General features: G+C 27.6%; 3 protein-coding genes across 6 annotated transcripts in view; 2 read left to right on the forward strand and 1 right to left on the reverse strand.

Annotated features, from left to right (window-relative positions):
* The first annotated feature begins 2,448 nt into the window (after positions 1-2,448).
* LOC129984259 (apical junction component 1 homolog) lies at positions 2,449-31,175 on the forward strand. Of its 2 annotated transcripts, none has more exons than XM_056094103.1 (6): positions 2,449-2,579; positions 22,402-22,695; positions 22,816-23,144; positions 23,858-24,020; positions 26,736-27,041; positions 27,920-31,175. In XM_056094103.1, the coding sequence occupies exons 1-6, from the start codon at positions 2,483-2,485 to the stop codon at positions 29,431-29,433; spliced, it is 2,703 nt and encodes a 900-aa protein (XP_055950078.1). In that variant the 5' UTR covers positions 2,449-2,482; the 3' UTR covers positions 29,434-31,175. The 2 variants fall into 2 exon arrangements, with proteins under 2 accessions (XP_055950078.1, XP_055950079.1); XM_056094104.1 differs by having other exon boundaries at positions 28,418-31,175.
* Positions 31,176-48,963: 17,788 nt separating this feature from the next.
* On the reverse strand, positions 48,964-59,098 carry LOC129984389 (alpha-tubulin N-acetyltransferase 1-like). Of its 2 annotated transcripts, XM_056094268.1 has the most exons (11): positions 58,728-59,098; positions 58,283-58,337; positions 54,154-54,248; positions 53,911-54,073; positions 53,327-53,474; positions 52,814-52,849; positions 51,980-52,041; positions 51,617-51,702; positions 51,205-51,299; positions 50,421-50,523; positions 48,966-49,339 (listed from the first exon to the last, which is right to left on the reverse strand). In XM_056094268.1, exons 1-11 carry the CDS (start codon positions 58,910-58,912, stop codon positions 49,216-49,218), a joined length of 1,152 nt encoding a protein of 383 aa, XP_055950243.1. In that variant the 5' UTR covers positions 58,913-59,098; the 3' UTR covers positions 48,966-49,215. The 2 variants fall into 2 exon arrangements, with proteins under 2 accessions (XP_055950244.1, XP_055950243.1); XM_056094269.1 differs by lacking the exon at positions 52,814-52,849 and having other exon boundaries at positions 48,964-49,339.
* A 418-nt stretch (positions 59,099-59,516) lies between these two features.
* Positions 59,517-72,089, forward strand: part of LOC129984690 (guanine nucleotide-binding protein-like 1) — a 23,353-nt gene continuing 10,780 nt past the window's right edge. For both annotated transcript variants that reach the window (XM_056094627.1, XM_056094628.1), the window contains exons 1-8: positions 59,517-59,878; positions 62,035-62,140; positions 62,798-62,885; positions 66,560-66,688; positions 68,698-68,838; positions 69,787-69,988; positions 70,067-70,150; positions 71,696-71,905. In XM_056094627.1, coding sequence (XP_055950602.1) covers positions 59,791-59,878; positions 62,035-62,140; positions 62,798-62,885; positions 66,560-66,688; positions 68,698-68,838; positions 69,787-69,988; positions 70,067-70,150; positions 71,696-71,905 — 1,048 coding nt within the window. In that variant the 5' untranslated portion in view covers positions 59,517-59,790. The remainder of the gene's footprint in view (positions 59,879-62,034; positions 62,141-62,797; positions 62,886-66,559; positions 66,689-68,697; positions 68,839-69,786; positions 69,989-70,066; positions 70,151-71,695; positions 71,906-72,089) is intronic.

The following is a 72,089-nucleotide window of genomic DNA, read 5'->3' on the forward strand; positions in this document are numbered from 1 at the left end:
TAATAGTAATTAGTTGATTAGTCCTTTTAAAATCATTCGAAGGAGAATATCCATAATATTAAAGCTTAAAAATGATTTCATTTTTTAGGCATTCGAAATTCATTATTTAGCATACTGCATTTTCTCCTTATCAAAATCAGACACATATTTTACTAGCCAGGGTTGATGCCATATTAATCAAAAATATTGCCTTTCATTTTAAATAACGAAGTGAAAATTTCGGAATTATAACAATAACATGTGCATAATAAAGAAAAAAAAATGAATGTTTTGCATCTAAAACGACTCAGATAACTAGGTTCTAATTATTCACTAAAATGATGTCATGGGCCTTAAAGAATAAAACAAATCAGTTGCCCTTTTTTTGATTAAAAAAACTGGCCAAAAGAAAAACAAAATTATGACACGGAAAATTTGATTCAAAGATTGCTGTTACACATATCCCTTTGGAAACTTCATACATTTTATTGAAAGACGTAATGCGCTATTCATTTGTGGTACTGGATCGAAGCATAACAGTCATTTGAAGCATTTGATAAGTTAACCTTAAGCAAAATATTGCTGGTGTTGTATTGAAGGTGTCCAAGAAATAAAGGATTTTAATAGACCGTTTAAGATAAATAATATTACAATCTGTGAATTATACATGATCCATCTTTCGTTTCTATAATTTTTACAAAATGTGTATTCCTTTTTTTTTGTTTAGTAAAGCATTTCTAAATATTTATCTTCACTGCTTTAATTTTGCAAGTATTTTGCGCCATTTAATTAACTGCTGGATTTTTGTAAATAAAATTATTATTCCCAGATCATCTTAACGCAGAAGATAAGAATTCAAATAACCATCAATACTCAGGCTTAGCGAATAAAATCAATCCATTTTTTTTTTTCAATTCTAAATTCAGCCGGTTCTGCTCAATTTGTATGATCACATCTATTTCAAGCAATCATCTTCAAGCAAATATTTATCACAAATAATAATTATTCACAGATTTTAATATTGATGGCGTATAAAATAAATTGAAAATCAAAATAATTTTGATTTTTTTCCCTTCATTAAATCAAAATTTACTCAAAAGAATTCTCCTTTCACTTAATACAATAACTTCATTATATGAGATGCTTTCCTAACTTTTGAAACTTAATTTATTTTCTTGCCGTAAATCCCATTTATCTTAATGCTGTTAAAAGCACATTAATGAAATTCTTTTAGAAGTTAACATTCTCTCATCCTCCAAAACTTTTTTCTTACCTCAGGATAAGAAGAGAAAGTGAGGATTTTAGGATTTTCCGCTGTTTTCCTCAAACCAGATAAAGATGGATTAACACGATAAGCTTATTGAGTATCCTGCAGTATTACTAAGTGTCACGAACTCGACCACATGTTTGACACAGCATAGTTTAATTTGGTCCTTGCTTTTAAAAAAAAATGAAATAAAGTGATAGCAATTTTCTAAAGGTATAATGCCTTAATCCTTAGAAAAATTTACCAATAATAATTAAAGATAAATCATTGACAGAATGTATTATTGGTAATAGATCCACAAATAAGGTTTGCTTCCTACTTCACAAACTTATCTTTTATCGCCACAGCTAGGCTTAGCTTTTTGTCTTCGATGCTGCTTTACATCTCGATAACTACTAAAGACATCTTTCGGAAATGTCATAAGTTAGAATTTCTGCTTCATTTATGTTTTTCATCTAGGAACCATTATAAATCGCTATCAGCTTGTGTTTCAATACAGGTAACCAATATTTTAGAATTCAGATTTACTTGGTGATATGGATGAACAATCCAATTTTCAACAATTTTGTTAACTCCCAACAAGTTGAATTTAATTTTCTAGCAATAAAATTCATTAGATTTTTCGATCCGTTGCCTCATGATAAATGGCGTTTTGCTTCTTGAGATAGCTTACAGAACTTGCAAATATCTTTCATCATTTAATTAGCTACTGGATGCAGGTAAATAAAATTTTTATCCATAGATTATTTGAATGCTGAAAATAAAAATTCACATAACCACTAATACTAACCAAATGCTTGGTAACTAAAATCAATGCATTTCTGCAGGGCAAAATTTTAAATGCCGCCCTGTTCTGTATAATATGTATAACCACAACTACTTCAAACAATCATTTTCAAGCAAATATTTATCATGAATAATAATTTTTCACAGATTGAAATACTGATGGCATGTTTCCATAATTTTAAAATCAAATTAATTTGATTTTTTTTCCTTAATAAAATTAAAAATTATTAGAAAATAGTCTTTCGATCCAGTGCCACATGATAAATGGTGTTTTGCTTCTTGAGATAGCTTGCAGAACTTGCTATTCGAAAAGAGACTTGAGAAACGCTCCTGCTGTCAACCATTTTGTCGAAAACCGAAGGTTGATCGCAACTGTTATTGTGTGCAGACACCCGAGAATTGATCGACCACCTGCACAACTTCCTGCGTGGCCTGCAGAACCGCAATCAGATGATTCGGCCGTCTTCCACGTCTGCCTTCACACCCGTCCCATCCTCTTCCAATTCGGGCTTCCACCAGACGACGTCCACAAACGAAGACGATGACGGTGCGTCCCCTGTTTTCCGCATATTCCGCTTTTGAGTTCTGGTATATAATCAGTTGTTCACTATGGTTATTATTAGGGTGTCCCATAAGTTTCTTTCCTATTCCTAATATGAAATGAATAAACAATATTTACTGTCTATTATTTATTTCGTTATATAAGAACCCTTTTACTCTATTACCTTCTTCCATTTCTCAGGAAGCATCATCATGTCTTCTTTCCAAAATTGTTTGTTTAGGACATGAAATAATCCTCGTGGTGCGCTTTTATTTCACTGATGGATTTAAAGCGCTTATCATGAAGATAATTTTTTAAGGACAGAAAGAAGTAATAATAAGATGGGGCAAGATCTGGAGAGTATGCAGGATGTGGTAAAACATCCCAATCAAACTATAAGACTTCTCTCTTATGACTAATGCAATATGTGGTCATGTGTTGTCATGATGAAAAATAATCCCATGTCAATTCATTAATTCTGGGCGTTTTTTTTTTTTTTTTTTTTTTGCAATGGCAGCTTTTTAATTGATCTAGTCAATGACAGTATTTCGTAGAATTTATTATTTCATCTTGAGGAAGGAACTCGTAGAAAATTACGCCTCTCCAATCCCACTAAATGGGCAAAAGAACTTTTTGGGGGTGTAGTAGAGCTCTGGTACGACTGAAACCGATGACATAGACGGCTAACAGATACGCCTGCATGCTTTCACAAGCAGAGCCAGATAAGGCCATTCATAGCGTGATGAGAAAAAAACTTTTGGACACCCTAATAGATTGGGCCGTGCTTTGAATAATATTAATAAGAAACACGATGGAACTAATCCCTTATATTTTCTATAGCAATATATCTGGAAAATATATAATCTAATTTAAATCTTAAAACTAATTACCTATTTTTGTAAATTTTAAATTGGCCCATATTACTTTATTCTAAAATGTTCTCTTATTCCTTGATTTAAATTCCACATTTTTATTTGGTTATTTCTAACAAGTGCTCTAAAAAATTGCAGACTCTGTAATTCTCACGCTGCAATTGCAGGGGTAAAAATCCCTAACGCCCACGGCGTTCCTTTCAAAGATATCTACAATTGCCTTTCCTAAATCGAGATGCATTTCTGTAAGAATCTCTTGGTAAAAAGCAATGAGGGAAAAATTTTTACACATTTTTTTCTTTTCTTGTCCGATGCAAAGAGACATCTCCGTGTACAAACATGCCCTCCCATAGAAAAGTAAATTGCAATTCATTCCGGGATTATATATTAGTACATTTCACCTAGACTTAGATTTATATGAATAAAAAATGCCAAGCTATCTTGTCAAGGGTGATTTCTTACTGCTGAAAACTTAAATAGTGTCTAGTTTCTGTTGTTACCTATATAGTTTAAGGAATCATGGATTTCAGCATAAATCTAAAAATACTCTAGTTTCTTTTCTATAAAGGATAAATTCTAATTACTGTCCAATTAATCTGTTTAGAAGGATTTGCTTTGAATTTGCTAAATAAATCGAAAACCAAGTGATCCTTGAAACAAAATAATAATGTAACTTTTAATAGTAGCAAATCCGGCTTCTTCACGAGGGTTATTCGGTAGTTGAACAAAATAAATGAAAGCTGTCAGAACTAAGCAACTATCAGATACAATAATAATCTTTCTCGTGAATTTTATCTGAATGAAAATTAAAATTGAAATTAAGATATGAACCATTAAATGAATACATACATTTAAAACTATACTGATTCTTAGTTTAGATCAAAGTAAAAATCATGTTAACACTAAATATTTCTCAACTGGTTTGTGGAATCAAAAATTTATTTCTTAAACAGCAGTGTCAACACATGAAAACATAATGCAACTTTCTTTTTACAAACGATTATTTTCAGATGTTCATAAAACAGTAGGTGTAAGATATACGTTTGATATCTGTTAAATGGGTAAGGAAATTACTTTCGTACGTGCACCACTTTTGTGTACAAATAGAATTGAAATAGAATTCGCGATGGACTGGCACGTACTCTTTGCTCTCGCGTTCCAACAAAAAAGAAAAAAATGTAATGGGTCAAAAAATTTTCCTTTAAGTGATTACTCTTTTATTTTAACAGTTTAAAAAAATCTTTTCATTTATATAATAAATTACGAAGAAAAAAAAAGCCTTTGATATAAATTCTTAAATAAAAAAGAAAGACTAAAAAATAAGAAAAGTTAAAAAATATTGTGGTTATTGCAAATGATTTTTCGTTTTTTATCTATAGAGTGAGAGAAATTCAGTTCAAACCCCTCCCCCCCATGTTAGAGATTCATTGAAAAAAATATATTAATATTTCTCAATAAAATGGAATAAATACAAAATAGTCCAGAATTTGCCTTAAATAAAATTCTAAAGATCATTAAAATGTAAAGCGAAAAACGGGCTCTTAAAAGAATCAGATCAGTTTCTATTTGTTTCCACAAAATTATGAAAGAAACAACTAATCGAACATGATATCTAAAATTTTCCCTATGTGTATACATCTAGTGTAATGGAATTGGATATACTATGCTTGCTCAATGTGTTTCTTGTGTATTCACCTTTCTGTGCATTCCCCACAAGTTGTTGCATTTTAAACTCTGCACGATCTTTTCTAATATTTCCCAGATTTGATATTGCATGCAGATGGAGGTCGAGCGAAGTAAGAAAATTTATTATTTTACTCAAAGGAAGAGTTTTCTGGTTTGTTTATTAAAAAACCCTTGACGTTCTATTACAATGGTTTGACATCCGGTACAATAATCAAATTATATCTTCAAATAAGACGCCATCCATTTGGAAAAATGAATGAATTTTATTGGTTTCTTTCGACTGACATACTTTGAGTTAAAGATAAGAATGCAATTTTTTAAAAAAAATTTCATGTTTATCTAAAACATTAATCTCTTTTTAAGAAACAGCTGCAATAATTAAGTTTTTACCACTCTTTTTGGTGGTATAAAATTCAAAGCTAAGAATCACTCATTACATGTTTTCGATTTGAATGGGAATCGGATGCCATTTTTTTAATAAATAATTTAGTTTAAAAATTAATAGTAAAATATACAACGAAATCGACACTTTTCATGAAAGAATCAGAATCAATTTAAAATTAGAAATGAATTTGAATTGAAATTGAAAAATTATTCAAATGGATGTGGCGATGAGTGAAATCGTTATTGCGTTTCAAGTTCAAGTAGACAATTATAATAAATCAGAAAATTCTTCCGTTACAGTTATAATGTTCTATCTAATAATATTTTAATGTTTTTTCTTACTTTTAATCATAAAATTCTTGTGCTATTTATTTCTAAAAAAATGTTCGGTGAAATTTATATAATATGAAATTTTTATATTTATTTTTTCACATATATTTGTTGCATTATATGTTACTGCCATATTTTATTTCATAAATATATTTATATCTCCTACATTGAATATTTTAGGAATGCTTTAAAGTATACTTGAATTCTCTGCCATTTTAAATTAAATAGAATTATTCAATTACTAAAAAATTAATAGAAAGGTAACTTTTTTTTTACTACAGGAAAAAATGTTTGATGTTTCGCTTTTAAAATTGTTTAGGAATGTCCACAAAACAATGACACAAGATTTGTTTATTCGAGTACAAAATATTTATTTCGATTAAAAAGATGCATAGTCGAATATATTTTTATATTTATAAGCAAAGGGTTAAAAGGATAAAGAATGTCTTATAAAACCAGTTATGCCTTTGTATTAAGTAACGTAGAGGATTCTTTTACAAATAGAACAATAATTACAACTTAAGAGCTCGTCATTTCATTTTTTTCCCCTACAACTGCTGAATAACTGAATTTCAAACAATGAACTCCCCACTTCCTATCGCAAATGCCCCCACACAATCGACCTCTTTGACGAATTTTTCAGACTACGAACAAGAAAATGGCTCATCTATCAGGGACACATCTGTTTAAACGTTATGATAAGCAAAAAAAGGAAAGGAAAGACTCTCCCACCAACAGTCCCGAAACTTCTATCACTCTTGTGACGTCACTTCTTTGTTATCATCTGCATGCCTCTACCCTCTCATCAGTCCAGGGTAGGGAAATTCATACATAATTCAAAATGAACAACAACAAGAAGAAAAGGTTTTCTTTACTGGAGAAGGGCCAATGAGGGCAACGGTACCCAACCTATCAGAAGGATCCCTCCCGTTTTTTCCGAAGCCAAACACCTTCTCAATCTGCCATATTTGGTCTCCGGAAGTAAATGTCTAACTTGGGAAATAATGCTCAACTAAGAACAGGCATTGATTAAATCCTGTAGAAATTCTTTGATTCTCCAACAATAAAATCAAAATATTTGGGGATTTCAGTTTAATATCTATGTAACAACATAAATAGCTTTTAAATAATAATATGACAACACAACTAAAATATTCAATTGTGGGTTACTTCCAAGATTTCGGTATTTCAATTATAAAAAAAAATGAACAGTCATTTTATAAAATATTTAATAAATTTTCAGAACTTTTAACACAATCTAAGTATTCTAATTCAAAATTGATTTTTAATTGAGTCAGGCAGCTGCAATAAAAACTAGACACACAGATCTATAAGAGAATTTGAAAAATATCTTAAGAATAATCCAAATTTTAAATGACAATTTTAATTTAATTAAGTATAGTAGCCGACCCCCTTGATATATATATATATATATATATATATATATATATATATATTAATTTTATTCTAAAATATTCTCTTATTTCCTGATCCAATTCCACCTTTTTTTATTTAATTAATGCAACACGAGTTTTAAAATTGCTGAAATCGATAAGTTCCCACACTCCGAATGAAGGGATAAAAATGTGTTGATCTAACCACATTCTTTTAAAAGATCCCTATAGTTCCCTTACCTAAATCGCCAAGTGTAAAGAAATCCCTATCCGAATCTCCCAGTATATAATCATGGGGATAAATATTTCTTTCCCTCTTTTCGCGCTTGTGTTGTGATGTAAATGAACCTAATCGCTTCTTGTTTGTACATAAATTAGGCCTCCCGGGATGGAATAAAAGCGAAGTTTAAAATTTCAAAGTGTCTTCACACTTCGGCCTGCATATATACAAATACAAATCAATACAAATGCCTATATATTGCATTTGTATTGTTCTGTACGCATAGTAATGATGTAATTATTTCATCCGAAATTAAAGTACACTTACAAAATTTTAGAAATAAAGATTGTTGAATTAAGAAAAAAAAATTGTCAAAATTTAGAGAAATTTTATGTTAAAAAAGTTTAACTTTCTTATTTTTCACAAATTAGCTTCAACTCTTACCTTGCATTGAATACAAAATAAAGCAAAATACTCAATAATAATATTCTAAATATCTACTATAGCCAAATTCGGTTTTATAAACTTGCATGAATTGGATAATTACATAAATCATTTGCTATACTAAATCATTTAAAAAATATGCACAGATAAATAAAACGTTTGGAATAATTTACACAACATAAAAGTACATAAAAATCGTTTGGAGTGACAAGAGTGATGTAGAATAAATAAATAAATAAATTTTTAAATAAAAAGTTTGGAATAATTTAAACAGTAAATCGTTTGCAGTCACAAAAGAGATATGGAATAACTAAATAAATAAATTTTTGAATAACAAATTGCTAACTGACTAACTGTGTGCTTTAATGTGCTAAATATTTAGCTAATGTAACGATCTTCCAGTATAAATACAAATCCTTTCATTAAGATGTTTAGGTTCTTTTCATTTCTAAAAAAATGCCTTTTTTTAAAAAATAAATTAATATACTATAATACAACCTACGTTAATATAGTGAATGGGATTTTTCAGAATTAATTTATTTCTAAGAAATTCTATCATCCTAACACGTTTTCCGGATAAATAAGTTTCTATTTTATTAATTCAAAGTTAGAAGAATGTAAAGAATTTTCTGAGCTCTCCAATGTTTCTCTTTCGATTGTATGGCTTCGTTTGGGTGGCATTATCAGCTCATTTATCTCCATAATATTCAAGACCGAATCTTAGGGCGATCTTTCTTGAGCTGTGGGGATTCCATCCCAGGTGAGGTCGAACTGAAAAATACTTGGAATGCGAAAACTCTCTCTCACGCAGCCAATCACCTTAATCAAGATCTTCAAAATACGGAAGAAAAAATTATTTAAAAAATGATTTGCATTTAAAAATTAGAGTAATACTTTTTTTAAAAAATACTCATTTTAATTGAATCGAGTCAGTTTGTGAGATGACATAGTCATATGTTGAAAGTATCTAGCATCAAAATGCATATTATCTGTTGATGTCGCATGATTTTTTTACTTTCTCGTATACGAAGTATTGAGAAAGTATTGCCATCATCAAAAAATAAGAACTCGAGATTTTGGCAAATCTCCACGTTTTGGATCTCCCTGAGTTTGAAAAATGTCTTCCTATCTGTTCTAACTCAAAACGCTTTGAACTAGATGCATGAAAATTGATACATGGCCTTGACATCAAATTTTATCAAGTTTTGAGAAAACTTTGTTCAGAGGAGGCCAATCTGTCCAGCTGTTCAAAAGAACTAGATTGATGATATTCGATACATAGATTTAATATCTATAGTGTAAACACCTATCCAATTTTGAGTCAAATCCAACGAAAGGTTGACCGTCTGTCAGTCTTGTCTTTCAAAAGCATGTAAACGAGATAAATCAAAAACGCAATAACATAAAGTTATCAAATTTTGTATGTATTTTCGGGACTGTAATTGTAGTTCTCTGTCAAATCTTGGTTTCAATCATTTGGGGGGGGGGAACACGTCTAAAACACAATTCACCTTTATTAGAGAGAATGCGAGAAAGTTTTGGAGAGACAGCTCCCGCTGTTTTTATTCCGGGATATGCATAATGCATTCCAAAATAAATTAACAAGGTACTTTTCATGAGCATCATTTTATTTTGATAAAGAGAAAAAAAGCTCTAGTTTAGTATTATTTAGTGTTGCGTGTTCAAAGTCAGGTTTAGTCATTCTGAAAGACCCATAAACCATTAAATGAAATAAACTATATAAAATCAGCATCATTGTGAGTGTCTAATTACATTAATATTATTTACATCACTAAACGATTTAAGTCCAAATTCTTTCCGAGTTCAAATAATATCCAACTATGTCAGGTCTCAAGTATTAAATATTCTTAACATAAAAGAGGATAGAATTCGCAATATCTAGCTAACAGTGCGATTTAATAGAATATTGAGATAAAATTACTTTTTATAACCTTAAATTCTTTTATAGGAAACAAGAATTTCGAATTCATTTGGATAGTGTTGCATTAAGTTACTCTAATAAGAAAAAACTCTATAGGAGAACAATAGCATAAATCAAAATGAATATCTCAATTCTAAAGCTTACAACACAATATATAGTTGCCGTCTTTATTTAAAGAACACAAATTATTAGGAATATAGCACACAGTTTCAATTCTCAATAATTTAAAGCTTCGAAAGCAACTATCATAGAGGTTCAGGATGCGTTTCTTTGGTTATACGATAAACATAGTCAGTAATATGATTCTTGTCACACTTTCTGTTATATGTCTATGTCAATACTGGCAATCATCGACATCCCTCTCTTGCTCAAAAAGAAATCATGCTGAATGCTGTTTGTGCATTGTACTGATCAAGATAACTGTTCTTTATCACATTTTGCTTTGCGATCCATCCATCGATGTGGTTACATGTTACTGATGTAGAGCTAAGCGTCCGTCGACAAACTCTGAAGAGAAAACCCATATTAGCGCTGCTTTTACCAGCATCGACAAACACGTTAACAAGATTTGTTTCCTATACAGCAAAAAGGCATACAAGATGTGCAATGCATTGAAAACATGAAAATGTTTTCTCTTTTCTAAATATAGCAATATCTGTTGAGCAGCAACATTTTGAAATCAGAGCAACCATTTTGATTCATACTTTACAAAAATACTGTTTTCAGAGTTGTTGTATTCTAGAACATTACAGCAGAAACAACCTATCTTTTCCTTCAAGGCAAATTTAAAATAATTCCAGAACAATATTACATATTTATCCAGAAAGTGCATGTGTTGTTATGACGAACATTACATGCTGTATGAACATAAATTTCAAAATATTGTGCAATGCATTATTTTTTTATAATAGTCTACATGCTTAAAATTATTTCTACCATGATAACTTTTACTTTATATACCTAAATAAATGTCACCATATTTTAAAAACACGTAGGATATATAAGGTTGATTCAATTATTTTGTTTCATTGAAATTGAACAAGGAAGATATTAATTAATGTATAATATTTATATAATTAATTTAAAAATTAGAAATACACACTATTTTGTTAAATAGCCCCTTTCAGAGCCATCGAACATCCAAGTATTAATAGGGATATAAAGATATCTTTTTTATATATAAGTATGAATTTAAAAAAATCATTCTTGATGTGCATGGCAAAAGAGGAAAAAAAAATTCCCCTAAGCACTTACTATTATCCTCTTTTAAGCAGGTCTTAGTTATATACCTCCTTTTTCATCCATAACAATAATATAAAAAAATATGCTAGTGAATATTAACCTGCCATTAGGAAAAATTAATTTTTTCAGTAAAAACTCATCACAAATTTTTTTATCTCATCTTCTCGTGCTTATTTTTATATTTTCACCACAAAGATAGTGACCTTCAAATTAAGCTGTTTTGTACGATATCCAGATTCTGCAAAGAATCCTCTTTCACACTTATCATGATTACTTTTTTTTTTCGTTTCAGTGTTTTTATTTATTTATTTTTTATTTTGTAAGCGCAGGTGTAACAGTTTGTCGTCAAGGCTATACCTCCTACATCTCACGCTCCATATTGCAATGTTAATTACGTTTCACCTTATTCCACTCACACTCATTTATTTTTGTTTCTTTTGGCTCTTTGATTTTTATTTGGTTCTTTTACCTTTCAAGTGATGCCATAATTGCAAAACTATTTCTTTAATTAGTCTTTTGGTAATTCGGTCAGCGCTGGCTGCAAGATTCTTTCCTGAGAATTTTTTTTTAAGTTTGAAATATATAGTTTCTTCATCAAGTAGTTTAAATACTGAACTATCGTGCATTTTGATATAAGTAGTTCAGGAAAGAAACCACTGGAGTTATGCGGCTTTTAATGGAGTTATGCAGCTTTCAAAATTGGTTTTTAAATCTAAAAGATGTTCTTCAGTACAGTAATTCCATTTAAAAGACTGTTGCTGTAGTAAATTTACAGAAATATTAACATTTATTTCTTAAACGTAAAAGCTTTTTTTAAAATATTTTTAAAAGTCGAAAAAAAATCTTTTATCAGAAATTTTTCTTTAAGATCTTTTCCTTTTATATTTTGTTAATAATAAAAATATAGCAATTGTATTAGGAGTTATAATGTTAAATGATTAAGTCAACGAATATATCTACTACTAATAAAGAATAATATGTGTGCGTGCGCGTTAGCGCTCTACAGGGCAAACTATATACAACTCTGCGCATTTAAAAAAAAAAATTTAATTAGAATTTTAACTAAGAATTATGCTAACACCTTGGTATTTTCCCGTAATAAATCCCGGAAATATTATGGTGCAAAATAGATTTTATGCGTGCAAAATAGATTTTATGCAAATTAAATGCGCTGTTTATGTATCATAAAGGGAAAGCGTATTTCTGCGAAAGATAACCTGCAATTTGAAGATAGATTACAAGGATAGTTACTTTTTAATGGAATTATGATGTCATGGGATTTGTTTTCATTAGAAAGGTTCATTTACTCAATAAATGAAATAGATGCAAAGCCATTAAAACAAGACGGCTCTAATATCTATTATAATTTAAAACTTAAAATAACTCATTGAGAGAATTATGCACATTTTGAGTGAATTATGTACATCAAGCTATATATAGGACATTTAATTGAAATCAAACCAATATTCCTTGTGAACTATCTAGTTGCCAAAGTGGCTAATACTTATATCACAAAAAGCAACAACGTAAAATAATGAAATAAAAATGTATTAAAAGAAATATACACATGAACAATAATATCGCATTTGAAAAGGCTACACCATCATTTTTAACCACCATCATTTCAAATTTCTTTAATGAAACGAAATTCGAATCAAAACATTAAAAGCGATATGGAATATAGTATCTGTAGAAAAACTTACACTCCGTATTATTTCGTTGCTTTAGAAAAAAAACATTGTATTAAAATAATAGCTTTAATTCACAAGAGGTCACAGTGACGTAACAAATGCACTTGCGCATGTCATCTAGCAACTAACAGTATTTGTCTCTTCTTGTGTTGTGATGCCACATCCCAAAATGAAAAATCGATTCTAAATTAAAATAACGAAGCATATTTCTCGCCATGTATCGTGCGAGCATAAATTAAGCAAGTTGAAAATAATTTAGCAAGCTCAACAGTAAGCTATGCTTTGAAACAATAAAATTTTTCACTAAGGAATTTAATTTCCTGCAATTAATAAAATAATTATGAAATCTGAATTATTTTGAATATATTTAAGTTATTTGAAGATAAATGACTAAGAAAATTTAAATTTATATGCTAGAGGCTATAAATTATATATCATTTATAAAGGATATATATAAAATTAAATGGTATATATAAAAAATTGTATATCATTCAAGCGTAATCATTTTATATTTTATACATTATCATTCTATTCCTCAAAATGAAATGAATGGACTTTCTTTAAGTTTAAAAACAAATGGAAAATAACTTTCAGTTTAAATTAGAATTGCCGGTAGCAATATTGAAAGTTCCTTTTTGATTTAAAACCGATAGACTAACAACAAAAAGTTTAGAATAGTATTAAGTACTTTTACTCAATTATTGGACTTTTGCCATGTTTCTGTTTCTAACGAAAACTTTACCGAAAGTATTAAATTTATTTTAAAATGAAAGAAGAATTCCAAAATTATATATATTGGAAATCAAAATCTAAGAAAACGTCTTTTCATTCTCGACGCCGCTTATTTTCGTGGAAGCCGCGTTTTTAAGAAAGTGTTTCAAATTCAGTGTTACATGGAATTTGTAGCCAAAGAATGGTTTCAGTGGTATTTCAGATGAATTTTTATTTCTAAAAATCAATCTTTCCTTTAAAAAAAACTGTCCAACATTATTTTACTATTTCTAGCATTTTCTGAATATTTTTAAATTATGGGAAATTAACTTGCTAGTACGAGTCATTTCATTTTCATTCCTATGCTTTAATCTCTTCATTTAAGCATTAAAAAATAATAAAACAAAAAAAAAATCATTATTTCCTTCGATGACTTGCATTAAGTTCTGCACTGCCGGACCGGAGTGTTCCAGGTTTGAAACCCGACCTCACCAAAGAGCCGTTATGTAAGATGCTCTCCTGCTAATGTGATGTGGATACTTGGAAGAGGTTGCTAGCCTAGATGTTGTTCTCGTCATTCGACCACTACTGAACATTAAGAGGTCTATCCGAAAGTAATTCTAGTGTTGTTTCAAAATGCGACATTAATATAACAAAACTTTCGCTGACTTTTAAAATGCGAATATTTTTTTAAAAAATTCTTTTATCACATCGCTAACATTAGTAAAAGCATGAAAGTGAAAGAATTGTGAAATAAAGATATTAGCTTGAATCTCATTACAACACTAAAAAGTATTGTTATAAATTCTGTTGAAAATTAATAATTGAAAAACTTATTGAAATTCGGGAATAAATTACATTGAAATAAACTTGCCCGATTTTTTGTTAACATTTTGATGTAATGTTAAAATCGTTTCAGTTCTTCAAAATGCTCCGAATTTATTGAGAAAAAATCTTAAAATTTCAATTCATTCATTCGATTTAATTAAATCAAATCAAAACTTTATTAGTGAACAGCTACTACCCAAGAAATAACGTCATTCCAAATTTGTTAGTTCGTCCTCCAATAGTCTGCACTGTATTATGTTAGACTTTCTTTGAATTCCAGAAAATATGCTAGCTAAAAACATAATCTTGTAAAAAATGTAACATAGAAAAATTTTTGACATCAGCAAATAATTTTAAAGTTTTTGTAACAGTATGAATTCTTTCATCATATGTGCAATATATCATCAATTATATTGTTTATAATGTTCTACATATAGTATGCATGACAATGGCATAAAATTTTTCTGTCCGATCGATACACTTATTTAAAATATTTGCTTCAATATATATATTTAATAAATATTCTATCTTCTATTCTTGAAAAATTTCAAAAAATCTTGAATGGAACTGACCACATCACAGAATTTTTTTTATTATTATTCATCTGTTTTGACTTTTTTTGAAGAGAAAAAAAAATTCTCTTTTATAAACGCTTTCTTCTTCTGTGAAATTTGAAAAAGAAAAAAAAATAACGTAGAAATGAATTATTTTTAAGTTCTTTGCAGCTGTTTCTGGCATATTGTTGTGATTTTATCACTGTTGTCATGGTGTTTTCTTGGCAATCATGGCATAGTTTTTGCCTTATAATTTTGATCGGTTATTTATATTTTACACTTACAAGTGATACATTGTTTTATTAAATGTATATCAGATTGAACTTTCATCGCATATTTCATAGTACAAGTAATATAAAGAGCATAAAATACTTCCCATTATAAACGCTATTAAGCATCTTAAAATGACTCGCTATTACCATTTTCTCTCGAAAAGACAGATTATTGATTAAAAAAATAATTCTGACGGAAGAAAAATTTTTTGCTTTTGAATATTCTATCAATCAAATCAAGAAACGCTTCCAGGCAAATTAATTAAATTATCATCCCCATAATGAAGTCAACACTAAATCATTGAAAATAAATTGCTCGAGAAAACAAACCTTATCGTTTCAATTAACAATTTTTCCATTTTAATTAAATTGATTTCAACAAATATTTAAAATAAATGTGATATTCAAGAATAGAAGAAGATATTTTCATATGCATCTTTTCAGAGGAAAATGTTTCAAACTGAACGAGACAACTGAAAAAAAGAAAAGAAAAGAAAAGGAAATCCGTCAAAAGGCGAAATTAATTATACCCGCAAAATCTTTTAAAAGCATAAAATGATATAGTGAGATATTGTCGCTTAGAACGGTCTAAAAATAACTACGATTTGCTTCATTAATTTCAGAAGGAATTTTCCAGTTGATGTACGATGGAAAGAAAGACTCCACTTTTTTTTTAAGTTTTAGCAGTCTTTGAAGGGAATAATTATGGTCTGGGGAAAAAATATAATTTGCTTAATTGTTACTTTGGGGAAAAAACTGATGGGATTATAATTAAAACAGATGGAAAATTCATTCCATTTACTAAAGCACAAAATGAGAATGATGTTCCAGAAACTTTAATTGATTTTTTCTTTTTTGAAAATTTTAACTGTCTTAGTAATATTTCATGCGTACAGCATTTTCATACGAATAACATAAAATAAGATATCTTAAACTATGCAATCTTTGTTCAGAATTTTTAATATTGGGAGTGAGCATTAATTTAAAACCTTTTTAGTAAGTAAACGACTTTACTATGAAAAAAAAATGATCAATGATTCAAAATGTCTGTCGCTAGCCATTCCTCCCCCCCCCCATCTTTCTGGCAAGCGAGAGAACGACATTCTTTTAGAGGTTATCCAAGAAGAATGGAAGACTTACTCAGAAATGCTATGAATCATCGATTGAAGTAGATAGTAATCGGAGGGAGCAATATCTGGAGGATTCAGCAGGTGTGGTAAGATACTCCAGTTAAGCGATTTTTACTAACTGGTGTTTCCTTGGATGGTTTCACATTGTGAGGTTCAACTTTTTCCGCATTAGTAAACCACTTTATACTGCCTTTTTGTGTAATGTAGCCAATTGCCAATTTTGATTCAAGTTCTGCTAATTTATTGCTGGCGGCGCTCTTCGTCATTAATTTCGTAGGTTGGAAGCATGAAATTGAAACCATGGACATTTGGTTTGCCGTCAATGTTGCTGACTGCAACAAATGCATGATTTAGATTTGATGAGACCTTAAATTAGTTGAAATATGGGGCCCTTTAAAAATGCATTTAATTCAAAAATTTAGTAAATATGACTTGCTCACTCGGACAACTTTTTTGATCCCTTCCAAAAAAAAAGTGCTCTAGGCTATAGCTTGTGTCACTTATACATAAATCCGGCACTGCTTTCAATATGATTAATTTTTTTTTTTTTTTTTTTTTTTTTTTACATTTCAAATTAATGTAGGTGTTTTTTTTTTTTTTTTTTTTTTTTCAACACTCGACATGTTTTTGCAACACAATTCACAGGCCATTTCTTAACTTTAGATGCCTCTCAGCTTCAACCCAATTACCATACTTGTGAGTTGATTTATTGGTCATTAAGCATTTGGAAACCGCTTATCGTTTTTAACATTTTAATACTTCTGCAAGTTCATTTTGGGCTCAGAGTGAGTCTGTATTGAATACTACTTCATCACTTTTCAACTTTTTCGCGGTCCTAGAATTTTTTATTTTCAGAGTCAAAATTATTATTATTATTGCCCCCAAATCAGCACTTATCCTTTAGGGCCTTGCCTTAGGTAGTCGCTAATGGCTTGTATAACATTAGCAAATAATAGTTACCTAATAATAATAGTTAGTTGGCGTGAATCTAATATTTTTACTAAATCTATCGCGCGAATATATATTTTGAAGGCCTTTTATGCTGACCTAGGGAAGCCAAAATCGCACATGTAAATACAGATACAAGATAACACACCGAATTTCATTGATTTATGTAATTGTACTAACAAGTTATTGCGTTTACATGCAAACGAAAGTGCAGACAGATAGACAGTTAACTCTTTCGCAAATTTGATTGAACATTTTATAAGAATCTACATTTTAAATGCTAAATTTGCGAACAAAATTTTATCTACTAAACTTTTTTAAATTATTGAGTTCCCTTTTGTCAAACAGACATATAAACTATGCTTTCACCACCGTGTGAATGGATTTCATTCAAAATTTCTTAGAAACCTTCAAAAACCTTGTTCGTAAATCCTTATACAAATTTCATTCGTCTAGTTCAAAGCGTTTTTTTTTTTTTTTTTTTTTTTTAGTAATCGTATTTACAGACAGACAGAATGACAGACAAACAGTATTAATGTCAAAAAATGTATTTTTCGAACTCACAGAGGTCTGAAACGTAAAGATTCGTCAAAATCTCGAATTTGAATTTTTTTGGCGATTACAATGATTTCTCTAGATTTCGTATACGAGAAAGTAAAAAGTTAAGCATTCCAATTCGGAAGAATAATATTTTTAATTCGATTTATTTTAAGGGCTGTTACATCAGTTAATGTAGTTGAAGTGAAATCTGCAAAGCAAGCAAATTTAACGTATCTTTTCTGACTCCAGATGGAAAACATAAAAAAAACGTTATTTCCTGTGCATTTCTTTCAATCAGCAACCAAATAGTGCGCAGGAGCAAATACTTTTCCCCATGACAACTAAACCTAACAACTGCGATTGAGTTATCGTGATAATTTAAAATTATCAGTCATTTATAGATAACTTATTGTCATAGCAAATACGGCTTTTCTTCAGTTGATTTAAGATATCAATATTTTGAAAATAAACCCTTCCATTTTATCTCAAACCTTTCACCTTGATGTCATTTTTATCAGCTCAAAGGGAAATTTTTATTTTATATTTATCTTTCTTAGATTCTCGAAAGCGAAATGTACACATCAAAACCACCGTAGTTACCAAATTATTAACATTTGTTATTTTAATGAATATGAAATTTTAGATATTCCCCGGAACAGAAAAAAAAGATGCTAAATTATTAATCCATCTGTCTTTTATGCGTGCATAAGAGAGCATGATTGTTCCAAATAGTAACTTGCTAACTTGATGATAATTAGCATGTAATCCTTTGCATCAAAGCTGTTAAACTCTATCGAATTTCCAATTATTCTTTAGAGTGGAAAAATACTTTCTAAAAACATAATCAGTCTTCATTTCACAAACAAAATAAATATTGAAATGGCGTGAAAATGTGCCAAACATACACAGATGGTTTTAAAATGCATATTGTCTTATAAGTTTAATGAAAATATTATGTACACTTTTTAACCTTTTCGTTGCCATCCATGTCCAGAGAAGATATGATATAAGTAATTGATTATTCCGTTTATTTATTTATTAGTTTTCTTCAGAGACCCATTGGTTCGTTGGGGATATTGGTTGTATTTAATTCTAATTAAATAGTTTAGATATCATTTCATGCCCCTTAATACCCTTAAACAGTCACATGTGGAATCCGTGCTAGCTTTGATATGTTGTGTTCATTATGCATGTGAACCTTTCCAACAGGGACCAGTCCTATGACATCACAGCGTTATTAAACTCGTATTGTAATTTCCCTTTTTATTCGTCTTGTAAAAGAGAACAGATTTAAACAGAATCCATCTTCATTAGCTTTCAACAATGATTGAAAATCAAATGATTAAATATCTGATAAATAGGGCAGACAATTTAAATCTCAGGGCAAAAAAAAAAAAAAAAAGTCCTGTTGTTGTAAATTAAGCATAGAAATATTTGTAAAAAAAATGCCAAAATTCAGGAAAACTTTGCACGACTATTCAATTGGTATGGTTAAAATTGGGATGATATGAAATTCCTTTTTATGTTATAATATTTTCAAAAATCATCGACGAAAAAAATCAAAAATTTGCTTAATTTTTAATTAATTTAAATTTTAAAAAGATCACTCCGAAATGCGCAATCTTAAATTCCGTAGTTGTAGATCTATGTTCGAAAGAGACAATAAGAGCAAGTTAGTTGATTCCGTGAATTAATAATTATGATAATTCAAATACAATGAAATGAGCTCACCTGATGTAAATAAATGAAAACTGATTTTGTCTTAAAATTCGATTCAAAACACAATGCCATGCTAATTTATCGATTTATAAAGCAATACAGAATTTTAAAAGCAACATCAGCAGCAACAACAAAAGAAATGTATATAGGACGTTTTTAGAATTTCAAATTGGATACAATTATGCAATTAGAAATCAACTATCATTTTGCAGATTTATAATTAATTATTTTTAAGTTTATATTTAGTCAGTAGTTTGTTAAACAAATCAGAACCGATTTCATAAGCAGTGCAATTGACGAGAAATAATGCAATAATGAATTTTGAAACAATGTAGTTTTTGATTAAATCTTTTTTTAATGGTAATTATTTATTTTGATTTACTCAGAAACAAACTTTTATTCATTTTCTTTCCAAAATCTTGACTTCAATTTTAATCTTGATAAAAAAAAAATTGATCAACATTCATTCAAAAATTTTGAAAGCTAACAATTGATATTTATATTCTGAAAATAAAATTTATTCCTGATTATACGAAAAAAATTCTCTTGTTCTTTAATTAACAAAATGCAACTATTTTAAATTTAAAAAAAAATCTTGAATAATGCATGTCTAAAAGCATTAAGACTCTTTTGTATCTTTAATTTGAAACATACCATTTTTAGAGGCTTACTATATGTCCATACAAACAAATATTCATTTTCATTTCATTCAGCAATTAAATGTACATTTCAAATTATTTCCATTAAAATATTCCAATTACATCCTCTAAATGATGTACCTAACATGTCCAAACATGTCTTCTCGAGTCAAGCTTGCACCCTACTGCATGAAGAGAGAGAACCACATTCAATCCCAGAAACATCGATCTCAACTAACAAGGGTGCCGAATCCCAACCCCCCTGGAGACGTGAGCAGGGGGACCTTGGCGCCAGGGATTTCGATCCCCCCGGAGCTCCGTGTTCCAAGACGTCCCCCTTACAGATATTACCAGCATCAGAACAAATAAAGGGGGTCGGGCAATCGATTTTGGGAAGCAAGTAGGACAAGTTTCTCGTCTGCATCCTCCATCTCGTGAAGGATGTGGGCTAGAAAGAACAATTAGGCGACTCACTCCTCAAGTGCCCACTCGGGCAATTAGGAGGTTCTGTCCGCAAGAGTTAGATGCTGTTGATGAAGGATATCGCACAGGTGCCGAGGGGAGGTTTATCATCGGGGTGGAGATAATGAGACGAATGAAGGGGACGCTTTTTCCCTCTCCTCAGTCGTCGTTCTGGAGAGAAATGGGCGAAATTTGCGAAATCGATACTGGCATAGATGCGATATGTAAGTGAAATGTTTATGTTGGATTTAGTCCCAGAATATAATGGAAAGAGAAACCTTACTCTTGTTTTTACAGGGCTCACTCTGAAATCTAGATAGTAAGCTTTTGTTTACCTATTTCGTAAAACAACATTATTTGCAGTAGAGAACAGATCTATTCCACCCATACATTAATTACAAGACTATACTTATAGATTATGTTGGTACATGAAGTACATGTATTAAAATAGTTATATGGAGGTTCGGATTATCAAATAGGCGAAGCAGAAAGCCCTAAGAGTTCCGCAACTTTCGCGATATTTTCAAATGCTCTTGAGTATATTCATATTAAATTCAATTAATATTTCAATTTCAGAGCAATATTTTTACGGTTTTTTTAAATGTTTTTAATGTCATTTTCAGATAACTACTTTCTTTATTTTAGTTATTTAATTTTTGTCGTCGTCTGATCCCTATGCTTTGGCAAACTTTCTATATTATTATAAGGCTTTAAAATAATGTAGTTCTTTTTTTTATTAAGTTGTATAAAATTTATTTCAAATTAATTTTGCTATACTCGATATACTGAAAATGAATTTACTTGAAAGTCACCCGAAATTAAATAATTTGTTCATTCAGTTTTTCGTAATAATTGATACTTAAAAATTGCTTCATAGATATTAAATACAATTCAATGAAAACATTCATTTTCAAAGTAGCAATCTGGACCTGAGTCTATTGACCTATCCTTAAGGTGTAAAATAATAAAATAATAACATATGTTGCTATTTTACTTTAATTATCTCGTATCATAAAATAGTAACCATGATAGTCTTGTATATTTTACGATATTCATCTTTCGAGCAGATCAAGAAAATTCTGATTGGTATTTCTTAATTATAACTTTATCTGAAAATTGTAGACATTTTCACGCATTAAGGCTAAATTTCAGATTGAAAACCAGCGGAAGTAGTCTCTCAAAACTTTTCCGCATACTCTTTGTCATGTTAGAGAACGCCTTACATGGCATTGGCGTACAACAGTTAGGGAATATTAACTTTAGCATTTTGTTTCTGAATCTATCATGTCATCTTTTTTGCGATCAATCCCTGGCATACGGTTAACAGTCATTAGGCATGTTTTTCTTACTCGATTGAAACAAATATTTGACATAAAATTGCACTTGTAATCTCAAAATCCTATATTTAATCTATCCAACTATCTTCACTTTGTAGTTAGTGTGTTTACTTATATTCAAACAGCAGAGCAGACGAGCTTCCTCTGAACAGATTTTACTCAAAATTTGACAGAAATCTGCAAATTTGGTGTAATGACCATATACCAAATTGTCTGGCTCAAAGCGTTTTTGAGATATCTTTGTCAAGACAGACAGATGGACATTTTCCAAAAGATGTGCTTTTTGAAATCAGAGAGGTTTAAATCGTGGAGATTCGTCAAACTCTCGAATTGGATTTTTTTTTTTTTTTTTTTTTTTTTATGATTACTATACTTTATCTATACAATGTATACGAGAAAGTAAAAAAATCTATAAAATCGTCGTTATTAAAGGGAAATTCTATACAAATTCTAGAAATGAATAATTAGGTAAATTTCTCTACAGGTTCTCAGAGCGCTTCATTTAATCTCAACCAGAAGAGGCACAGCCTGGTGGAGTACGATTCTGAACCTAAAGCATACCCTCGGAACACGTGGCGACACAGCAGCGGCAGCAGCAAGGACATCTCGCCGGATAACTCTTCGACGGACAACGAGCTATGGCTGTCGGTGACCGAGGAGATGGGTCCCCACAAGGTGTTCAGGACAACACCCGAACACTTGGACGCGAGGTCCTCTTCCCGAAGCAGCGTCAGCCCACCCTCGCCCCCTGCGAGATTTCCTCAGCAGCAGAAAAGAGGTGAGATGCCGTCGAAAAAATAATCATGTGATTTTTTATTTTTTTTTCTACAATGAGGTTTTTGGGACACCCAGTAACTACTCAATTCTCATTCTAAATGGACTTCCTTGATTCTTGCAGTCTCACTAGATTCAACGGGTTCTCCTAGACCAATCTTCTTTGCAAGTTCTCGGCGTGGTTCAAAGGGATCGAGCGCGGATAAGAGCGACAGTTCCACCTACCTCCATCAACCTACACAGACGACTTTGACAGACATGCCTCAGCAGGCTCCCAGAGAAGAAGTGGTTTCCAGGAAGAGCTCGTCTGCGTACTCGGAGGAGAGCGGATTCATTCGCAGAGATTCAAGGTCAGGAGGATCCAGCAGCTGGAGAGATTCGAAGACGGATTCTAGTTCGGCCACCACCAGTAGGGGAGAGAAGGACTCGAAGTCATCGGCGTCCTTGGAAGAGGTAGGACAATGGGCGGGATGTAAGGATTCTGCCAGAGATCAGAATGCAGCAATTCATTTTGCTCCAAACTGCTATTAAATCTTCTTAATGCTTGCATATAAATAGAAAATATATAGACAGTGAATAACCGAACAATAAAAAAATAATCACCACAAACTTCATGCAATTTAAAGTTTGAAGTGTATTAAACAACCAAGAATTATTATTGATTGATATTTCGGATTTTAATAGTGCATTTTTGTTCAATCTATTAAACATAATCTATTTTTTATACTAAATGATTAAATTCATAAGTCAACTTAAAACCCAGACATCAATATTTAACAAAATGTGATATGAAAATTTTACAGTAATTGTTTATGGTATTTTAACACAACAGAAATTAGTTTTTATTCTCTACATTTGGCGATATCTAAACAAAACCAGTAACGTTTTATTATACAAGCAAGTTTAATTCAATAAGCCATTCTTAATTTCTGTTCAAATTTGCACTTAGAAGTATGTAGCAATGACTTTTAAATGAATGACTTTCTTGGCATGTAGTATCGGTCGTTGCTGCTGATATTCGCAATAAAAGCTTGCCTTTATTCGTTTCAACCTTAGTAAAATTTGGTTCTTAGCTAACAAAATGCTTCGTAGTTGCTTGCACATAGACTTAGGTGCGAATTTGTAGAGCAGGATCACTTATTTGATGATGCATTTTTATGCTGCAGGTGTTGGAATCGTTGCTTGCAATACCACCGACGAGTTCTCGGTCTTCGAGCCCTTCGTCTCCCCGCAGGTCGAAGGGCCCCGGGTTCTATCAGTCCCAGCAGCGACACGGAAGGTTCCCTCAAGAAATCCCTCAGAGGAGAGAGAGCATTGAACAGGGTATAGGTAAGTGGCCTTGCCCTGGTTCGTTCGTAGTGTAGTTAGGTTAGGCTTCAGGTTTAGAGGGAACTTTATTCTCTGAAAAAGCTGCTTGTATTACTTTAATGACATTGTACACTATTTGATCTAGAAACACTTCAATGACTGTGGCATTGAATGATGTTCTTTTGATGGACATTCAATGATTAAACAATCTTAAACATACAAACAAATTTAAAAGTTTTTTTAGAACATTAATATTACTTGTTACTATAAAAAAGACTTAGAATGACTTTGTTATGAAAGTAATATATAAAAAAAATGTCTTGATATGCAATGGTTTGGATTTTGAAATTAATTTTTGGTTAAAAATATCAACAATTTAACAGTCATTTACGAAATGGTGACATAAGCTTATGTAGACAGAACACCGACTTCTACTAATGATCTAAAAACTTGATAGTGTATTGTTTTTTGTTTCAAGATTTTTATAATTTTTCATTTTTATAGATATGCTTTTGCATACATGTTTTTTTACTTGTAGCAGATGTTTACTAATGCGGAATTATTCATTTTTGCAAGATTTTTTTAGGATTTGAATGCTAGAAATTTTATTTCTTGAATAGAAATTTTATCGTAGTTTTTCAGCCTTCTTATGTATGGTAGCAGGGAAAAAAAATGTCAAAAAAAATATTAAATGCATTTGCGACAGTAAACTGTCATTTGCATTTCTCTTTAAATCCATGAAATTATAAATAATTATGAAGCAATGTTTATCGTGCAAAGTATTAGCTTATTGTTTTAAATTCTTTCTTTTTTTTTATTATATGAAACATTAATCCATTATAACTTACATTAGAATTCATTAGGCTATTTATAATAAGCCTGCATATTGGGCAACTGTATATCCTTACAGAATGCTTCAAATCTCTTGGTACAACCTTTAAAAAGTAATAAAGCATACCTAGATAAGCCAAAATTAAAAACAATTCATGGCACTCAATGAAGCAGTTCTCAGGTGGGGACTACTCACTCGATTGCATATGCCTGCTTTTTTTTTTTTTCAATTCCCTAAAGAAGACAATCTTATCTTATTTAACGAGAATCTAGTAGATGTTGTAATGAGAATGTAGCATGTAAGGTTTCTGGATCTACAGGTGCTGTACGGGGTTTGATGTTATGTTTTTCCCAATATACTAAGATCACGAAATCCAACGTATTACACATACGTCAGAATTGTCGTGCGCTTCAGAACAGTTCAAATTGTTTGTTCACAAAACCTTATTTTTTATTTCAATGGCATTCTTTCTTAACTTTGATGTCCTTTTTGCATTTCAACATTCTAGGGCATTTTACATTGGTTTTTTTTTTAAGGATTTTTTTATGAGATTTTTTTTGTATTAAGTTTTATTAAGTTTTTATTTATTCATTCACTAGACATTTTTACTTAATTAATGCTTCAGAAATTCACTACTTGAGCTTCAAAAAGGCATTTGACGTTAAATTTTTCTCCTCTAGACGTGTTCTAGGACTCTTTAAAGATTGCACCAAGAGTATTGAAACATTTTATGTAGTTTAATTTAAATGAGGCACAGCAAGAATGTATATTTGATTTTAAGACTTTTATGTTGTTTTTGTTGTTCTGTATGTATTTCAAAAATTTTTATATAAAAATTTCTCTAAACAATTTTATTTCATTCAAAACGGTCATCAGTCACCTGAACTTAGTTGAAAATTAAGTGGTCAATCCCTAAATAACATCATGTAGTTTCCAAAAAGGAAATTAAAAACAGTTTCATTCATTTTGAAAAGAAAAACTGTGTGTGATGAAATTCATAGATATGGACAATGACAACTCAAGCTGATAGTAAGCCACAAAAGATGATCAGAGATGATGTAAACAACGGAGGACTAAAGTGTTACATGAGACAGTCTTAAGAGTTAAGAGATGTCATGGAAATAAGGCTTTGGTGAGTTTATGCTACGTTTTAGAACCAAATCTGATGAGGGAGCGGGGCTATTCGCTCATTCCTTTCTACATATCTTAAAATTACTTTTTCAGCGCCATTAATTTTCTGATACATAGTCGATCCCTAAATAGCTTTAGTACAATTTTTAGAAGAAAATATAATAATTTACTAAATGGAATTATTTAACGCCGTTAGTAACAAAAATCAGTATTGATAATATTGAGCTTTGTTACTCAATATTTGTCAATATTGATATGTATTGAGCAATAAAGTTGTTGGTCAATATTTATCGAATATTGAATAAATTATATACAAACATCAATTACTTTCAAATACACTGGAATCCCATTCAGAACTATTTAACTGGCCGTAATAATACACTTCAGAGCTTTCTTTCAGCGTATTTTGGTTGCGGTGGCTGATGGTAAGGTCTCGGCTTCGGAATCAGAGGGTTTCAGGTTCGAGACACGATTCCCCCGAAGAACCGTCGTGTAAGCGTATCTAGTGCATGTTAAATCCGTCGGGGCTAAACGTCCTCCTGCTGATGTGGTGTAAACGTTTGGAGATGGGTGTGCTAGATCAGATGTCGTCCTCGTCATCTGACCGCTGCTCACAATTACGAGGTTCAACCCAAAATAGTCCCGTTGTTGCTTTAAAACGGGACGTTAATATAACTAAACTAAACTTCTGCTTACTATCAGGTTGAGGTGTCTTTGACTATAGCATTGCTTAAACTAGTCAATGAACCTTAAGCGTCCTGTGTGCCCCTTAGAAAGCATGACTAGGAGTACAGGAGGACAGCCGCAACCAGCTTTCCTTACGCCCTCCTCTCCGGGGACAGCTGAAGACGGAACCGATCAGGGTAAGATGTTCGCTGACAGCCTTAGCTTCCCACAACCATTTCCCAGTAGTAGTACTTCTGCAAAGCCCTTCCCTTCTCCTCTGGAAGAGGTCAACCCTGCTTCCTTCTGTCGCAGCAGCTCCACCTCTCCTCTCGAAGATGACGTTCAGTCTCCGACAAGCATGGAAGTACTAGTGCCCGAGGGGGAGGAGCAAGAGTTGTCTTCCATCATCGAAGGTAAGAATCCTTTCTTCCTTAGATTGGCATGCTTGCATCGTGAACTTTCTTCGTTAATTGCCTGAAGTACCCTCTAGTTATTCTTGATGTTTGTAGCATGTTTGGAACCTTATGTTCAGTCGTAACCGACCTGCGAATAGTCTCTCGAATAGTTTCCCAAACTATGTGTGTATTTGCTCTTTCCTTTATGGTTCCCTTTTAAGTCTGTCAAAACCTTAGCTATCATGCTGGACCAAAGAATGTTCAACATAATAGGCTACCACGCCTTATTATGACTAGATTGTCTTTGAGAGTGGTAATTATTATGGACGACAAATCAATATGTTCCTAATTTTAAAATCAAAATTATTTCCTATTAATCGTATTTGAATTAAAAATCATTTTGATAATCATTTTAAATCTGAAGTTTTGCACTTCAGATTCGATCAACTTTGAATTTTTTAAATATACAATTATGAATCTACATGTTTATTTAAAAAGCAAACTTCGTATGAATAAATAAACAGATCTTAAGTTATGTCCGAAAAAAAACCTATTAATATATTAATTTGATGTCTAAAAAAATGAAAGAATTCAAATGCTTGGGAACCAAAATTAGTCTTAGTTAGCAATCTAAGTTATCAATTTTGGAGATAAAATACTTATCTTAGTGAGAAAAATACTTATCTTAGTGAGAAAGTACTTATCTTAGAGAGAAAATACTTATCTTAGTGAGAAAGTACTAATCTTAGAAAGAAAATACTTATAGTCAAGCCTTACTAGACGGTGACTGATTGCACACCACCTGATCATCCAGCATGTCTGCAAAAAAAAAACAACCTCTGCACTTCTCTTCCTTTCTCCCTTTCCTTTTCTTTCTTCTTCTTTATCTAACATAGATGAGCCAAAAATAACGGAAGAATTCTACCAGAACGAGGAAGAACATCAACTACAATATCATCTCCAGCATCACGAAGAAAAGCTTCACGAACCGTTGCATGAATGTGAACACGCTCGTCTTCAACATGAGAATCCACCTCGCCCTCCTCTCCAGCGGCAATCAACCCTTCCGTCTTGTAGCAGTGCAGACCTTTTAGCACAACAACCTCAGGAAGATGTCAGTGCAGCCAATCTCTTCGCTGGGCTCCAACCTGGCACTTATTCACGCGGTGTATCAGAACTACGTCGACCCCAGTCTCTCTGCCTTGTTCTTCTGCACTTACCCTGCATGTTCTGTGCACGTGCCCTTGCACCACCCCCTACTACCAATTCCTTTAACAATGGCCCCACCCGAATGACGTGCGTGTCCGAGCCCAGCACTCCAGTCAGGGTCTGCTGTGACGATCGCGTATCCCTTGAATCGGACTCCCCCCTCACTAATCTTGGTTCCAATCCAGGGAGAGGAGCTTCCAACCAACAGGAGTCGGCCACCCCAACGAGGAAAAAGAAAACCCCGAAAGGAGTGTCCGGCGTCGGCAGCGACGTGATCGCCACCACGGAAGGGCACCTTAAATGCCATCGACCCAAGTGCTCCAAGAGTCTGCCAGTGGAAGAAGCCCGTGCCAAGTTCAGGACCTGCCCCAACTGCTACACCTACTACTGCAGTCGCCAGTGTCGGAAACTTCACCTAGCACGTCACAAAGACCATTGTCCCCAGACGCGAATCAGCAACCTGTGCAAGCAGGTGCTGATGAAGGCCAGAGACGACCCTGTATCCAGGCGACATCTATCTCTCTGTGCCAAGCGAGGGCTGCTTTCAAGAGGCAGAGGTGCCGTCAAGCTTCTCTTCCTCTGCCCTGAAGATGCCTTGGATTATTTGGTGCATGGCTGGGAAAGTGCGAAAGGACAGACACTGTATGTCTCCAAAGCCGATCTCTTACCACAGGAAATGGGATCCGATGTCTTCAGCCAGGTGAGAAGTTTCTGCGAGAAATACAATCCAGAGAGGAAATTTATTTTATTGGCGGCCATCACGGTGACCAACGAGGTCGCAGCAGCTCTGGAAAGGGAAGTAGTGGTTCGAGGAGCCAAAATGCATTTGTCCCCTTCCCTTCCGGAAGACGATGTCCAGACTCTCATTTTGACTATCACAAAAACGAATCCTGAGACTGGAGATCCAGCTGAGACGACTGTCGAAGACAGAAAGAATGGTCTTGGTATCGTTGTAGAACAATTAACTGCCAGGGGTGTCGATTTAGAAAAACAGTATCCACATACTTACCGAAAGATTTTGAAATTCGTAAATGAAAACGAACCCTTCAGCCCTATCAGCATTTTCCCCACGGACCAGAGAAATGGACGAATTTTCATGTGCATTATCCTCCCATGGGCGGATCCAGATATAATTGTGAACATTTCCTCTAAAGTTGGAGCCTCCATCGGCAAGTTCTCTAAGAAGAAATGGATGTCATAACAGAGAAATTCAGAATTCTTATAAGCACTGTAACTAAGGAATATGGAACGTTTTTTTTTAAATCCCTATTTCCTGTCATTTTTCCACTCTGCTTTACCTTCACTAACATAATGTTATATATGACTGTTTAGTTGTTCCATTTGCTAGCATTTGTTGTCTAACTCAGCATTTAATGAAAAAGAATCAAAACAAACAATGAAATCTTTTCAAACATATGAATCTTATATCTCTCAACATGATAGAACTTAAACCTTACGAACTCATTCTTTGGAAGATTCTATATTAAATAACTATTCCTTGCTGAATCATTAGTTAACTGATTTAAAAGGAGAATAATAATTGAAAAAAACATTTGCATTCTAAATTATAAAATGTCATATCGCATTTAAATTTCCTTTATTTTTTACATTTACAAGTATTTTTGAAGAATAATGAAATAAAATATGAAAAGTTAGTATTTAGTCTAAAGTCCCGGAATGATTCTAAAATTAAAAAGAATTGTTGGAATTTTGCAATATTAAGAACATAGAGTAAAGATAAAGAAGTATAGGGTCGCACCACAGTACTTGACAAACCCAAAAGTGTTCAAAAATTTCACAAAGGAATAACTGTTGGAAGGAATTTTCTTTGGGCGAATGTATAAGAGAAATGTATTTATTTAACGTATTAATAAATAGGTTGGTGAAGAGGTTAACAAAACTGGTTTGATGCCTGTGTAATCACTATTATCTATAAAGCAGCGTTCCAACGAGCCGTGAACAATTTGTCGGTAAACTGGACAGACATAAAAAACCCCTAGAAAACCGCAAAAGAGGTGCAAGAGAGGAAAGTGTGCCCTGTCTGCGACTCACGGGTCGTTGGAACGCGATTTAAGGGATTGTCCACCAAGCCGTAATTCTGAGGACAGCAACCTTAATGATAATATGTATAAAGGAATTTCAAATATCTCTTGATTTTTTTATTACTATTTCAAATTACTACTCATTGCTTCCCCGAAATGCGTGTAAATTTATATAGTACATAAGTTGGTGTATACGAGAAATAATCATCTACCTAAGCCGTTTTCTTTGTATTATTTAAAAAAATCATGCTGCTTTAATATTGTCACAAAGAAAACACAACTGGGGATGATACATAGAAAATTCTGCGATTTCAAGACAGTCATGATGAAATTATAGCTAAAGTAAAATTTAATTTAATGTGTAGACAGTGAAGAACCATTAAATATTACGTACTAAATATTAATAAAAAGGAGAAAAAAACTAACGTTGTTTTGGTTAATCAAAGTTAAAAAGCAATAGTTTAAGGCATTGTATTTCAACCATTGAAAAATATTTTTTCAGTACTATTTATTTCTGAGTCGATGAGTCTTGGAAAACCTGTTGCCACCAACATTTTATTCTTTTATTTTTTAATGGCTTTTTCAAATATCAAATCAATACAATCTTGTTAAGAATTTTTTTTTCTTTCTTAAAATGTATTTTTTTGGATGCTGAATCAGTGACAAGTCTAATATTATTTTAGGAAAAATTAGGTAAATTCAGATAGAGTTTGTAAGCATATTTTATTTGATAATTTTTATTGTATTGATCACGAATTTGGGATATAACGTCTTTCAGGGAGGTGCTCTCTATTCCTTATCTTTAATCTATGGTACGGTAATCATATCTGTATATGTTTCCTATCAATATCAAAAATCTGTCATATCAGTTGATTTGTGATAGTCGAAAATATGCAAAATTTAGAATAACCTATTAAAGAATATTATTTCATCAAATTCATTTTGCATTTATCTCTTTTCAATCTTTTTTTAATCAAAAGTTATTTTTATATTTTTTTTACTATTAAATCATTTTAATTTAGTTAGAGTTTCTAATTAATGATACATACGAAAAATACTTAAAATATTTTTACTAAGAAGAACTTAAGTGACTCTTTTAAGCAATTTAAAAATTGTCCTTCAATGCAAGTTCGAATGTAATAAGAAATCAGAACCAATTTATTTAATGCTATAAATGAAAAACAAATTTTTTTCAGAAAGAATTCCGTTACGGTTTCATTTATAGAGATCAAAACCAAAAAACAGAACATTTGCGATATGTTCAAAAGTCGTCTGCAGTTAAACTGAATATGACAAATGGAACAACGCCAATAAATCGTGTAAAATAAAGATATGTATATAACGAAAATTATTATTGTATGTTAGTAGATAATTTTTGTTTAAAAAAATTGTAAGTGTTGATAAAAAATTTTGTGACTGCGTTACTACTATTTAGTGATGGCATTTGTTATAACTGTTTGATGTAGGTTTATATTGTTGATCAGTAAATATTCGTTGTAAACTTTATTTGTCTCTTAATGTTTGATGTAGGATTTGGCACTGAGTATAAGTGAAAACCGCTTTCATGGTCTGTAAAAGGAAAAACTTTTTTGCATTATTTTGTTTAAATCTTCTTTAAGACGGTTTGACTAATCAGTCTGATTTATGACTCAGACTAAAGACTGATTGATTCCAAGAACAGAATTTAGACGTGTTGGTGAATGTTAATTTTGAAATATAAGATTGATTTCATGGAAAAAAAATGTCTGCAAAACTATTAATTTAATCTTAAACTGTGTATTTATGTGTCTATTCATCACCTATCGTCTTATTGTTCAAAAAAACTGATTCACTAGTTGACACTTAAAAACTAGTGATTTATGAGATTAATATTTAAAATAAGTTTATTAATTTCTAAATCTATGTAAACTTAAAATAATATCTAACATAAAAATAAATTTGATACAAATGAAATAAAATGCAAATTTGACAACCTATCCACTAAAATAAAATAGTATTAGAATAAAAAATATATATATAAAAAACGAATTTAATAATAATTAAATATCTAGAACAAAAAACACCTAGCAGAGAATCGTTGGTCAAAGAAATTTTCAAATTTGAAATGAAATTTAAATGAAAAGATTTGCATTCAGCATTATTAACTTTTTTGAAGCGCCAATAAATTCTTTAGTTATATAATAAATTGAATTTTCCATGTAATTAAATAATGCCCTACTCTTTCAATTAAGTACTTATCTTAATATTTTATAAATGATTTGAAAGATATGATTAGGTGGTCTAATTTCAATTTAATTTGTGAATTAAATGTTTTGAAATAAAATTCCACTCGTCATTGAGGAATATTTTTAAAAAAATAAGGCTATAATATATTGATTAAATAGAAGAAAATCATTTCAAATAAATCAAATTCAAATCGTTAAACACAACAGATCTGAAACTGTTACATCAGATTTACTGCAATAAAGTTGTGTTCAAACTTATACTCAATGTCAAAAAACTTTAATTGTTTGAAATATGTTATATGCAAGTTCATAGTTAACAATGTGATTAGTAAATATCGTTAGTGGAAAGCAACATCGAAAAAATGTTCTTTATTGCACAGTGCCAATTTCTATAATTCCACATATTAATCTTCGTATAATGACTGTAATGATGATTTTCATACGCAGTGTTGCCAGAATAAAGCCCAAAAAGATGAGAACGTCTAGAATTCTGTTCTCTTAGGAGTAAACGTTTTGTGCCAAAGATAAAGTAAAGTATTTTCTATCCTATTTTCATTAACAAGTATGAAAGTTTTGTGTGTAAGAAACATTAGTTTTTCAGACACAAATATTAACAGCACTTCATTAGTTAAATTTTTTTGAAACCCATTTACAGATTCTAATAGATTTCCATAAATATTTAATTTTTTTTTGTTTTATAGAAATTAATAAAAATCATCAATAAATAGTTAATAGTATAAAAAAGTATGTTTTTTACAAGTGTATATTTTGAGATTTATAAACAAATATATCAGTAAATTTTTTTGTCGTATTGTTTAGGGAGGCAATGAATCTTGATTATTTGAATTCGTATAGATTGAGAGCAGTTCGGTAAAGAAATTGTGATAATACAGAAGTATTAAAAGAAGGAAGAAGTGATGATTTTATAAATAAACAGAACATTCTTCTAGAATAGAGCACTGAATTAAAGAAATCAGTGAAATCAACTCTTTATTGAATTAATAATGTTATGTCGACGTTTCAAATTAGCTATTTAGAAGTGCGTAAAAAAGTACAGATATAGATCAAACAAAATTTTTGAAAAGAATTGATTCTTATTAAATCATTTTTCGTTAAAATGGCTCATTGCTGTTATTCGTTTATAAAATATCGTTACTTTCTATTTTCTATTTATACATTTTTCTGTTTATTCTAGTTAAATTTTATGTTATTATTACCATTCGAAATACAACTATTATATCCCTATTAAAAACTGTAATAAGTTTAAATGAAAATAACTCAGATAAATAAAATAGATATTTCAGATTCTATCTTAATTTCGAAAAGCAGATTTGCAAAATCTGACTGCTTTAAAATGTTCAATCTTCAAATTTATAAAAAAATGTTTAATTTTAATTAAATTAATTAAAAATAATTTTAAAATAAATTATTCTTAAAATTTATCTTAAAAATTTAACTAATTTTGAATATTGCATTTTAATTTAGTTACATTCTATTCAGCTATAACAGCAAACGATAATATACGAAATCAAATGTTAATTGAAAAGATAAATAGAAAAAAAAATTCTAAATTTTGTTGGCACAGTTCTATAATGCTTCTCTCCAGCTGAATTCCCGGTGAAATTCATCAACGGAAAACTTTTCTAAAGATAAAGTTTTAAATTTAGAATGAGTTCTGTGATAATGCGAGAGGTGCAGATGTTGTTCGATCAATAACGGTTCTCGCAATCGTTTCATTTCGTGCTTTTAAGTAATGGAATACATGCACGGAAAGCTTCATCGGTCTCATTTATGAAAAGATTGCACAGGAAAAGCAAGTTTTCGATTGCAGTTTCAATCTCATTAATGATTGCTGATAGCAAAATACAATTCTCATTTCCAGTTGAGAATTGCGCGCGGAAAAGTTGAAAATAAATCGATATCATGTGCGGCGGGAAAGTATTATTTGTTCGTCTATTTCGTGATTAAAACGTTAATATTCTTTCCATTAAAAAAAAGTAAAAAAATATGAAATTCTTCTTTTTATAATAAAAAGTAACATTAATCTAAAGAGAAAATTTTTGAAATATGGTATAATGCAAGAAAACGAAACTATTTAAAATTGTTAAAAAGCACAATTCAAATTTGAAGAAAAAGTGAAAGAACATTTCCTGTGAGATCATTCCTATTCTATTTAACCATTTAGCTAATTTTGATTGTAATAAAAATTTTAGGTTAATAAACCAATCAAAGTAGCAAGAAAAATGTTCTATCCTTTCTTAACATGAAGGAGGATGGGCATGTTTTTGAAAATGAAAATTCATATTTATTTTCAAATTTATTTTTATTACGAAAAAAAAGACAAAGACAGTGTGATATACGCCTAATGTTTAATGTTTATCACAACATTTATTTTATTTCGTATCATAACTTATAAAACCCAAATACGACCCAACCACTTCCTGTAGCTATCTTTGGCGGATGCAATTTATGTATTGTTCATCGATAATTGAATAGTCAATTTCTTATGGGAATTTCTATTTTTTTCCCTCAGAAATAGTAACTTAAAGCTATTTAAATATTCTTCATCTTTGCTCTCAGTTCTTCCAATGTAGTAAATAACGATTTTTTTTCTTAAAAATTCAACCAGAACACAGTTATTTATATTGATCTATTCTCTTATATATAAAACAAACTTATTTAAACCTATATTTCGTTCATCTTTATTCGTATTTGTACATTTTCATGCTTCATTCTACTGATTACAACACCTAACGGATCCCTTTAACGGAAATAAATAGGAATACTTAATACTAATGATTGACGCTGACAAATAAGGCTTAATAAGAAAACATAAAGTTGCACTGCTTTAAACTTTCAATGAATATATTTGAAAAGAAATTGTGGAAGTAGTTAACATTTCTTTTTAAATTTGTAATATATAATAATATTGGTTATTACACAATTCAATTATAAGACAAGATAGCCATATTAATATAAAAAAACTTAAGATTTATATGTAACTAACATAATAGTTTGGCTGGAAATATGCAAAATAAATGGGACATGTCTTATTTCTCCCTGAATCATTGCGTCTCATCCCTATTTTCAAGCAACATTTTAAAAAACTAACTTATTACATAATGGGGTTTTTAGGCTTAACTTAACTGTTCATTTATAAAAAGATATATAGATTCTACAAAACATTAAAAATAATTGAGTTGACTATGAAGAATAAGATTGAAAATTTACATTAAACATATGAGTAGTTACTTACTTTTGATATTAAGAGATAGTTTAATACATAGTCTCGTGGATGCTTGCAACTAAAAAGATTTACAACAACAAGCACGATGCTATAGTTATTCCATTTAGTGAAAGAGTCATAAATTAAAAACAAGGCTTCTTTTAAGCATTATTGCAAACATGTTGTTTCATAGTTTTGCGGTCGAAAATTTTAGTTTGTTTAAAATCCTTCACACTACACTTTAAAAAAATGCCTAAAAAATTAAAGTTTTTAATTTTCTATGTAATATTTATGTTATCAAAATGTGTTTAAACTGAAATAGCGAAATCAGAAAATTCTGTTGATTCTTATTACAATAGAGGTTAATTATATAAAGAAATTATTATTCTTTAGTTAGCTTACCTGTGCGTTTCTTTCATAACAGATGCGCGGATGATTTCAAAATAAAGTCAGTGGGAGCAGTTGAATCGAATCAAGCGAGAATAAATTGATTCCATAATAGAGAAAAACATTTTTCCAATAATTGTGGGAAGTTATCGCAATGAATCTAATGTAATATTTTCATTTTTTGTAGGAGGAAAACCATTTAAGTTATTGCAATGAAGTTTAATTAATAATTTATATTTCATGGTAGTTTTATTTGGTGACAAATTTATGTTTAAAAAATTGGTCTTAACATGCAGCAATAACTTACAAGGTAACAAATTCATGCGTAGCACCAGAAAAAATCGTAAACATTTTACATTTTCTGATACTTAAAACCTCCTGAATTCAAAACTCCGTAAACGGCCTACTGTAATAATTTTTTTAATCTAAGAAAGTTTCGAAAAACTTCTAGTGGCCATTTAAAGACAAATTTCAAATTCACATAATCGACAAATATTCAATTATAGAGCAAAATTTCTAAATTTTCAGTAAATATAATGTGCAATAAAAAATTATTTGTCGAAAAAGTATCATAGACTTTTTTATTAAGCATTTGTAAATTCGTGCGTACATATACCATATATTTAAAAGAAATTCAGCATAAATGTCGCAAAAATGCCTATGAAATCGCAAATCTTTATTTAGCTCTCTTGTCTTGCAAAAGATGGATTTAATATGGAAAAAAAAAAAAAAAAAACGGAAAGAAAAGAAGATATCAATTTAATTCGTAAAAAAAAATAATAACCGAAACACATTAGCTAAAGAGAATCTAGTGCTGGGTCATCATCTAATTCGTAATAACGAATGAGTTTTAAAATTATAATTTTTTAAAAGTGCAAGCCTATTTTGAAATAGAAAAACGAAATAAAAATCTTGGGCTTTGTTGCTTTAAAAGATTATCAAATAATCTTTGATTTAATTATTTACAACAATCGATTCAATACTTTTAGGTATAAATAATTATCATTTTTAATACCAAAAGTGCAAATATTATTTTCATAAATTGATAGCATAGCTTTCCTTAAGAGCAAATAAACTACAGAAAAATGGCAGCACTGCTACTTATGAATCGGATTTATGTCAATCAAACGATATGTACAAATGGAAGCCTTTGTCAATTCTGATGTTATATATATATAACTATATTATTCTGTGATATATGCAACTATTTATATAGAATGTGTATAAATATTAGTGAAGTGTATTTAAAGTGTTGTCTACGTTAAATTCAATTAAAACCATTGTTAAAGATGAAGTTGAACTCTGTGTGATAATAGTAGATGTACTATGATTTCGAAAAAAGGAATTCTTATCAAAATAACCACTTACATGTAGTAGCCGCAGTTATTAATTAAACAATATAAAACAAAATATTCGCGCAAAATATGCTATTTAATAGCACTTTCATTGTGTTTGCATTAAACTCACAATTTTTCTAAAAAGCTGCATTAGACTTAAAGATAGCATTACTAACTTGTCAAATATGTTTTAAAAATGATTACCATTTCCAAGATTGTATAGAAAATTATTTCAAAAGATAATCTATTTTATAAAAATTCTTCCAGAAATATTTCACATCAACATTTTTTATTGGCCATTACAATTCTTAAATTTTAAAAATAACTATTTTTTAATAATCGAATTTAGTTTTATTAAGTACAAGAAGCTAAATATTCCTTAAATTCCTAACATTCTGTTTGAACTCACGCTTTTTTAAATCACTAAAAAGCAGAGATACTCTTAAATCCTGGCAAGTGCTTGATTTGGAAAAGAATTCTTTTGAAATATGTGCAATTCCAAGTGCATTTGACGATGTGTTGTTTATATACATTTTAGACTATATGTGTTAAAGCTTATATAAAATATCATGCCTTTGGATTTAAAAGATGCTCATGTATATGCATAAAAAGTGTGTCTAATTTATTCATAAACTGTAAATGGCTATGAGTATGGTGTTTGAAATGGAATGCATATCTTGTCTCATTTGCATTACACACTTTCATGTCAAGCATATTTTCTTACAAATTCCGCTAACGTTAGAATAAAAATACCAGCTCCAGATTATAATTCAATTCCTTAAATGTGTTGCACTAAAGGCCTTGAAAGTGAAAATGCTATGCTATATTCTACTGGACCTTTTTATTCCACTTATTTCTAAGATTATGTGCTTTCAGATTTGCACAATTAAAAAAAAAGAAAGAAATAGAAAGTTTTTAGAATTCAGCAGTTTTTTAGTTAATAATATACCCAAATATAGATAAATGTAATATATAATAAATTCACATTTAAAAAAGTTTATTTTAATAAAATGTGTACATTTTGTAAAATAAAAAATGGCAGAATAATTTTTTTAAAGTATGTTTTTATAAGTTTAAAATTAAAGAGAATAGTGCCTCTATTTATTAAGGACAGATACTATTTTCAAGTCTCTAATTAAATAAAAATGAGGAAAATTATCTTATAAATTATTAGAGATTTGATGATTATTTTAAATGGTTATTTTTTTTATGAATACTCTAAATTCTTTTGTAGGACAAAAATTATTTCATCTTACTTTTGTTTTTATCATAAATCAAAATAAATATATTTTAAGAAATTTTTTCAAAATTAACTTTCTTGTAGATTAAAAACTTTTAATAAAGATTCTAAACAATTTATTTAATACAGACAATTTAAAGCAATTTATTGCCTTGATTTATGTGTTCTTGAAACAAAAAATACGTTAATAATAACTATATTTTTTGGAAACTAAGAAGTGACATAAAAATCTGTGTTATAAAATTTTATCAATAGAATGAAAGTGAATTTTGTTTTGAAATGCTCTATTAGTATAAACATCAGGATTGATATCAAGTATAAAAAAACATCATTTGTAAATTGAAAACATCAATAAAATTTATATCAAGGAATCAAAATAAAAAGGAAAAATTTACGTTTTAATAAAATATTCACATTAATAATCTTTGAAAGAGCTGGAATAAAGCTAGCATTTTTCTTAAACTCCACTAAATTCTGTTTTGGTTGTGAATACATTATCACTGATAGTAAGGAGATATAGGAACGTTGTGTGAAAATCTAGGGAAACTAGCCAAAGAATAATGAACTTAGGACCAGGATGATGCACTAGTTAGTGGAATAAAGAGTGCTAACCCATTAGTGTTCTGGTACTGACCATTGAGTGAGAGAAATCAGTTTGTTAAAAATACTTATAAAAAAGGACTTTATAAAATTTGAATTCACATTGCTTATGAATGTAGTAATGTAATAAGGTTTATGAAAATGTTTTTGCAATAAAATTTTTTCTGATACTTACATGTGTAACTTTAATTATTATCATTTATACCAGTACAACAAATTCATGCAATAATCAATATGTAAAAATATTATACTCAGAAATTAGCCACATAATATTCTAATGTAGAAATTTTCATAGGTAATTCAAAAGGGTATTCTAGGAATCAAAGATGTGGAAAAAGGTAAATTCTTTACAAGCTTCACTCAAATAATAAGGATTTCAAAAATTATTGCATGCAATATTCTTGCACAAAATTAAAGGTTTTAGAAGACATAATTTTTTGTATCACACTGACAAGCAAAATGCTTTGTCTTCATCTTTGTATTGTTAAATTTTTAAAGCAATCAGTCAGTACTGCTAGCTTTTCATTGAAATTATAAAAAAAATAACCAAGCACATTTTTTAAAATATATTTTATTTTGTATTCCATTTAAATATTATTTTTTAAAAAACAAATATTATGATTTCAATAAAAATATTCTGTTTATTAAAACTGATTTTCATAATTATTAAAAAAAAACTGAGCCATATTTTTCTTATAAATATTACACCTATATTTTTTTTCATAAGTAATGTTTTTCAATTGTTTCAGTTACTAATTAGTCTCTTTTAATTATAATTAAATTTCATTATCCAATAAATAATTAAAGGTTAACGTAGACTTAATTTTAACTTTTTAGAATACTTAAAACTCTACTATTTAACTTAAAAACTATATATACTAAATAGGGATTCATTCCTCTCTTATAAAACACAGCAGCATTAATTAAGTCCTTCCTCCATGCAATCTCAAATTTTTTTTAAGTATTTGTATTTTTGGATCATTGATATAAAAGTCCAGTCTGCAGGATACACTGTATTAAATCAGAGAATATAAAGCAAAATCTCATTCAAATACGTTAGACGGATGGAACTACGTCTTATCACAATGTAGCTTTCATTTAATGTGGTAAATCTGCAATCACTACAGTTGAAACAGCTATGCTTTAAGCATTCAGGAAAATACATTGTACATATCTATACATTTTCAGAACTGGCGTTTATGCTGTCATTTCGAAATATTGCTGTAAATTATGAAGTTAATCCATTAATTACATGTTTTTTTCCCTCTATTTGGAAGGAGAAAAACATGTAATTAATGGATGTTAACATTTTGTAACTGTGTTAACATGTGTTATAACATTACTTAGTAATATAATATAGATATATAAGTTACAATTACTATACATATCTATAATTGTATTATATAGATATATATAATACAATTTAAAGTACACACAGATAAAAACACTATATATTTTTTTCCAAAATGAACTAGAAAGATAGCAAAAAAGAATTTTCTCTCAGACATAGCATCATCTAGTTATTAAAAAAAAAAAAAAAAAAAAAGAACCATTTGAGAATCTGTCAGATAAGGCGCGACTAACGGAATGTTGAATCTACAGACAGATTTAACATTCCGTTAGTCTGTCTGTAGATTTTGGATTTTTTATTTTCTTTAGAAATTATAAAAAATCCAAAAAGAAAAGAATGGCAATGTGGATTTTATACGATAAAATATATGTATTATATCATAACTATTCCATTTTTTTGCCTGTTAAACTTAATTTTAAATGATTAAATAATAAAATTTTAAATTATTTTTTGTTTGCTCAATTTCCAGAAAATGCCAGATTTCAAATAAAATTTGTATTCCTTGAACATCGATTCTTCTTATTGTAATAAACGCTATTATTATTCATATTCTATTATTACAAGAAACTACTCATATATATATATATATATATATATATTATATATATATATTATATATATATATACATAATAAAGCTCAATGTGTGGTGTGTTGGCTCTCTACAGGCACGTGTATACCTTGGAGGTCGGGAATGTGCACCTGGGGTCCCTTTTTTGAATTTTTAATTACAATTTAAATTATTAATTAAAAATTAACTTTCCTGCCAAAATAATCTTCATTTCCCCACCGCCAAATGAGTAAGTATTCAATTTTTTTTTTCTCCGCTAATGAGGTTAGGCTTAACATTTTCCGACCGATTATTTCAAACGATTCTGCTTATTTTCTTAATGTTTGATGCATTTAAAATTAAACATTGTTAATTAATCGATCTTTCAGATTCATTTTGAAGTACTTTCAAATTAAAATAAAACAGAATAAAAGAAATTAAAAATTTCTAATCCGCATAGCGTTACCCCAGCTGGCGTAGAAAAATTCATGCATTTCCGTTACTGTTACTATAACTGGCGTTGAAGATTCACGCCTGCGCATTGTGTTCAGATTGTTGATAATTATTTTCAACGGATACGGACTTGATTTAAATTATTTAAGGTTAGTTGTATACTTTTGTAATTAAATTGTATTTATGCATATATTTTTTGCATATGCTTTAAGTACATAGTTTTTTAAGTAGTTTTTGTTAACCTGTTTTCGACCGATTATTTTAAATGATTCTGTTTATTTTCTTAGTGTTTGATGCATTTAAAATTAAACATTGTTAATTAATCGATCTGCTCATGATGAATCTTAGAAAATTCTGTTGACAAATTCGTGAGATATTACATAAATTAAGGATGTTCTTTAGTGCCCATAAGGTTTAAATGCTTAGTGACTCTGTTTTCAGTAATCATATTATAAAAAAATGCTTTGTTTCAGTAAAAAATATTATTAATTGCAGATTAATCATTTCCACTTTAATTTAAAGCATAAATTCTAAGGGAGCTAACAGAAAATTAGAGATATACGTATTACGTTATGGCTGAAGGGCTTTATAATATTAGCAGTGAATTATATGACTATCAAAATTTGAAGTTTTAAAATATTTTGATGAAGAAGCTATTAAAGTACATAAAATATTAGTAGAAATTACATAAAATATTTAATTATTAAAATTTTAACGAGCATTAAGATTGGCAAACTGGCTGGTCGCCAAAAGCAGCTAGTGTATATATATATATATATATACAGGACAATGCTATAAAAATGGTTTAGTATTTTATTCAGTAGTTAAATTAATGCATGAAAAAATGTTAATTTAAAGCTGGTAACAAGTCGTGGTATGTAAAAAAAAAGGATAAATTAAGCAGTTAAAACCAATAAAAAGGGAAGACAAAATATTAGAAATGCAAAGAATTTGTTAACAAAATATGAATATCAGCGGCTTATTAAAATTAGCAGCTTTGCTGAACTAAACAAAATAACATAAGTAAATGAAAATTTACCTGGAATATAAAAATCAGTCATCCCCCCCAAATGTTTTTAATATCAATAAACAATCACTAACAATTTTATTTAAAGCATCAAATGGAAAATTTATTAATTTTCTATTATAAAATACTAATACATGTTTACAAAGATTATAAAAATACTTATTTCAAAAGCACAACTAGATTATCAATGGTTAAACCTTTATAATAATTCAGTATCATAAAATTTCATTTTTCAATATATAAATTTTTTTACCAGTAAATAAATTTAATTTAAATCAATGTAATAAAATAAATTATATTTAGAATTTGAAGATTCTGAAACAAAAATTTGGTATAAATATTAAAGATTCTTAGTAAATTAAAAAAAAAATGTATATTACAGTAAATTAAAAATCTTTCATTAATATACAAATATCTCATAAGTAGTAAGTATACAAAGTAGTGAAAACAATACACATCAGGGATGTGTTTAGTATCTAAACAAGCACTAACAATGTTTTCAAGTTCAAACATTAAAGAAAAAAAGAAGCTCAATATAATAAATGCTTGCACATAAAAAAGTATTTGCATGGAATTAACTTTGCTCTATAGAGAAATAAACAGTAAAAAAGAATATCACAGACAGTATTAAGAACCATTTAGAATACACCATTAAAAAAGGGATGCATATTTCCCATATAGATATTTTTTAAAAAATGAAGGTTTTTTTTTTTCAATGTTTAATAATTAGTAATGCTTAGAAAGATTATAAAACTATAACTGATTTTTTTTCTACCAATTCTATGCTTTTTGCATAAACAAAATATGAAATATCACAAAAATAAGTTTTAATTTTTTTAACATTTCAGTTCTTTTCACCCACTTTTGGAATTTTCAAAATAATTAACAAGTTTTTATTAATACAGGAACAAAACATTTTATGGTCAACTTAACAAAATAAAATGAAACAAAATTTATTCCTTGATGATTAGTAAAAGGAAAAATGCATTAATTATAAGAATAATTATTATGAGGAATCTGACTTCTGAAAATCCTATTAATGCAGTAGAAAATATTTTATTGCTAAAAAACTTGCAAAAATGTCCACTTAGAAAATATAAAAGTTTACAATTCATAAAAAAAAAGTTTTGACTATTTCAAATTACCATAAAAGCAGGAAATAAAACTTTCCAAATTCATTAAGTATGCTTAATTAAATAGTTCTAAGAGAACTAGATATAAAAAAATAATGTCTTAATGTTTATTAAGAAATAAAGAAAGTTCATGTAATAATAATTTTGATAATAACTTGACTCCAAATAAAAACAGCATATTAAGATGTAGGATATGATGACAAATCAAAACAAAACATTTGCAATTATTTTGAAAATTCTAAAGTTATTATTCCTATATTCCACAAATCTAAAAAGAATTTAATTTATTTATAATGTTTACTATATAAAATTAAATGAAAAAATAAGTAGATAATATTTTCACAAATATACATCATAAACATTGCACATACACATTTAAAAGCAAAAAAAAAAAAAAAAAAAAAATGATATTCAGGTAATTTTAAAAATATATCAAATCAAAGAGTAGAAAAAGATAGCCCATAACATTGTCTGAAAATTATTATTTATAAAATTCACAGATGAGGGCTATTTACATAATCAAATATGTATTACAATTTATAATTTTTATTAGTAAAATACTTTATAAAATTATAAACAAACTCAACATTCTCAAACAAATAAACAAAAAAAATCATGTAGCATAAATCTTTATCAAGTATTGGATATTTAAAATGGAGAAATAATGTATTTATCCACAATGAAGCTGAAAGATTTCCAAGTAATAGATACTTCATATTTTTTAAAACATAATATTCATTACACCAAAATAATTGTATTTAGGATTAAGATGAAATCTTACATAAATTTAGAAAATGTTCCTTAGAGATTTCTTCAGGCATAATGCAATATTGTTTGATTTTTAAATTTTTACAATAAATTTGAAAAACCACATAACACATAAAAAAATTTAACTTCAAATATTATATGAATTACATCAGATCACTTAAGAGTACCATAATATAAAAATAATCCATTCTAACTAAGAATCCATTCTAACTAAGAACTTTTTAAAAACAAGATAATTTTGCACATTCATAATTCTGATATAGCAGGACTTATTATCCTAAGTCATCTTAAAATTTGAAATTTAATTATAAAACAAAACTTTGTCGCTATAAATTTTATAGGTAATAATGTGCTGTTTATGTAAATAACCTCCTGTAAAAACTAAAGATTCGTATATTGAAAATTTTTATACATGAATAACAAAATGAACTTCAACATGCAATTCTGCTATACAGATGTGGAAAAAAGAAGTTACCCAGCTTGATTCTGACATAGTTTATCATATATCATAAAATAATATCATACAAAAGAAATTAATGTACTCTTAAAGTTTTTTTTATTTAAAAGTTACACAAGGGGATGTCTTTGTATAGAAATAAAAAGAAATTTTCAAAATTTCAATAACAAAATCTATTTTCCTCATGAAATTTCAAAACTGCATCACAATTTATTCCTGAAAACCAATTATCATTAATCTGAATATGTTCATTAGAGAATTAGGAATTAATAAAATCGACTCCCTAATGTTACTTTATTCATATTTTCATTCATAAAATCACTGTGCTGGACTTTTATTCATATTTTCAAAAATATTATTAACATGAAATATAATTATTAACCTGAAAATTTTTATTATAGAAGTACAAAGAATGCTACAAATTTAATATTTATCATTAAAAATAATTTTTAATATAATTTTTCAAAATAAGATTAAAAATTTTTTTTTAATGATAACATGCCAAAATTTGGAATAAATCAATGGGCAAAACCATTTTAAGTGGGTATGCAAAATTTTAACACATTTCAATGACAAGGTGTTTTTTTTATATTAAAATTTCTGTATTGCCTCAAAATTAATGCCTTTATGAGTGCATTGACAAATTTCAAATTGCTGACAGCTTTTCATTTGACATTTAAAGGCTACTGATCATGCATTTCTTGTAGCAAGTTTTATTTTCCACCTTCTATTTTTTTTTAATATATGTATAAAAAAAACTTTCAATGTGATGAAAAAAAATCACTTTTCAGTCCTTGTTCGAAATGCTTGTTTCTGGTAAACTGCATTTAAATGTATTCTTACAATTTTTTCAGATTAATTAATTCTATTTTAATATAAATTTTCAATTTTGATTATTATAAGTTACTTTTTAAAGACTTCCAAATAAATAATTATATATTTTTTGTGCAAAACAAAAAGCATTTCTACTGGACACTAAGTTACCTGTAAAACACAGAAGAAGACTGATTTACTAGTATCAGTGAATTAAACCTACTACTTTTTTTATATGCACTTATAAATTAGATTAGCACCTCTTGTCTATTTATAAGATGAAAGCAATAGCAATAAAAATAGTATATATTGATAAAAAAATGCAGAAATAAAGAACAAAAATTATAAAAATTAGTAAATTTTTTTCTCTTTATCAGTAAGATATTAATAAGATTTATTCAATTTTATTTCTTTTACTCATTCAATAAAACTTATTTGGATGCTTATAACTTATTTACGGAACATTTGGATGCTTTGTGCGTTATGGCGATTCAAACTCATATGCAATTTAGACAAAACTTTCAATGCTTTAGAATTTTTTTTTTTTTTTTTTTTTTTGCAGAAAAGAATCAAACTTTTACACGAAATTTTCACAGTAATATTTTGTCATGCATTAAATAGCATTTTATTTTAGCTTTACAAATGCTTTTGAAGGGCCACAAAAATAAAAATGCAACCATAGATGTCTAGAAAATATCTAAATAAGAAACAACCTTATAGCAGAAAATGTCAAAGATCTCCAGATTTAATCATGATATACTAACTAAAATTGCACTGCAGATCATTTTTTCGTGAGGAATCTATATTATTGTTTAAGCATCTACATTTATTACAATAAAAAAAGAATGTTGCCATAAGAAATTTCAAAGCTTACACAATTTTATATATGTAAGCAATACTTTATGGATATTTTAGGCACATAGCCTTTTAATATTCATTATTACCTTCAATATGGTAATTTTAGTTTCCATAGATGAGGACCATTAGTAGAATAAACTGGGCAGCTCTATTTTTTTTTTCTGAGACTGACTAAAACTACAATATTATAAACAAACAGAAACACTGCATTCAGCATAATAAAACAAGCCACAAGCTAATTATGACATACAAATAAACAATTATGTTATTTGTAAAAATGCAGTTTCACAAATTACATCATATAAATAAAAACTGATGAAAAATTTAGTTAGCTGCCAAAGAAGTGGGAATTTATAAAATGATTACTTACTAACATGTTGGACTGTAAAAAATGGCATACTTTCAAATAAAAGTTACTGTTAATGATTTAAAGCAGGTATATCAATAATCTGAAAATGTTGAATAATTAAAATAAAATTCTTAATAACCAGATATTACTATAGAATAAAAATGTACAACCTTTAGAGTAAGTCAGACCACTAATTTTCACTTAGGCAAATTTTTGAGTATGTAATGTAATGTTAGACAGCCTTACTCAATCAGCAGTTTAGTAATTCAAAAGAAGAATCCTTTAGAAATATCTAAAAAGAATCTTATTTAAGGTTACTTCCAAAATATATTCTTAGAAAAATTAACTGATGCCCTGAATTTGTCTTATGAACATAACACATAATTTGAAAATGAAAATAAATATTTTAAAATTAACAAGAGAAAATGAGATCAGATTCAAAACATATTACGTATTTTTGAACAAATATATAATTATATATTTAACAGTTTCTACATAGTTTTTTCAGTTAATCTTGTTCATAAATGCTTATTTACATATTATTTGAGAATGAATACTTAACCATAAATATTGACAAATCCATCTAGTTAAATCAACTTAATTGTTTGTTTTTGATACTGCAATGAGTTTTAGCATTACAAAAGTACTATTATCAGCAACATTAAAAATGCTTAACTAGATGTACATAAAGTTCCAATATTTCATTTTGTGCAGCATTTTAAAAAATGCTGGTTACCTACTACGCATTTTTTCAAGCTGAAATAAACAGTAATAATTATGCTACAGATTGCAATGCAATAAAATCTTATAGTTCACTATCTATTTATAAATGACATTCTTTGCATGAACGAACCACCAATTTGAATGCTAAGTTTTTAAAATGAAAATAATTTTAATGTAATTTGCTAAAATTTATCAACAGTGAAATCTATTGATAGACGTTAGAAGTCAGAATTTGAGCTGACAACTGAGCCTATATTCACATGATGTATATGTTCACATTTTAATTTTTAACCTCTTATTTCTAATTTCTCTTATTTTATTATTTTAGTAATTAAATATATCATTTAATTAAAAAGTACTAAGGTTAAGTAGAAAGTAAATTAAAAGAAAAATGAAAGGTTAAAAACTAAAAAATTTCTTTTCTCTCAAATCTAATGAATTCTTCACCTTATACTTTGTTCTAACAAATAAGAAATTATACTTTGTTCTGACATATATTAAGAAATTTCACGTAATCTGATCAAAAGAAATAGGAATCCTATTGAGATAGCACCAGATAAATTTGACCAAGTACAAACTAAACATAAATAAATGCATACATAATTTGTTCAATGCTTTAAAGAAAAAATAATCACATATAAAATATAAAATAATTAAATATATAAAAGTTCAATTATAAAATTTATTTTTGTGTCACTGGGATAACACATTTTTCAAAAAAAAAAAAAAAAAAAAAAAAAAATCTAACAAACATAAAATTTTAAATACATTTTTCAATAACATTTATAAAACTAATATGTGCCTAAATAATTCAAAGAGGCACTAAATAATAATAGTTTATCAACATCCTATTAGTATTAAATTTAAAAGATAGTAAAATCAAATAATGGACCATACATTAATAAACATAATACTTTTTTCATTTAGTATGCAAAAAAAGTTTACAAACCAAAATGCAATGTACAGTTCAAAACTTCGTTTGCCATAAATACTTTTTATTCATTTTCATAGCTATAATCAAAAAAACATTAACAAATTCTTATTAAATTAACATTTTTAATATATAAATTATGTATGGGGAAAAAGTGAATTGATCATATCAATCAGCATTCTAAAATATATCAGGAATTTTAATTTCAATTATACAAATTATTACTGTTTCAAATAAATTATTATAAGCTCAAATTAAATACAGAAAAGAAAGCTGTCAAGCAAAATTTATAAAATATTAAATTAGAACCTGATTTCAATTTTAATTGCATTAGTATAACAATATTTTAAATAAGATTTAAAAAAATTATAGAAATAAATAAATTACTCCTTGTTAAGATATAAACATGTAATCTCTCTGTAAAATATAAATATATATGTAAATAGAACAAACCACAAATTTTCACAGTTCTAAACATGAAGATTAATAAATCTCTTGTGTATTATTGCTTTGAATTATTTTTTATAAAAAGGTGAATAGTCCAGTGGTTTTACTCCCAGAATGTTCCATGAAGACTGGAGCTGCTCATTCCATTTTTTCTGAGTACTAGTTGATACAGTGTTGATAGGAGTTAATTCACTAATGAAAAAAAAAAGTATTAAGATTAGTAAGTTATTTCCCGGTGCAAAATTAATAAAATAAAATTTGAATATAGAAAGAAAACACGTAAAACAATTTGAAAATACATTTATTTTAAACATTTATAACAAATTTACAATTTTCAGTAAAACTGCTTCAAAAAGATATAATGAAACATAGACAAAACATTTGACAAAATGAAACATAACAAAACAGATACAAAATGAAAAAAATACATTAATGCCTTATGCATCTTAACAGGACATTATTAAATATCAGATATAAGACTTAAAAAAACAACATTGAAACAGAAATATATGTTTTGCATATACATTCAAGTTGATTTTTGAAGAATTTTTCATATTCAATAAATAAATAGAATTATGATTGTGATTATAATTATTTTAATCTTTTAAAAAAAGGAAATCCTAACCTTCAAAACTTTCAAAATCAACATCTGTATACTTCTAAGAAGTGTGTTATTATTAAGAATACAAGATAATCTAATTTTGGAACATATTTCATTATTCCTCTCTAAATAAAACTTCTACAAGGAACAAATTTTAATTTTTTTTTTCATATTATAACTTTAATGCTACTGTAAATATTTAAGTATAACATTGAATTTTGATCATAAAAATTATTCTGTTATTCATCAAATACAACCAATAGAAAATAAAAATAATTATAAAATATTTTATTGAGAAGTTTAATGTATTGCAAACATTATTTCAAAATATAAACTAGCATCATTTTTGATTGCATAATTTAGAAACTAGTTAATTTCAGAAATCATAACAAGAGTACGTGAAATAATGGCTAAAAATAGCTTAAAAAGAAAGAGCTTTTTTGTTTAAATTTAAATTGTAATTCCTTTCTTTCTTTCACACACAAAAAAAAAATGTCATATAAAATTTCCTCCTTAATAGATTTTCCAAATAGATAGCGAACTGAATCATAACAAAAATACCATCATTTGTAATCCAATAAATTAATTACAGCTAATTCAAAATTAAGAACTAAAACATACAATTAAAATTCACAATAACAATAAAATAAACATCTACAAAATTACATGTACCAGTTTGTTGGATTGTTGCACCAGCCATGAGATTCACCATCACTGACAGAATAGCTATGAAGAGCTTCATTTACACCCCAACTCTTTTCTCCTTTGTTCCAACCTGTACAAAAGTTTTGATTAAATTATTCACTTGCAATATTTAGAACTTAAAACTAACTTTGAAACCAAAAATTAAAGTGTAACCTATAATGAATTATATGCTTTTGAGTTTTTTAATAATAATAATGAAATGTTTTTACATGTCATTAAAATATTTTTACAAGAAAAGAACAAACTAACTAACATATTTGTAACATTTACAATTTTATATGATTGTGGTTAAAATTTTCTTATGTATTAATAATAGGAAAAGAATTATACGTATATTTGCTATTAATGTTCTAAAATTTAAAGAAAAAAAAATACTTTTAAACATGGCATTATATTTTAATTCTGCATTTTTTTTTCTTGTTGTCTCTCTTCTAAAGCAAACAGAAAATAAAGCTACAGTGATTAAAACATTTCAAGAAAGAAAAATGACTCCAGGAATACTTTAAATATGCATAATTTCCAATCAATACTTAATGACCTTACAAATAAAAACAAAACAAATTAATTAAAAAGTTATATTAAATAGAACAAAAAGCATCATGCAGTTATATAAATAAGAATAACAAAATAGATATTTTATCATTTTATATAAATTTTTGCTTTTGTCAGTTTTGAAAAAACAGTAAGTTTGCTACTTTTTTACTTGCAAAGATACAGATAATTATAAATTTAATATTTTGGATTTACTTACAATAACTAATTGCTTGTCTACATGTTATCCCTGTCATACTTTGTGGTTTCTTTCTAGAATCACTATTGCTTTCAGTATCATCCCAATTCAAAAACCTAACAAATTTAAGAAAATTGCAAATTATTAGAAAATGGTAATTTAAATAAGGGTCACACTTCAGAATTAATATTATAAAACAATTAATTAGTACCTAATAGGATTATAGCAATCCTAACAATTTTTTTCCCCTAGAAATAAGTCTATATCATAAAAATAAAAAGATAAATCCCAAATTTAATAAAATAAAAAATACATGTGCTTGAATTTTGATTTTATATTAACTTTTTTTTCAAGTCCTTATTCCCAGCACAACTGTAACAGACTTCAATACATTTACTTATGACTTTTAAAGAAATATTCTGAAAATAAGTACCTCCCAGTAGACGAAGAAAATGTTTTGTTCTTTATCTCCTTTGGAGAAACTGCTACTTTCACACAATTCAAAGAATCAGAATTTGTCTAAAATCAACATAAAAGCAATTTATAATTCATTACAGTTCCTTGTTGACAATTTATAAATATAACAGAGGCTCTAAATTATTTCTACTTTACCTTAATTAGACAAAAAAGAAATGGAAAAAAAAAACAAAAAAACAGTAGAACATTTTTTCCAGATAATAAAATTATATACAGAAACAGTACAAACTCAAAGCATTTACTTAACAGCACAAATCATAAAAGAGTTATATATAGTTATTCACTCCATTTGAAAGCAAAAAAATGTAAATGAACTTACTAAACTTGCATCCATTAAACTATTTTTTTGCTTTGTAGAGCTGGAACACTGTTTTCCTAAAACTGAATTTAAATTGCTAATAAATCATAAAATATCAACAAAAAGTGCAAATACAAGAATTTAATTATAAATTAAATCTTATGGAATATAAAATACATTACTATACAAAGAGAGTTCAGTTATAGATGCCTGAAAATATTTAATAGAAACAAAACAAGAAAAAGAAATTAAACAGTGTCCCAATTTATATTAAATTAATTTATATATCTAGCATTCCCTAGATTGAAAATATTTTCATGTTTAATAATCTTTTATGAAATATTACTTTGATATAAAATATTATAATATACAAAATCCTCTTTTTGCAGCATTCTTTAAAAAAAAATCAGAAAAAAAAACTGTACAACTAATAAATAAAACAAACTACCTTCTATCGTTTATAAGATATAACAGGTAGTTTTAAACCTGTATTATTCATGTAAAATTTATTCTTAGTAAAAAAAATTAAACTGAAGAAACGGTTGCACGGCAACATTTAAGCCCACCTTTTTTTTCCCATTCAAATTACAATTACATACAAGGGCTTGATAAATTTCATCCAAAACAGATAGTTACTTAGAACTACTTAAAACCGAATTTGTGCCAAAGCATACATTTTAAATAATTCTCCTAGAATGATTTTTTTATGGAAAATATAATGAAAAAAATTTCTAATATTGATTGTTCCAAACACATATCAGCATTGCAAAAGATATATTCCTAAAATTAATCTATAAAAAGTAAATGTATTTAAACAAAAAGTATCCAAAATAATATTTTTAATAAACTGCTCACCTTTCTCACTATAAAGAAATATGGGTGGCCTTGAAACTGCAGAATGAAATTATAAATAAAAATAACAAAATGAAAAAAAACAGTATAAAACAAAATAAATAAAACAAAAATGTATAAACAAACCATAAAACAAAATTGATTAACATGCTAACTAAAAAGATATAAAGCAAAAATTATTAAAAACTGAAATTTAAAAAAAATAATAGAAAATGGTTTAAAATATATAATTTCAGAATAAAACTAAATACGATCTCATCCAAGATCTTCAAGTGATGAAAAAATATCATTTGTAGCAAGAAATATACATGAAGTTAGTGAATGAACTCCAAACCTATCTTTTAAAGGATGTTTGCAAAGAAGTATAGATGAAAAGAATTTTTTAAAAAAATAAAACAAAAAAGAAAACAAAAAATTCTTATGATAAATTTAATGATTTGAATAAATTTCTAAATTTTTTTTTATGTATTTAAAAAAGAGATTTCAATAAAGATAGTATCTGATAAATTACTTTACCAAGTCTGTCTGTTAAAAAACCAGGATATATAACAAAATTGTTATTTTGTCTTGATGGTTGTTTTAAGTTGTAATGTTTTTCTAAAAAGGCAAGGCATTTGAAAGATGGTCGGTCAATTGCTAATTTTGCAGGATCTAGTCCTTCAGCCTAATAATAAAATGAGAGATAAACAATAAATTCAAGTATTAGTAATAACAAACTATAATGAAAATTTTTGGCTAAACTTAAAAACAGTGTACAGTTTAGTTTCGTTGTAAAGTTCACTAAAATTTTGTGAATTGGTAATTCTTAACAATGTTAAATCTAACAAATTCTAACAAAATTTTCTTAGGGATATAAGAAAATAAAATTATTACTTTGATACAAAATAAAAAATATATTTTTCAGTTAGTCATTAGCACTCATTGTTTTGAGAGAAACAAGCTGATTCTGTATTTTACAAAATCTAATCACAAGATAAATTTTATAATAATTGCTATTGAGGGCATAAGCAAAATGAAGTACACTAAAATATTCTAATATTAGTAAAAATTCTTATTCTGCACTAATAGCATATTACAATTGTACTTATATTAATCCATACCTTCAACATAGCATCAAATAATTCATGTCCGAAACCACATCGTTGTTTGGACTCATGGATATAAAAATCAAGAACGCAAAGAGGATCCACTTCATGATAAGCTCCAGCATCATCACAAACAAACAATCGTTTGGTTCCAACTTTAAGCATACCAATGATCCTTCTAAAAAGATTTTTTTTTAATATTTATAATAAAAAGTTTTAATTAAAAAATTTTCAATTAATTCATTAAACATACATCACCTGGGTTCACTAACATCTCTGATAGTATAAATCCTTTGCTGGCTAGAGCTGATAAGTTTCTTAAAAGTAGTAATTGTTGAGTGCAAGTCCTGAGCCTATTAAAATAAAACACGAGAATTACAGCTTATTTTATGTTAATCTGTGTATACGTTATGTTCATAAACATAATTTTGCATATAAAAGGTCAAAAAAGAAGGATCTTTTGAAATTTTAACTTCAATTTATTTCATTCCATGAGGCATAACTTGTATGACACAGAAGCTATGATAAAAAAGGCATCTGTTTTCACATCACAATACAGGAACAAATTACCAGAATTCTTCCCTTTAGCATTTTTATTATGAGATTCTGATAGGAATTTTGTTAACACATATCAACTTAGGATAACAAATCTTAGATATCTTTGAAAATACTTCACCGGCACCGGACATTCTTATCCCTTTGCTCATGACGAGGTGGGACAAAAAACCAAAAGGAATTTTTCAGAGTGCATGTTGGGAATAATTAAGTAAAAAAATAGAAACTGGATCAGGAACTAAGAGAAAATTCTGGAATAAAGTAACATAGATTAATTTAAGAATTTTAAGAAAGGGGAAATTAAATAAGAATTAAATTAGTTTATACATATATATATACTTAGGATTGAATAAGCAGCCATTAAGTTTTTTTATTGCTTTTTATTCTTTAGAATTTTATGGATATAATCCACTTTTTGCCAAGACTTCGTTGTTCAAGCCATGGAGAAAGCAGACTAGCAATTGAGTAGATAAGAAGAAAAGTTGAAAAAGAGAGCATGAGGAAGAACTCTGATCATATATAGTTTTAGAAAGAATTTACAAATCTTAAGGTTTTGATTCTATAAGAAAATTAAAAACCAGCACAATTCCAAAGTTATAGGGAAGATAGGGTTCGAGTGATCAAGAAATTATACTTAGATCATAATTAATACCAGATAATTACAATGCCCCTTCCTACAAGCCTCATATAATAATTAGGCCCCTTCCCATGATTTTGTAAAGATGTAGTAAATTAGAAAATCTGTTTAGTTAATTTTAAAACTTGAATGATCATTCATAATAGCTTCAAATAATTATTCCAAAAATAAAGCAAAGTAATTAAAAAAAATGGACAAAAAAAAATCAAATGTAAAGAATAAATAGCATGAAAAAAGAATTTAACAATACAAACACATTTTTATGAAATATTTTAATTTAAAATTCATATAACTGTAGGATTAAATTAAATATTATTGTTGTTGTTATTGAGATGCTTGAGTTTTGAGCTCATTTAAAAGCGGTCACATAAGAGTAAATGTAAGTCAACTTTTTTTAAAACAGTTTTAAGCTTGAAAACAGTTCTTAAAAAAGTTTTTACAGTTCATACATAAAAAATTCTTTAAAATTTTTTTTTCACATAAAAAAAATTCACTATTTTCAAAAATAAATAAAATAAACAAAATAGTAAAATATGTAAGCAAAAAGAGTCAGCGTCAGTTAAGAAAAAAAAAGGTGAAAATATTTCTCGTTACAAATGTTCAGTATTATATGCATCAACTGGTTTAAAACTAGTGACAAAAATATCTTTAGTTATTATTACTATATGAAGAACAGGAATTGTTGATAAGTCTTGGCAAAAGAGACATTATGTTTTGTCCCATACGTTCCCCCAGAGAGATAATGCATGATGCAAATCGTACTGGTATATTTCGCAGGGAGATTGGTACAACTATTTTGTCATTCAACATTTTTTTTTTATTTGACCAACACCAAAGAGCACATCAAGTAAGAATCAGCCCTCCTTGGGGAATAAATTTTGAACAAGTTGTTTCTTAAAAATAAAGGGGAAAAAAATAAGCAAATTAATGTTTTAAACTTTTATTATTATTATTTATTTTCACAGATTTCATAATTTATTCTTGATTGAGTTTGAGTTTTTCTGGAGAATGGAAGCATCTTCATTTAAAGCATGTACAAATTGGGTGGGTTGTTTATCAAAGAATTTGATTTATTAATTACACAAGTTATTATAGACATTATATTATTACAATAGTTATATTATTACAATGTTTTATTTTCAGAATTATGTAAAAATTTCTTTTGGTTCACATGCCATTTTACTTTCAAGTTTGTTAAAAAAATGGTTAATTAAATTCAATAGGTCATTATCATAGCATGGCAATGTGAAAAAATAAATTTAAAATTGATCAAACATTGAAACGGTGAAAACATTTTTCTTTTTTTGGAAGAATGGTACAATAGGATATTATTTCTCACAGATACGAACATATTAGAATTATTTTTAAAGTCAAATCTAGGATAACCCACATTACACCTTACACCTCAGATTTTTTTTTTATAAACTAGCAATGTACTTTTATTGTTAACGGACAACAGCCTAAATGGTATGAGGCAGGATTATAGCAACTTTAATTTGGTTTGAAGATTTATGGTGCAAGAACAAATATGCAAGTTATGCTGCACTAATTATGTTTTTCCTATTTCAAACTTTAACATAAACAGTTTCAATCAAAATGATGCAAAATTAATAATCTGCAAACTGGTGATAAATTATTAAAAAAAAAGAACATAAAAACATGGATGTTAGTTCAAATTAAAGAATAAAATCATAGCAACTTAAATAAAGCATGGGAGACTTAAAATCTTGCAGAGGAAGAAATGAATATTCCAAAATGATTAGCAGCCACAGTCATACAATAAACTTGACATTCCAAGGGGGATTTTTTTCCCACTGCACATATTAAAATCCTATAGAATTTATTTGTAAAACTTAGATTGAAGAAGTCATCATTGATTTTTTAAATGCCTTTTGTTCTTACAATTTCATGAATAAAGTCTAAATTTTATCACTTTTCAAAATTTTTTAGTCCAAACCATGGCAAAGAAAATCAACAAACTAAGTAGATAAACAGAAAGGATAAAAAACAGAATATGAGAAATAACTTCAATCTTATATAGTTTTAGAAAGAATTCAGAATTCTCAACATTTTGATTCCATGAAAAAATTAAAAGCCCACTAAACTGAAATTAAATTTACAGGGAAGATAGGGTTTGAATGATTAGAAAATTATTTTTGAAGCATAGTTAATTTGAGATTATTAAACATTCATATATAATTTTTTTTTTTGAGGAAAAGTGATTTTTTGCTTTAAATGAATGATAGGAATTGGACTTGAATTTTAGTATTAATTTGTAAATGCCAACATTCAATCAAAAATATCTGCCAAATTATTAAAAAAAAAAAAAAAAAAAACAGGAAATTTTTTTTAATCCAAGATTCTGCTAAATGAAAAATTTTCAAAAACTAAAGAAACAGGATTTTCTAAATTATCATATTTCTATTATCTATATGCAATATTAATAACCAAACTGGATACTATGATTACTACTTCAAAATATTTTTAAAATCTAAGATTACTCATAAATCTAAGATTAACATATTCATTAATTTTTTTAAACTGCAAAGTTAAAGACTACAAAAGTATTTTCAGACACTAAAAAAGGAGATAAATATACAGTGAAATAATATAATACACATAGGGAAATACAATAAAAAAGAGCTTGCTTTCAAATCTTAAATAGTTCTTTCTTTTTCAAAAACTTCATACAAGTATTAATATTAAAAGAAAAAAAAAAGATTTAATGAAACCTGTATTTAATAGATGTCATAGATCGTTATATTCACAATAAATATTAAATTATGAAGATTTAAATTTTACTTTAGTCTTAAAATCAAATTTTTGAAAATATTTTTACACCCAACAGCAAATATATATCTACAAAAAAAAAATTAAGTTTTGAGAAGCAATAAATAATTTAATGCATTTATTCATGGGTCACACAGAATATACAATGATATTTAATTATATATTATGGTATTTTCCTCAATATGGTAATTTTTAGCACATATTAAGTACATATTATAGTATTTTTTCTATCTCACTAAAATTCAAAATCAATATTAAGAAATAGTACAATAATGGTTAATGAAATTAATTCTGCAAGGCTGTAATCATAAATGCTTAGACAAAAAAATTTTGTATCCAGATTTAAGAAGGTATTAAGTGAAATTTAAAACAATGAACTATATGAGAACACAAAAATTCACTTACTTGTGCAGAAGCAATGCCTATTTCATCAAGCACAATTTCTAGACGTTCTTTTCTCCTATTAATTGAGAACAATTACAATTTCAGATTCAGTATATTGATACAAAGATACAACATACCTAAAAATGATTAATAAACTTTCCATTGCTTATGAAAACTTAACTCACTGTTTAATTCGAAACTGAAAGATCATACAAAGTATTTGAAAAATATTTCAGATTCAATTTTTAAGATTATTACATTTTTGTATAGTGAAAACAAATTAATATCATTATAATGAGTGACAAAAAAAATAATAACGAGCCACATAAACATATAATTACTCATCGTGAAAAGTAAATATCTTTTGTGCTTATACTTGCAACATATATATATATTTCAATATTTTTCACAAAGAAATTAATAATAAGCTATGAAAATTTTACATTGATGATAAAATGAATCTCACTTTTTAACTTTTATATCCCATGGTGCGTTAGAAGACTGAGTATACGACCAACTTCCACTTCCTTCTTTATTGCAATCAGGTCCCAAAGCCAAGTCATATATTTTTAGTTTCGAAAAAGAATCTCTGTTGTCTAAAACAGTTATTCTTCCTGGAAGAATATCGTCTAAATTAAAAGGGAATTCCATATTTATTTTAAATAGGTTCACAAACTGTCATTCTGAATAATTTTCTGTTTTGAAAAACTCTATCTTTAACTGTACAAGTATTATATTATTAATAGAAATGTGCACGAATTATGTTACTTCCATTGATCATAAGTAAATAGTTTCGATTTAAGCTGAGACAAAAATTTCGAAACAAGAACTTCATGAAATAGAATTTGTCTGCTACACGGTTACAGTTTCAATAAGTGGGTGGCAAGTAATGTTTAAATTTTGTTTTGCTTTTTTTTTTTGCTGTTTAAATTTTCTTCATGATAAGTAACGAAAAAAATTATTTATTTGATATTGTTAAGTATCTTGTAAATTTTTTGAAAATTTAAAATTAAGTAGAATACTTATTAAAATGTAAAATATATATATATGCATTTTTTTTTGCATAATGTATCGTACAATAAATATTTGAATAGTTTCATCAATCATTTTCGAGAAAAAATAAAACAGATACAAAAAGTGAAACTTCAAATTTTAAAAAAAAATTTATGTTTGTGACAATATCGTAAATATCTAAAAAGTTAACTTCAACTATGCCTATATTAGTATTATTTATTTACAATTTTGAATACTTGAATCTGCATAGTTATCAAACCGCTATTATCTAGATTATTCCTTTTTTTTTGTGTGTGTGAGAATAATAATTGTTTATCCTAAGTCTTGATTAAAGAAAAATAGTTTTTCTGTGTTTAAATCGAAAAATTATTATTTCTGTATTTTTAGATATTAAGAAAAAAAAAATTCTTTCAAAGTTCGCTGTCAACTGTTATTAAAAAAAGTGTACACAATTAGTGTTGTATTTTGCTTTTGTGAAAATTACCTTGTTTGTAATATCCTAAGTATAATTAAAAATGCCACAGGGAAAACGAAAAGTTCCTTTTAGTGCCAAACAGAAGAAGTTACAACTTCAGCAGAAGAGGGAAAGAAAGTTAGCTTCAAGTGAGAACATTTTTATATCTTTTTCCATATGTTATTTAATATGAAACCGATTAATTAAATTTCAATGCAGAAAAACTTTCTCTCTTGCAGTTTTTAAGGTGTTGTTTATCAAGAGAAATGTATCATTTATTATCATTTTATTATTGATATAATCATAATGTAATTTAACAAGATTAGTCAATAGAGAATGAAAACGCTTATAACTCCTGCCATTAAAAATTCTTTGTGAATTGATTGTCATATATAAACTAACAGCTATTAATTATTTTTAAGTATGTTTTTATATGGAATTTAATAGGAAAGAAATTTTGTTATTAAATTTTGTTTCTGAAAGAAATTTTTACAGAAAGTTCTTTTAAAAAAATATCCTATTCATTTTTTTTTTTTTTTGCAAACAAATTAAAAATGAAGAGATTAATATTAAACCCTTTTTATATTATTAAACATTTGGAAACAAAAAAATGCATATAATGTTTAGATTGACCTAATTAATTTTTTTTCTATTACTAGCACTTGTATGACAGTAGAAATGGAGGCTTAATACTAGCTAATAATTGTTTTTCTTTTCAGATGTTTAGTAAAATCTCGTATTAGAAATTTAAATGGGAAAAAAATGAATATTTATAAAGTTTGTCAGCCTGTCATGACATGTTTGTTCTTAGTCTTAAATCCACTTTTTAAGATGTATAATCTAAACTAAACAATTTTTCTTGCATATGTAGATTTAATGTTATATATAACAGTCATTTTTGTGCTACTAACAAGATAAATAATCTGATATTGATAATCGTTTTGTACCCAGTCTTCCCAAGATAGTTTTCAGTTATTTTCTCTCTCTTTTTCAATATTATTTTGTTTTTAAATTCCCAGATATCTTTTTTTATGAACTTCTTTATTAATTACTTCTGCAAAATGATCATATTGAATGCAAGAAATTTTGGAAAAATATTTTGAAACAAACATCTTTATATACTGAATTAATAAATTAGGCTGATAAAATTTTAGCAAAGTAGTTTATTTTATTCTGCTTAGTATGAATTACCACATTTAGAAATTTAGTTCATGAATTACTGAAAATAATGCAGCAATAACTTACTTTAAATTTGAATTTTTGTTTTCTTCTGATTGTTAATGTTCAGAAAGAAATATCTGAAGTAATGTAATATATATATATAATGAATTTTTTCAATTTAGTTTTTGTGGTAGTTTATTATTTTTTGGAATAGCATAAAATGTGTTATTAGAATAGCTGAACCAATTTTGAAATTAAAATAATAATTAAGCAAAATAAAAACACAAATTAATCTTGCACTTGACTTTTTAGTGTCGTGAAGAAATATCATTCTTTTAAAGTAATTTTTTTTTTTTTTTCCTTCCTTAGAAAGATGACAGCATTTGTGTAATGAGAGGTCTATGATTTTATTATATTTCTGAATGCATCAATTTGAGTAATTTTTATTCAGAAATGTAAAAAACTTGAATTTGCTATTGATATGTTTTATAAAATCATTTAATCTGAATTAATGGTCTTCTTTTCTAACTAAACCTTGTGTTTTGTAACCTCTTATATTCTGTTATTGTTCTTAGTTAAAAATTGTTCTTTATTTACTAAAATTTTAGAAAGAATTTATATTGTTTTTCTGTCTTTTGCATGAGCAAAACATTTGTAAAAAAAAATAGGGTAATAATCAATTTTGTGGAATTCTAATTGTTGCCAAACTTGATTTTCTGTACAATTCTCTTAGTAAGATTTGTCTTTTTTTAAAAAAATCTTAGTAATAAAATTGTACTAAAATTTTAATGTAATTCAGAAAAAGTATTTGTTATACTAAAAGTTTGTGTTTTAGTTAATTGCTTCTCCCCCCCCCCTTAAAAGAAAAAAAAACTATTTATATTGTCATTTTTTTTCTTTTATTTGAGTCATTTGTTTATTTATTTCCTTCAAATTTGTTTTTTTTTTATATATAAAGTTGTTTATTTAAGATATGGTTTCAGCTAAACACGCTAAGTTGATTTGTTTCAATTGTTTAATATGTTTAAATGCTTCAGACAGTATTAAAAACTAATGTCTTGCAAGATAAATTTTATTGTTTAATAATCAGTTTAATTTATTTATTTTTATTTGTTTACTTACTTATTTATTAATTTGTATTCAGAGGATCCTACAATAGTTTCAAGCTTAAGTTCCCAGAGAAGCAGTTTAGAGGATGTTGATGTAATCAATGAACAACCAACCACTAGTGGAAAGCGTAATCCAAACAGGTGAACAAACAAATATGAGTAACTAATGAATTTTTAATAATGTGAATATTTTAGAACCTTGGTATAAGATTTTTTTCCTTCTTGTATTGCTTTCTCTACCTCCCCTCTTCCCACTACTTATCTAGCTCTTACAAATAATTATATAAAAAAGAAAATATTAAAAGAATAGTCAAAAAATTATATCTTCGTAATCTATGCATGATGATTAACAATTGTTTGTAGTTTATTAACACATATGAATATATTGAAATTTCCCTTTGTTTCTTATATGTAACTCATTTGTGTAATTTAGATTTTTGATTAATTAATTATTTTCATTTACTTCATCTTTAGGATATACCAAATTGAACATGATTTTTGCTTTTTGTAAGGCAACGTGCAATTATAAAATCAGCTATTGTTGACAAGTCTTTGAATAAGATTTTAAAATTAAATTCATAATCGAGGAAAAAGAATTTGGCCATCTATCTGTTTTTCGTATTCTATTTTTCTCATTTTTATTATTATAATCTTTCACTTTCATATCGAAAATTTATTTATGAATTTCTATTGTTATAATATATCATACATATATACAAAATTTTATTCAATTAATATATACACTCACATACACACCAGATATATATGACTAATATGTATATTAATTTCTTCTCCTAGATATCGTCTTGTTTTCAAAAAAGAAAAGAATGAAGATGTTAAGCAAAGGCTACTTTTAGCTAAAGAACCATTTGATCCAGTACCAGAGGTAGTATCTTTGACATTGTATTAAGTTGTGCATTTGTGCGTGAATATATATTTAAATTTTTCAAATTAGCTATGATCTAAAAAAAAATTCTATTTCCATTTGATCCACTTATGTTCTAAAATAATTTCTAATCACTCAAATTCCAGTTTCATTGAAATTTTAACTTTTGAGTCTTTCAAACTTTTGAGCTTTCTGTGGAATCAAAACACTGAGTTGACAAATTCTTTTCTGAGATTGTATAAGATCATAATACATTCTCACAGTCTCTTTTTCCTTGCTTTTTACCTTTCTATTTGGTATGCTGTACATGCTCTCACCATTGCTTGGACAAACAAATCCAGGCAAAAGTTAAAAATTAGATTATTTTTTATAGTTATGAAAAATAAAAATCATTACAAAAATTCACACCTGTTTCAGCTCATGTTTTACAAAAAGCTGCCACATTATCATCTGTATAATGAAGAAATAGAATTTCAACTTCAATGATTGAATGTATCCACCAGTCTTTCTGGAATATTCAATAAAATCTTGTAAAACTCCAAAATATTTTCTATCTTATCTGCAAGCATTTAAATCTCCCATGCTTGAAATTACTATGACCACACCTTTTCCCTCTAAGGCTATTCTGCAAATATCTCAAATTTCTCCTCAAGATTTATATTATTAAATAAAGTTCATGAACAATTTAGTATCCTGGTATTTAGAAAATGATTTATTTGATTACTCTTCAATATTGCTGGCTTAATATTTATTTCTTATAATTCTGAATTTCTTAAATATTGTACTGAATGCCAACTTAATAAGAAAAGAAAACAAAGAATATTTAGTTATTTACAACAGGTGCTTCTCACAAGTAACCCCTTTGAATGCATCTATGTTGATGTTGTTATGAAGTTTTAACTTCTGCAGTTAACAAACAAGTTTCTGCATATAGTAATTGACCATGTGATCAGGCTTGTATGGGCTTTTCCATCAAAAAAAGGGAATTCTGAATAACTTGCATTAATATTTCAAAACAAGTTTTCCAAATTCAAACTCCTTTGAGATTATTAACTGATAAAAGTGTTGTGTTTACTTCTTCTAGATTAATATATATATATATATATATATATATATATATATATATATATATATATATATATATATATATATATATATATATATAATATGAAGATCATTTAATTTCAGCTCATCAGCCTCCATTACTTAAATCCATTAATCAATCTTTATTAATTAGAATACAAGGGTATGCAAAGTAAATTCCCCATCCACTAAAGTCTCGTGTAGAAGTTGTTTATGATTATAATAAAACCCTTTATTCAATAACTAAACATACTTCAGCATATTTGTTTAGCATATTATTTTATGGTTCTCCTATTAATCAAAATGAATATTATGATTCTATTTAAGAAGCTTGTAATTTGGTTTTACAAAACACAATAAACTTTTATTGCATAGATAAAACAAGACATAATGCTTGCTTTAAGGAGAAAAAGCTTAATTCATGTATTTTTTATGTTAATGAGGAATTTAACTATCCTTATACAAAAAAATTAAATCTTGCTTTTTCTGACCCATATGAAATAATAAAACAATGTTCTGAAATATCTTACAAAATTAATAAACAGAATTCTTTGACAAACCATCCAACTTAAACTATATATATTTTTTTAATTAAGAAATTCCCATACTTCAGAAATACTCAAATTGAGTCATGAATAATCTGTGAAAAAGAACAGTTCATAAAATATCAGTCTATAATGATTAATTACAAGTTTTATTTATCACTACCCATGTACAGTACATTAACCTGGTTTGCCTCGTGCATTGTCTCTTTTTTTGGGGGGGGGGGGCAGGGGTGGATGTATAGGACAAAACACAGGGTTTTTTTTTTTTTTTTTTTTTTTTTTTTTTTTTTTTTTTAACACAGACTTGTAGACAATTTCTGTTCTTCAAGTAATGATACTTCCATCACTGGAGTGTCACTGTCTCTAAAAATTTGTATTTAATAAATATCCCTCACTTTTTTTTTAACATATTTTCTTTTTTGTTTATATATTTTGATAAAAATTATTTTACTTACATTTCATTTATTTTAGAAAATTATTTAAAAATGCAAATTTCGTAAATTTTTAAATTTAAAAAAAAGTTTTTTTTTTTTTTTTTTTTTTTTTAATTTGCAATATGTTTGAGAAAAAAATATTTTTTTTTTTTCAAACATATTATCTAATGTGACCACATTTTCTTTTCAATAAAATACTAAAAATTTACAACATTTTGTAAAATAATACTTTATATTATCATACACTTAGTATTGTTTTTTAAATCAAGCTGGTTTTTAGTGTTATTTCATCTATTGAATTTGAACTTTTATACATTAGTTATTATTTTGTTATATTTTTAAATAATTTTTTTTCATATTGGGTTTAAAAAATGTTTTTCCTGTTTATTATACTGGTCCATCTTTCCAAAATCTTATGATGGCAAAAACACGCTGTCATACAAAGCTTAAGAAATGAGGAAAGTGGAATAATTTGAAATTAATTGTGTCCTAAAATAATTTTCTAATCACTCAAACATTGGCTTCAATATAACTTTTATTTTCTGAGTTACGCTGACTATTATTTTTACTACTGAATCATCAAATTCTTTTCTGAAACTGTATAAGGTCATAATACATTCTTACAATCTCTGTTTTCTGCTTTCTGTCTTCTCATTTAGTAAGCTGCACCATACTCTTCTATAGCTAGCAAAATGTTGGCAAAAGCTAAAAATTGGATTATTTCTTTGAAACTACAAAAAGTAAAAATCCTTGAAAAACTCAACAGCTAATTCTTAAATCTTTGTTTTACATATATATAATATATACAAGAAAAGTAGAACTATTGCAGTAATTCATTTACAGATATTTTAATAATGGAAGAGATGGAAAAGCTTTTTTTTTTTTCATTACTTGGATTTTCTCAATTTTTTCTGAAAATAAAGTAATTACTCATTTTTTAAAAATAAAGTTTAAATTAAATAAACAGAAAGGAAGCACTGAAATAGACTAGCATTTATTCAGTTTTTTGCTATTGGTGAAAGAACCTAAATGTTATTGCAGTTTGTTATGTTCATCAATTTTATACTAAAAAATTTGTGTTATTATTTATAACTTATGGTAAATAAGCTGGAGATAAATTTTCATGAAGTCATAGCTTTATTCTTCGTGATTAAGCAAGAGATTTATTTTTTAGTATCTTTTAAAAGTTATTTATTTTATTCATGATTAATTTAATTCAATAATTTAACCAATATAGTAACCATAGTGTTTAAAAAAGTGGAAAAAGAAAAGAATACGGGATGTATTTAAAGTTCATATAGATTCAAAAGAAGATTTTATTGAAATCTAGTTGAATGAGGATTTATTTTAACTATTGTTTTTTCATGTGATATTGCAGCTTTACACTGGAAAATTAAAGTTGCAGAAATGAGATTCTAAAAAGTGTAGAAAAGCCAAGACCTTGTGCAACTAGGAAGCTAAAGTGAATTTTGAATTTAATTGGTTAGAAATTAGTTTTAAGAATACAAATAATTAATTTTTTAAATTTAATAATTTATATTATTATAGAATATAAAAATATTTTATTTTGATATTATTTCTAAGAATTAAAAGTTTTTATTTCTAATTTAAGGAGACATTGGAAGTTTCGTATGAAGATGTGTTCACTGAAGGCTCCGAACTTGATATGCCAAAGCGCCCACCTTGGGACTTTTCCCTTTCTAAAGAAGAGTTGGAAATGAGAGAGCAAAAATATTTTAGGGTAAGTATTTTTTTATGAATGCTCTTTAAAATTAACAATCTTTTCAATTAACTTAACATGAGTCAAAATGCATTCCAAGTCCAAATGTAATCCTTTCAAAAAGTTACCATACCGAAGAATTTTGATACAACAAGAAAGAGTTTGTGATTTTAAGTATAAGAGGTGGGAAGCAGAAATGTTATAATCTGACCTCTAATATAAAAGACCCACTATTGTTTACTAGGCAGTCATCCCCCCGATTTTTGATTTTTCTCTTCTGTAAGTTTGCATTTCTCGCTTCTGCATTATAACCAAGCCTTCCATTTATCAGTAACTTTTTATGTATTTATCTGCTTGCATAATCTTCATTAGAGTTTTAAATGGAAACAAATTAATATTAAGTATAACAGAATAATATTAGTAAAAAGTGATTGGCAATTAAATTTTAAATTTGTTAAAAAAAAGTTATGAAAAAGATTGATAAATGACTTTTTTTTCTTTGTTGTTGGCAAGTAAATTACTAAGTTCAAAACAAGATTCTAAAGCCTAACTTAAATGCATTTTGAAGGAATGTTTTTAATTTCATGAAGGTAATGAAAAAGAATGTGAGAAATTCTTATTTAGAAAAAAGCATACAACTCTTGTTATTAATGCTTAGTTAAGGAAAACTGATTATTATGAAATAATCAGAAATGAAAAAAAATGCTCTTTCACTTTGTATTTGAATTGCATGGAAATAATATAGTGTTATATGATGTCAATATTTGTTTTTAGCAACTGTGTGATTGCTACATTATACTTGTTTCATAAAAAAATTACTTTTTAAGCATACAGTAGTTAGTATTTGGATTTGCTCAACAGTTATTGAGTAATGTTTCAAAGATGACTGGATTCCACTACTGTGATAAAAAAAAAAAAAGAATTTTATTTTATTTCTTTGTTTCATTTAATACATCCATTTAGTCTTTAAAAATATATGAATATGCTGGAATAATTTTGTTGTGTTGTATATATTTCTTTTAGTCAAATTAACTATTTTTGGGTAATATAAAATTTTTTTTATTTATATCTGAAATGTCAAGATCTTGATTTTTAATAACTTTCATTTAAAATCATTTGTTTGACTTTTTATATGAAATCTTTCAAATTTCAGACTAAAAGTGTAAAAAAGGAGATAACATAAATATAGTCAAATACTGACTATATGAACTAACAGTGTAAACTGTTAATGCATATAATCAGTCTCCAAATAATATGTAAGTAATTTTTATTCTTTGCAATTTAATTTCTATAACTTATTCGCAATTAGATCAAAAATTTCAATTCTTCATTTATCGTATGCATTGTTTGATGTTCATTATAGATCTAAATTAAAAAATAAAAAATGCTATTCCTGATTTTTTTTTTTTTTTTTTTTTTTGCTGCAGTAGCTTTTTCAGTAAAAAAAATTATTGGTTCATTATTTATGGAATGAGAGTTTCAGTGAGCTTTTTCTAACTTTTGTAAATGCTTTCTCGGTCCATTTCAGTAGTTAAAACCCCCTTTCAATGAGAAAATGTTCTTTTTATTTCAACTATATTTCATCCATGTACTCTCTTATCCATGCTTGTCCATGTTTGTACAGTATATACTTTCAAAGAATTATGTTCTTTTACAAATTAAAATGCACAAAAATAAATTTTGCAATTTCCTTATCTGCTTCAATAGAAAATTTGATTTTCCAAACGATTCTTTATCCATTTCAAGAAACAAAAATTAATTATCAATTTTGCATCATTTAAAAAAAAAATCTCATGTATGTAATAATTATACCTTGAAATTAAAATTTTTGAAGTTACTGTTTGCTTCCTTTAATAAAAAAGAGAAAATAATAATAAAACAGAGAGAGAGAGATTATGCTTTGCATATATATATGTGTGTGTGTGTGTGTGTGTGTGTGTGTGTGTAACATTTTAAAGTGAAATTCAAGTTCCAATTGTCGTAAATATATTATATATTTGATACTCATGAATAATTTTATTATATTGTAGGAATACATTGCTAATTTAGAAGCAAAATTTGGGGACGAAGATTTAAGTCATTTTGAAATGAATTTGGAAACATGGCGCCAATTATGGAGAGTTGTTGAATTTTCTGATATTGTTTTACAAGTTATAGATATAAGATATCCTGTGAGTAATTTTTTACATTCTTAATAATGCTACATTATAACTAAATGCTTTTATTTTGTACTAATGTAGTATCAATTATATTACATAAGTTGTTTTCAACAATCAACAAGAAATCAATTTGCGAATAAAATTTTCTGAAACCACTTGGAATAAATAATAAACTTTCCTAAAAAAGGTTGCTAAGTTAAAAAGTTTTTTTTTTTTTTTTTTCAATTTAAAAATGAGTTGAATAACTGCTTTATAATGTTGAAATCTTAATTGTATTATTCTAGTCGTTATTTGACATACCTCTAGATTATTGTCGTTAAAAGACTTTCAAAAAAGAAAAAGAAGAAAAGAAAGAAAGAACAGAAATTGACATCAAAAAGAAAAAAAATATCCAAAAAAAAAAGGACCTTTTTTTAAACCTTAAGCTGAATTTCACAATAAGACATTGCATTTTGATGTTTGTCCATATACTGAAGGGGGAAAAAAATTGAAGGTGCTTGCTTATAATTTATGTTTGATATTTTTAAAATTGAAAATAATTGTTAAAAAGAGAGAAATTTCATGTTATGAATTTCAGATGATCCCATTTCCATTAGGATATTAGATTACATTTACAAACAAGAATCTTTCAGATTTTTAAAACTTCTAGGAATTTATTGACAAATATTTGAAAACTAAAAGACTTGATCTTTAAAGATCATTTACATTGTATTATATTTGATAATTTATGTTTTTTGTCTAAGCTTTGTTATGATATTGAGTAAGTTATTAAATCATAAATATTTTATTTAGTTATTGACATAAAAAATATAAATGTTTATGCTGAAAATGTTTGTATTTAATTAGCTCTTAATTTGTAGCAGTTTTAAAAGAAATTTCTCATTACTTAAAGAAAAAAATCATTCATTTATCTATTTGTTTCACTTTTGACAAAAATATATATTCTGCCCTTGCATTTAGGTTTATCACTTTTCTCCTGCCTTGTATGATTATGTTATTAAGGATTTAAAGAAAAATATGATTCTGGTCCTCAATAAAGTTGACTTAGTTCCTGCTCCCTTGGTTTTGGCTTGGCAAGAATATTTCAAGAAACACTTTCCAATGCTCAAGGTTATGTGCTTTGCATCATATGCTGGTATGATTCTGAAAGAAGGAAAAAGAGGTAAAGCAATAATTCATAGTTCTTTGCTTTATTCTCATCCTCCCAATCTCCTCTGTTTATAACTTAATATTGTTTTAGGTCGCAGAATTGGGAATTTACATATGGCTATTACTGGTACTAAACAGCTCTTGCATTTATGCGAAGATATTGTTGGAGAACAAGGTAATTTAATTATAACTATATTTATTTTATCTGTTGATATAATTATTTCTGTTATTACAATTGAGTATTCTAAATCATACATAAAAAATGATTTACTTGAGAACTAGCTGGATTTTTCATGTGATGATAATAGAAAATTTATGATAGAAAAAAGACAGAGACACAAGATATCTGTAGAAATAATAATTAATAAAAACAATATTAGCAAGCATTTTTCTGTTTTTATTTTTTTATGCAAATTTTCTCAAACATATTAAAATGCTATACAAATCTTATATATGTTTGTTTTAATTTATGTCATTATTAAGTTAACATTATGCAAATATTTAATTTTTTACCATGATGATTATAAACCTTGCTTTTGTCATATAAAAAAAGCATGCTTGCTCATTTCAAATTATATCATTAATAACAAGGGAACTGACAAATATGAGGGTTATTGATTTTAAACACATGACATATGATAACTGTAGAATGATTCTTTAAGCAATGTTTTTACATTTCTGTTCTCTTTTCAAATAAAAAGGAATTGGAAATTATTCAAAGATATGTTATTAATAGTACTTTATTAAAATATGATTTTGTACCAATCGTAATTATGTACATGGTTAGATATTCATTTGAATATTGTATTAGTTGCAATTAATTTAAAGATGTATTATTATTTATTTCATTATTTCTTTAAATGGTTACCTGTTATAATGTTAGTAAGATGTAATTATAAAAAATATGACCTTGATTTTAATTAATCTTTTTATATCTAAATTGCAAATATTTTATCTACCTCTGTGTCAATTTTGCACAAAAATGCAATGAGATAGATGCATGTAATTTCCATCCATTTCCATGTACCATCTTAATAATGGAGATATGCATAAAAATCCAGATAAAAGCTGTCTTAAATGTCTACTATTAGAATATAAACATTATAGTTCAAAAATGCAATAGTCCAGATGAATGAACTCGACAGATGATCCTGTGCTCATTTTTCTAATCATTTTCATATTGTACAAAATCATTAGAAAAGACATTGATCCTGTGCTCATTTTCATATTATACAAAAGTATTATTTAATGAACTAGAACATCTCATTATGTATTATTAAATTACCAAGCATGCATTCTGCATAGAGAGTGACTTTGTTGTTTAAAAAACATCTGCTTTTATCTGAAAATACTAAATATCATAAAAATATTAGGTTTTATATATATATAATACAGGTTGTTTTTTGTAGAAATTATTTCCCACTTTTTCTTTCCATATTATCTCTATCCATTTATTCAGTATTGGTAGTACAATTCTTATGTCAGATTATCAAACTATTCTATTCTTGAAGTTGATAAAAGATTACTATTTAAAATGTAGATAAAAAATATAATGACCTTTAAGAATTTTTTTTAAATTATCTGTAGGAATATGGTTTTATCATTATGGATTGCTTTTAGTATTTTACATATTTCTTTAAATTGTTTCAGAAACATGTTTTAGAAAAGTTTAGCTTTTTTTTTCTCCTAATTTTTCATTTAGTTTAATTTTTTTGTTTAGTAAATTTGTCCAGTTGGAAGGAGAAAATCAGTGCCGAAGCAGCACAGATCGGATCAAGTGGAGATACGTATTTGGATAGCGAATCTGAAATTGATAGTGAGGATGAGGGCAAACACATCAAAGCTTCAGAAGTTCTCAGTGAGAAGAATGATACCAGTTATTATGAAGGGGAACGTTACAAAGACAGTATTCTCACAATTGGATTTGTAGGTTAGTGTGGCAAACTTATGTTCTTTACTTGAGAGTCCTAATTTTATTCTTTTTTTACAGAAATTTCACTCTGAATAAGTGAGGATTTTTTTTTATATATATTTTGTAATTATTGTTTATAAATGTTTGAATGTAATTTCTCACACTTTACATTTATTTCAATTTGAGTCTTAATCTATAAAAT

The sequence above is a fragment of the Argiope bruennichi genome, chromosome 9 (assembly GCF_947563725.1).
Source record: "Argiope bruennichi chromosome 9, qqArgBrue1.1, whole genome shotgun sequence".
Taxonomy (NCBI): Eukaryota; Metazoa; Arthropoda; class Arachnida; order Araneae; family Araneidae; genus Argiope; species Argiope bruennichi.

Bases quoted from the DNA above. Each gene is read 5' to 3' on its own strand.
- LOC129984259 (XM_056094103.1), top strand. From the start codon at position 2,483: ATGATTCGGCCGTCTTCCACGTCTGCCTTCACACCCGTCCCATCCTCT. The intron at 2,580-22,401 runs GTGCGTCCCCTG...ATTTCTCTACAG, and splicing joins CACAAACGAAGACGATGACG to GTTCTCAGAGCGCTTCATTT. The intron at 27,042-27,919 runs GTAAGAATCCTT...TATCTAACATAG, and splicing joins GTTGTCTTCCATCATCGAAG to ATGAGCCAAAAATAACGGAA.
- LOC129984389 (XM_056094268.1), bottom strand. From the start codon at position 58,912: ATGGAATTCCCTTTTAATTTAGACGATATTCTTCCAGGAAGAATAACT. The intron at 54,074-54,153 runs GTGATGTATGTT...AAATCTTTTTAG, and splicing joins AGAGATGTTAGTGAACCCAG to AAGGATCATTGGTATGCTTA. The intron at 53,475-53,910 runs GTATGGATTAAT...TTTTATTATTAG, and splicing joins TATTTGATGCTATGTTGAAG to GCTGAAGGACTAGATCCTGC.